Source organism: Cetorhinus maximus, chromosome 21, assembly GCF_964194155.1.
Source record: "Cetorhinus maximus chromosome 21, sCetMax3.hap1.1, whole genome shotgun sequence".
Lineage (NCBI taxonomy): Eukaryota > Metazoa > Chordata > Chondrichthyes > Lamniformes > Cetorhinidae > Cetorhinus > Cetorhinus maximus.
Window position 1 is genome coordinate 60,630,512 of NC_135899.1, and position 72,089 is coordinate 60,702,600.

At 44.7% G+C, this 72,089-nt stretch overlaps 1 protein-coding gene across 1 annotated transcript; it reads left to right on the forward strand.

The window, feature by feature from the left end:
- Positions 1 to 11,371: 11,371 nt before the first annotated feature.
- On the forward strand, positions 11,372 to 39,254 carry LOC144695895 (gap junction beta-7 protein-like). Its single transcript, XM_078566972.1, has 3 exons — positions 11,372 to 11,598; positions 24,690 to 24,867; positions 33,648 to 39,254. The coding sequence occupies exon 3, from the start codon at positions 33,673 to 33,675 to the stop codon at positions 34,468 to 34,470; it is 798 nt and encodes a 265-aa protein (XP_078423098.1). The 5' UTR covers positions 11,372 to 11,598; positions 24,690 to 24,867; positions 33,648 to 33,672; the 3' UTR covers positions 34,471 to 39,254.
- The last annotated feature ends 32,835 nt before the right edge of the window (positions 39,255 to 72,089 follow it).

Genomic DNA, 72,089 nt, shown 5'->3' on the forward strand with positions numbered 1-72,089 from the left:
GAAAGGTAGTAGGAAAGGTTATACCTACAATCACTACATTTCCTCCCCCTTTAGTTTTTTTTCACATTTCCTATTTACAAAGAACATTTTAATCCACAGCATATACATATATACACAGGTCATGTGATTAAAGATGAAGTTTCTGAGGCGCTTTTCTTATTCAGTTACAGCAGCATATCTCTACCACTTGAGGTTCTCCCACTGGATTGACATGATCAGGAACTGCAGCAACAGGTACATCCTTCGAAAGTGGCAATTCAGAATTAGGCAATTCAACAGAGGCATCAGGTACGTCTATTCTAGGTCGATCTGGCACCTCAGGGATTAAAGGTTCGACATCAATTACAGTTGGAGTAACTGGTTGTTGGAATGGTTCTCTACTCATCAGATGATCCACATGTTTTCGAACCATCCAGTGTTCCACTGCCACTTGGTATGGCAAAGGCCCAATTTCAGAGACAATTATACCAGGAACCCAGCTAGGCCCATTTCCAAAATTCCACATGAAAACTGTCTCTTCCACAGTAAAGTTTCGAGTTTTGCAATGAATATTGTGATTTTGACTACTCTGATTCTTTTCTACCTTCCCTTCTAAGTTTGGAAACACTAGACTTCACCTTGTACGTAGATGGTGTTTCATCAATAATTCAGATGGTGATGAACCTGCAGTTGCATGAGGAGTCGTACGACTATTGAGAAGGAAACATGAAAGTTGAGTTTCTCAACTTTCGGATAATCTCTTCATTCCAGATTTGAAAGTTTGCACTGCTTTTTCAGCTAACCCATTTGATAAGGGATGATATGGTGCTGTTTTAATATGCTTAATTCCAATTAAACTCATGAATCTCTGAAATTCTTACTAATGAAGACAGTACCACTATCCAAAACAATGGCTTCCGGTAGACCATCAGTACTAAAACATTTGCAGCTTTTCAATAGTTGCACACGATGTTGGTGATCTAACTTCATGGACATCGATCCATTTAGAATGCGCATCAATGATTAATAAAAACATGGTACCTAAAAATGGACCTACATGGTCTATATGTGGTCTAACCCAAGGTCAACCAGGCCACTCCCAGTGGAGCTGAAATGGGCATCTTCTGTTGTTGCTGACATTGGAGACAGTGCTTGACCATGCTTTCAATGTCACTGTCAATGCCTGGCCACCAGATATAGATTCGTGGAAGCATCTTTATTTTTGATGTGTCCGGATGCACACTGTGAAGCTCTGTCAAGAGTGGTCCTCTTCCTTGTGAAGGGACGATGACTCTTGATCCCCACAAGATTCCATCTTGACAACTTAACTCTGTTTTATGGGCACGGAATGGTCTTATCTCTTAGACACTGGTGAATTCGACCATCCTTGCAATACCAGCTCTCAGACTTTTGATGAAATTGGATCCCTGTTTGTCCAATTAATTATTTGCTTCACACAAACCAGCGAAGAGTCCAAAACATTCAGTACAAGCACAACTTCTTGTGGCACCAGAGCATGTACAATGCTACCTGGGAACTGAAGATGACTGAGTGTGTCTGCATTTGCAATATGTACACCAGGACAATGCATAAAGGTGTATTCATATGCCGATAAAGTCAAAGTCCAACATTGAATTCATGCTGAGGCTTTGGCAGAATGGCTTTATTCTCATGAAATAAACCCATTAATGGCTTATGGTCTGACACAATGGTGAAATGTCGTCCATGCAGATACTGAAGGAATTTGTTCACTCCAAATATTACTGATAAACCTTCCTTTTCAAGTTGTAAATAACCCTTCTTGGCTGCAGAGAGGTTTCTGGAGACATAGCCAATCGGCCTTTCAGAACCATCCTCCATCCTGTGTGATAATACAGCTCCTACACTATAAGGAGATGCATCACAAGTTAATATTAATTCTTTTGATAGGTCATAATGCATTAGTAGACATGATGAATGTAATAGCTTCTTAGCTTTTCTGAAGGCTCCTTCTTGTTGCGAATTCCATGACCAATGATGGCTCTTTTTCAATAATAAGTGTAAAGGTGCTAACACTGTTGACAAGTTTGGCAAGAAGTAACTATAATAATTAATCATGTCAAAAAAGTCTTAAATTCAATGACACTGGTAGGAGAGGGCACTTCTTTGATTGCCCTGACTTTCTCCGCTACTGGATGCAACCCCTTGACATCCACTTGGTGACCCAAGTAAGTGACTTCTGGCGCTTGGAATGTGCATTTCTCTTTCTTCAATTGTACGCCCACTTCTCAAAATCTTCTTAAAGCCTCTTCTAGGTTGACCAAATATTTGGCTTCTATTGACCCTGTGATCAGGACATCATCCAGGTACACTACTACCCAGGGAAGTCCTCGCAATAGGCTTTCCATAGTCCTTTGGAAGATTGCACAGACAGATGATACTCCAAAAGGTAGGTGTGTAAGAACTGATGTACTCACATTCAAAAGGTAAGGTGCAGCATCAGAGCTATTTTACCCTCATCACCAAATGTAATGAACTTGATGTACTGGATAGGTTTCTTGCTTGAAACAGCTAAATTTTGGCTGAATTTTCTGGTTGGTGGGGGGGGCAGAGCTGGAATGGGCGTGGGTGGGCGCAGACCCGATTGCCGCCTGTGATCAGGTCCGTGCTGCCATTTTACGCTGGCAGGCCAATTAAGGCCCGCCCAGCAGAATGCGTGACTCCCGAGGATAGTGGGAGTGGGCGGGCAGCAGCAGGAGTGCACTGTCCACCGGGTCCAATGGCAACCCGGCGGCCTGTTTAGATGAAGCGCTGACAGCCTTTACAATGCTACTCACAATGGCAAGTGGAAGAGCTCACCAGAGGGCTTCTAGTGAGCAGGCCAATCTAGAGAGTAGGCCAGCGGAGCAGGCCAGGCCGGAGGGTAGAGCGGGGGGTGCCAGTGTGCCACTCGTTTTTCTGATGAATGCCTTGCTACCCTCCTCGAGAAGGTGGCAGCACGGCGGGAGGTGCTGGTTCCCCAGGATGAGAGGAGAAGGCCCCCCCCACATGATGAAAAGTGCCTGGGAGGAGGTGGAGGAGGTGGCGGAGGTGGTGAGCTCCCGCAATGTGGTGTGGCACACCTGGATCCAGTGTCACTTCAACGACTTGTTGCGCTCTGGCAGGGTGAGTACCATATTGGCATTGGTCATGTAACCCAGCAGGTCGGCTTACCCCCTGCTGACCCCCGCCCCCCAAGTCTGAGTGTAGTGACTACATTGAATCATTAGCGGCATTTGTCCTTTGCTGAGTGGGCCAGCAGAGACTGCCCATGCTGAGGTCAGCCTGAGAGGGTGATGAAGAGATGTGTTTTGCCCCCGCAGCATGTGTTACTAAGTCCCACATGACTGGTTTGGGGGCAAACTGGAGGAGCTGCACCCAGGTGCTGTGTTTGAACTCCAGGACATGTCCAAGTCAGGGTGATGACATGCTGGGAGGGGAGCTTCAAAGTTGTGTGGCAATGAACCAGCTGCTGCCCTCTGTGCTCCACGTGCTTTCTCCTCCTTGCTATGGAAGGGTATACCGTGTGGTGCCTAATGTGATGTAGACAGCATGTGTCCAAGAGGCTGGGGTTGGGAGGTGGGGAGCAGGCCTAGCATCTTTGTGTGAGTGTTCAGCAGCAGAGGGGTGAGGAGGCACTGGAGCCCTGATATGTCCCACTCTGGCTGGGGTGGGCCGTGCGTGAAGAGAGCCCATGTGTAATTTGCACTAGTCAATGCTCGTCTCTCACTTTCAGGAGAAGAATGCTCATAACACGGCAGAGCATGTGTGGACTGGCAGTGGCCAGGTGCAGATTGCCATTCTTAGCTGGTTCGAGCAGGAGCCCTGGATTTGGAGAGGTGCCATGCACCCAGGTCCATTGGTGTCGGTGAGGCTGGGGTGCCATGGCCAGGTATTTATGCCCAACAGTGAGGTCAGCATTGTTCTCCCAACAGCCATAGCACTGCTGAATGTTCAGTGATTGAAGTTTGCAACATGGCTTGACCATTGCTTATGGAGGGATGAGCGCATAATGATCTGGGGGACAGGGATGCACATTGACATTGTCTCCACGTTAACTGATCTAATGTCCTTGTTCTTCCTTTCAGCATCATCGGAGCAGGGGCGGGATGAGGAGCAGCAGAGGCCCCCTCTCACACTTGAGGGCACTGAAGTCTCACCAGCGTCACACCATTTCTGCGAAGCGGGCACTAGCGCAGAAACTTGCACCTCGGTGGGAATTCGAACATCGGCTAGTGTTCCGGGGCACAGTGGTGAGGGCACTTCACAGTCGCTGGAGGAGCTGGCAGAGACAGAGAGTGCCCATGGTGCCAGCAGTCGGAGGACTGCAGGGGACCAGGCACATGCTCAGTTGGTGCCTGATGATGTGCCTTTGGAGTCGTCCGCGATGCAGCAGGTGCAGGAAATGCAGCCAAGTGTGCAGGAGCATCTGGGGGGATACATGAAGCTATGCTTGGCTTGGTCTCCGTGGTGAAGGAGTCTAGGTGGATGATCGCCGAAGCAATGAGGCTCATGGCTGAGCGCCATGCGTCCTCCATGGAGAGATTGGCGACTCTCATGAAGAGCCTACTCCAGGAGACCTGTCAGGGCTTCCTGGGGATGCTCTCTGACCAGCAAGCCCTCACATCGGCATTGACCTCAGCTGGTCAGTGCCAGTGTGGGAGATGGTTTGGGCATCAACTTTCCCAGCTTGGTGCCCATCCATCCACAGTGAGCAGGGAGGTGCGAAGCGACCTCACGTCAGCGCAGCAACTGCATGGCGTCTCTGCGGGCACCTCTCAGGGTGCTCCGGATGAGGGCAGCAGCTCGTCTGCCCCTCTCCCAGTGACCGCTGCATCTGGTGAGGCTGCGATGACTCGGGAGATGCCAGCTGTGGAACTGGCAGATCCCTCCCAGGCGGGGCGAGCACAGGCTCCACGGGCCAGAGGGCGACCGCCAAGGTCATCGAGGCCAACAGGACAGCAGAGTCAGCAGGCTGGCTCAGATGCCACTCCCAGCGAGGGGGCAGCACCAAGACGTAACACCGGGAAACGAAAACATAAGGCACCTTAGGCACACCACGGGTTTTTCACTGGTGCTTTTGTGTTGGCCCAAGATGAGGTCCTTATGATTTGTTTTGATTTGTAACACTATTGTGTTTTTTTTGGAATAAGTTGGTTTGCTTAACATATTAAATTCAGATATGTCACCATGACTGAGGCTGCCTCTTTTCTTCTGCATGTGTATGGTTTCCAAAACTGTAATGAGTGCTTTGCTGGACATTCAGCTTTATTGACAAGGCCCTTAGTGTCTGTTCCTAACCTGGCAGATTTTGCACTTAGGTATCGAGTATCGAGCCTACAGCCCAGGCTTGCCCTGGTCCATCTATGGTGTGCTCGCTGAAGATTCATTGGATTGAAGCTCCTGGGTGTCCCTGCCTCCCTGGGGTATACCCGGGTCAGTGTCTACCCCTTCAGCATTTCCCTGTGCTCATCCTTGGACTCACTGCTGGACTCATCGTGTGCAGCCGCAGCCACTGCATCGACATCTTCATCATCCACTGCATCCCCCCTTTCCAGCGCAAGATTATGGAGAGCGCAGCATGCAACCACTATCACCAAGACGCGATCTGCAGGATGCTGGAATGCACCCTCTGAGCAGTCCAGGCATCGGAAGCGCATCTTGAGAAGACCGATGGCTCTCTCCACCACAGCCCTTGTGGAGGCGTGGGTCCTATTGCACCGCTGCTCAGCTTCTGTTCTTGGATGGCGGAGAGGCATCATGACCCACCTTCTGAGGGGATAGCCCTTGTCACCCAGCAGCCAACCATCCAGCCGGGCTGAAGCACTGAAGAGCCCCAGCACCTGGGAGTGTCTGAGGATGTAGGCATCGTGGGAGATGCCTGAGTACCTTGCACAGACTTGCAGAATCAGCATCCTGTGATCACACACTATCTGCACGTTCATGGAGTGGAAGCTCTTCCTGTTGACAAAGGCACCGGGCTCACCTGCTGGCGCCTTGATGGCCACATGTGTACAGTCTATTGCACCCTGGACATGGGGGAAGCCAGCAATGGCCACGAAGCCACTGGCTCGCTGTGTCTGGCTTGCCTGGTCCCAACGGAAGTGAATGAAGGTCAATGCCCGTCTGAACAGAGCGTCTGTAACCTGCTTGACACCAGTGTGGACAGCTGATTGGGAGACACTGCAAGGATCACCCACCGAGCCCTGGAAAGAGCCAGAGGCATAGAAGTTGAGGGCAGCTGTGACCTTTACAGCCACTGGCATGGGGTGTTCACCCATACAGTTAGGGGAGATCTCAGGCCCTATGATCTGACAGATATAGTTGACTGTCTCCCTTGAGAGACAGATCCTCCTTCAGCACTGGACCTCAGAGATATTAAGGTAGCTGCTTCTCTGCCTGTTTACCCTGGCAGCAGGATAGTGGCATCTTCTACGGCCCCTTCCGCCTTGGACTACCTCTTGGTCCTGCGCCCCTTGTGCCTGCGCCTGTCCTCCCAAAGGTGGCTCCGCTAGAGGCTAAATGTACACTCCTGGTCTCCTCCACTTTCTAGCCCTCCCTTCCTCCTCAGAGAAGCTGCCTCCAGTAGACAGTTCAGCTCCCATTCCCAGGCTAAGGGAAGGCTTCCTCAAACGTGCATGCCCAGAAAAGATTACTCACTGCAGAGTGCTGACCTGAAAGTTGAGTCCAGAAAAAGCAGCTAGAATGCGTTTTGAAGTATTGCAGATCACACAGGCAAGTTTCAATAACTTTGAAACATCAATATTTGAGAGAGCACACTCGCAACCCCAGAAAAACCTCTTATCCCACCCGTGGATCACGTTAATACAAATCTGTCCTACCCGTCTGCCCGTAGTGTCCGTGCACCAACCTGAAGATTGTACAGGCACCGAAAAATCAGTGTCAATTGGTGCCTCAAGGGCCTTAAATGGCCCGTTAATTAATGGTGGGCGCGCGTCGGACATCATCGCACGCCCGCCCAGCAAAATATTGCAATGGCGCGTGGTGACATCGGGATGCTCGCCCGACATCACCGCGTGTTATTTTATGCGCGGATCTGCTTGAACCAAGCGCTTGAGTAGAAAACTCCGTCCCTCGGAATACCCGTGCTTAGGGTTCATTCGTCAGTACAATCACATGACTCCTAAAGTCAGTAGGAAAGGTTATACCTACGGTCACTACAGTAGAATAAATCACTTGAGCCGTAAACATTGCATAGAACATAAGATCCCAAGGCTGAAGTATGTACTGACAGCCTTTATACTTTTACTGTACTTCAGCCACTGGTCTCAGAACATATTTCCTTTATACAACAAATTTGTTGTTAAAAATGCATTTTACTTTATACGTTTTCCTTAACTGGGCATTTGAAAGGTTAAAAGGGAAAATATATGTCAAGATCATGAGAGGGTTACGAAATCAGTCATTAAACTATGGTAAAGAAAAATTGGAGCATATCCAATGTGTTTCTGTTCTACACTAAATTAAACATATATATATATTTCTATATTACGTCTCTATATGCAAGTTAAAGCTAGGCTGTACCACCAGAAATTGTAAATTAGAACGTTTTGCTTTTGCGATGAGTTATCATTCATTTTAATAGCTTTGGTTGAGTTAATATATAATTTTGTCTGAAAGCATTGAATGTTAATGCCACATAAATTCTCTGTGGTCTGTGTGATGTTTGGTGATGGTTGACTGATGCATCATGTTTCCCAAAGGGACCTGGCATGGAAAATTGCAAGGCCTAGTCCCAAACCTAAAATAAGCTGGAACTAGACCCAATGATACAGTGGGTACCATCTTGTGGGCCATTTTCCTGCGTTTTATGGCGTTCTCAGTGGAGGGGAGATTTTATAGAAAATGTCTGTTCCAATCCTCTCTTAAACATGTGAAATTATGAAAAAGAAGAAAGGAGATTGAGTAATCAGTTCCAAGGATATAGAATAGATGTCCCACTCTCAGACTATTGGATTACTCGAACATGTAAATGATAGACTTGTAGGGCTGAATCTTCATACTGGGGGCAGCAAACAGACATCAACACTGCTCCTAGGTCTTCAACCCATCCCCAAGGGAAGCAGAATTTCACAAGGGCAACCTCTTAATTGGATTCGAGTCATATTCAACAGCCAATTAGGGGCTGCAGGGGTGGAGCAGAGGCGGGCCAGGTGAAGTGCAGGCTCGATTTAAACTCCCCATAGCAACCATTATAGGGGCTGTGGTGTGAGTGTTGAGGGAGCAAGTAGAAGATTGACTTTGAGCCTTGCCGTGGACTACAGTATCATGAAATGTCACTGGAAAGACTGGCAGCCCCTAGATTCTCAGATAACAAGCTCAAGGCGATGATAGAGGCCGGGGGGAGAGGAGGGAAGTCCTCCTTCCAGAGGGTGGCAGGAGGAGGCCATCCATAGACACCAAGCAACCATGGGCTGGGAAAGCAGCCACTGTCGGCAGCAGCTGTCTCAGCAGAAGCTCCTGGATTCGGTGCCGCACGTCTACCTATCAAAACTCTGGCGAGGTGAATGCAACCTGCAGCCCCCAGGCCCCTGAGCTTGCATCCTCTGACAAACAGGCCACTTGAGGACCCTCAGGGCACATGTTACTCCAGAACATAGGGGCAGTGTGTGCCCAGGACAATTACTGAGCTCTCAGAATGGCTCCGGAGCCATAGTGCTGCTGACGAAATGTCACCACTGAAACATGCAACTCGAATGGTTAGAGGAAGGTGAGATTGGCCATAGAATACAGCAATGCCTTATCGTTCTCTCTTTTTCCTCCCATGCAGGAGAAAATAGAGTTAATAAAACTTACACCGTTCTAGGCTTCATTGAAAAGGACATAGAGTATAAAAGCAAGGAGGTTATGTTGAGCTAGGTATGCCCGTATCTTTGTAACCTGACACTGGTTCGGCCTCAGCTGGAGTATTGCATTCAGTTCTGGGCAGCACACTTTAGGAAGGATGCGAAGGCATTTAAGAGCATGCAGACAAGATTCACAGGAATGGTTCCAGGGCTGAGGAACTATAGTTATAAAGATAAACTGGAGAAGTTGGGATTGTTTTCCTTGGAGAAGAGGAGGCTGAGAGGAGATTTGACGAAGGTATTCAAAATCATGGGGGTCTGGACAGAGTATAGAGAGAGAAATTGTTCCCACTCATGAAAGGATCTAGAACAAGAGGATGCAGAATTAAAGTAATTGGCAAAAGAAGTAAAAGCGATATGAGAAAAAACTTCTTCATGCACCAGGTGGTTAGGGTCTGGAATGTACTGCCTGAGAGTGCAAGAGTATGGCAGGGACAGGTTCAATCAGGCATTCAAAGGGAAATGACTGTGATTTGAAAAGGAAGAATGTGCAGGGGTACTGGGAGAAGGCAGAAGAACGGCACTGAATTACAACGCTGGCATATACCCGGCAATGTGGAAAATTGCCCAGGCATGACCTGTATACAAAAAGCAGGACAAATCCACCCCAGCCAATTACTCTCATCAGTCTACTCTCCACCATCAGTAAAGTGATGGAAGGGGTCATTAACAGTGCTATCAAGTGGCACTTGCTTAGCAATAACCTGCTCACTGATGCTCAGTTTGGGTTCTGAAAGGGTCACTCAGCTCCTGACCTCATTACAGCCTTGGCTCAAACATGGACAAAGAGCTGAACTCCAGAGTTGAGGTGAGAGTGACTGTCCTTGACATTAAAGCAGCATTTGACTGAGTGCGGCATCAAGGAACCCTAGCAAAACTGGAGTCAATGGGAATCGGGGGAAAACTCTCCACTGGTTAGAGTCACACATAGCACAAAGGAAGGTGGTTGTCGTTGTTGGAAGTCAATCATCTCAGTTCCAGGACATTATTGCAGGAGTTCCTCAGGGTAGTGTCCTAGGACCAACAATCTTCAGCTGCTTCATCAATGACCTTCCTTCCATCATAAGGTCAGAAGTGGGGATGTACGCTGATGATTGCACAATGTTCAGCACCAATGTTGACTCCTCAGGTACTGAAGCAGTTCACGTCCAAATGTAACAAGACCTGGACAATATCCAGGCTTGGGCTGACAAATGGCAAGTAACATTTGCGACTCACAAGTGCCAGGCAATGACCATCTCCAAAGAGAGTGAATCTAACCAATGCCCCTTGACATTTGATGGCATTACCATCACAGAATCCCCCACTATCAACAACCTAGCAGTTACCATTGACTGGATTAACCATAAAAATACTACAAGAGCAGGTCAGAGGCTGGGAATTTTGCAGCGAGCAACACACCTTCTGACTCCCCAAAGCCTGTCCACCATCTACAAGGCACAAGTCAGGAATGGGATCGAACACTGTCCACTTGCATGGACGAGTGCAGCTCTTACAACACTGAAGAAGCTTAACACCATCCACAAGCAGTCCGCTTGATTGGCACCACATCCACAAACATTCACTCCTTCCACCACTGATGCACAGTGGCATCAGTCTGTACCACTGACAAGATGAACTGTATGAACTCACCAAGGCTCCTTAGACGGTACCTTCCAAACCCATGACCGGTACCATCTAGAAGGACAAGGGTAGCAAATACATGGGAACACCACCACCTGGGAATTCCACTCCAAGCCATTCACCGTCCTGACTTATAAATATATCTCCGTTCCTTAACTGTCGCTGGGTCAAAATCCTGGAACTCCCTCCCTAACAGTATTGTGGGTGTACCTACACCACATGGACTGCAGCGGTTCAAGAAGGCAGCTCACCACCACCTTCTCAAGGGAAATTGGGGATGGGTAATAAATGCTGGCCTAGCCAATGGCACCCACATCCCATGAGTGAATAACAAAAAAGCCAACAGGAGATTGGGGGTCTTTCAAGCTCCCCAGGGCGTTGAGTGTCTATTCTGTTTCATCCCACTTGGTAGAATGCAAGCTTATATATTGTAGCCATCTGGCAGGCCTTCGTTGTCTTAAGGGGGTTTCAGTTTATTTTTTTAAATTCAGCCAGAAAAAAGAACAATTATGTTTTTTTTTTAAAAAAGCACACCTTCATAACAGATCCAAATCTTTGGCCCATAGTGACTCCACAAGATAGCCATACTTTTTTTTGTAGGAACATGTTAAGTAGTAAATCTAATTAATGCATAATGGTATAACACCTCCTTCCAGGTGGGAAGCCTCCCCTCCAATTGCAAATATCAGTTATAGCGGGTGCACATTGTTTGCATCTCTGCCCATGTAATGATTGAATAATGATGGACAATGGAAGCCCAGGTTACTGCTTTCTGCAGGCAAGACTCACCAACAGAGTGCAAAACAAAAATTACCCAGTATACTCGAGACTCTGCCTGACACTGCTGCCAGCAGTTCATTATTAAAGAGTCACACCTCTGTTATTCACATTTCCAGGTGCCGGAACAGCTGGACATCAATCACCTAAAGCTGCTGCAACAACCCCACCTAGAAGCAGAGGCTTCTCCGGCAAGTTAAGAACAGTATGTTGTCTGTTTCTAAACACTCATGATTCAAAATCCAGGATTGCAAATCAGTTCCGAACTGTTGGCGGAATAGATAGAATTTGTCGTGTTCAACATTTTCTCTCCGTAGCTGATAGGATTGCACAAGTATGTATAGACTGGAATAGTCCACCCATTGACCAAGTGAAAGGAATAACTTGCATTTATATAGTGCCTTTCACATCCTCAGGATGGCCAAAGTGCTTCACAATCGTGTGAAATATTTTTGAAGTGTAGTCACTATTGTAATGTCAGCAGAAGTGGAAGCCAATTTTCTCACAATGTCCCACATACAAAAGAAAAATGAAATAAATGGCCAGATAACCTGCTTTGAGTGATGTTGGTTGATGGATTAATGTTTATCAGGGCAATATTGTTGCTCTTCCTTGAATACTGCCATGGGATCTTTTACATCCAGCTGAGAGAGCAGATCAGGCTTCAGCTTAATGAGAAGGTACCTCCGTAATGCATTGAAATGTCTCTGAAGCTAAATCCCTGGAGTGGGGCTTGAGCCCAGAGCTCATTGGGTCCAGAAAGCTACCACTGACACCAAGTAACATGACCACAATGTTTGATGGAAGTTCTAAAATGTTTCATTAAAACAATGGCATTTTGTGCAATGTGACATTTTTCTGAAGCAGTGGTTCTCAAACTTCTTTGGTTGAAGGACTCATTTTCAAAGGGATAGTTATCATGGACCTCGCCCCCACCCCTCTATCTAAGTAATGATACGATATAATACTCATAATACAAAAGTGCTATGTGTAATGAGTGTTTTAATAATGCTTTTTAAAAAAACAGGTATTTACTTACATTATCAGTGAGATGGGCGTACCTGCTTCTTGCTGCAGAGTCTACCCTTGTGCGCTTACTTCTTAGGTGAGACAGCCAACCCTCTTTGTGCTCGACATATGACTCCATTTCTGACTCACAGCTTGGACCGAGCCTGCCTCTGGTCACTGTAGATTCACTTACTCTTGATGATGGCACCTCCTTGACAACAGTGCTCTGGACAGTTGCCCACATTGCCCGGCCCTACTCGATAAGCAATTTCACAATATTCTGCGAACCCTGGAAAGTCTCTCTGGATCCCAATACCCCAGCCTAAGAACCATTGCTCTAAACAAAAAATCTTGTACCTCAGAAGCTTTCTTTTTTCTTAATTCATTTCAAGGGATGTGAGCACCACTGGCAGTGTCAGCTTTTATTGCCCTCCCCTAAGTGTCCTTGAGAAGGTGGTGGTGAGCTGTCTTCTTGAGCTGCTGTACTCCATCTAGTGCAGGTGCACCCACAGTGCTGTTCTATTTGTCAAGGCAGCAGCAACATGGCCATAGGCACGAGGCAAGCAGTTCCAGCCTCCTGAAGGCACTCTCAGCCTCTAATTGGGTGCCAAGCCTGCCACGTGGCCAATTAGGCCACTTACAATTAAAAATCACGTCACGAGTATGACACAGCTCTGGTGTAAGTTCGAGACCCGGAATTCATCTGGGTGTCCAGCCTTTTGACTCTATAGAGCTGAGATCTATCTAAGCCATTGTAAACCAGCCTCCTAATGCCAGTGTAATATTACAATACATTCAGGTTGGAAAAACTGCCAGAAAGTCAATCATGGCTGCATCACAAAATCAATAGAATAAATATATAACGACTGAGTGACCCAAATGTCTGCTTTGCACCAAGATTTCTAAGCAGTTTCAGGAACAGAGAAAGGAAAGCTCTTCCTGGAAGCTCTACAGGTTATGGAGCTGCAAATGGGTTCTTTCAAATTGTACCTGTTGCCTTCTGAACTTCGATAAGTTGCTCCGGTGCTGAACCTAAAAACACCAAGAGGGCTTTCTTCTGAAGTCAATGCCCTCAAAGTAAACCTCCCAGATTAACATGAAACAGAGTTTAGTTATGACCATCTCTATCCATAAAAAGCCTCTTCACCCACCTCTTCAACTGTTATTTACAACTGTCAGCCGTGATGTTGTATATAACCCATAGCAACCTGCCTGTTGCTTTCGATGGTGAGTAGCTAATTTCTAAATGAAATGTTTTTACTTGGAGCTCAGGCAGTCTGTGCTACACATTTGTTTCAATTTCTTTTAGTGAAAGAATGCAAAGTTTGCAAAGAAAGACAGAAAATGGACATTGCTGATACTTAACATCTAAAGGATATTTTAGTTATTGTGGGCCCTTTCGTACATCACCACTGGTGCACCTGATCATTCATGAACTGCTTATGCATAACTCAGACAATGAATAACTTAACTGTTGTGTGGTTTATCAGTTGGATAACAAGCCCCATGACTCTCCGGTTCAAAACTGTACAGATGGTTGCCGAAATGCAGGATACTGAATCGGTGCTTGGTGGTGGGGGGGCGGTGAAGAGATGATAGGAGAATTAGTTTTTAGAGCAAATGAAGATACACAATGAGGTTCAGTGATTTAATGATAAGAAAAATGATTGAGTAGAAATGGGTACAAAGCAACATTTGAGTACATTTGAATCAGTGGCTATACTTCATTGGTTGTGATGCGTTTTGGAATATTCTAAGAGTATGAAAGTTGCATTATAGATGTTTTTTTTAAAAACAGAAGACATACAATTAACATAGTTTGAACTCATCAGTTTTTCAATTTTCCTGAGATAAGTTTCTTGATGGGCTTGGAGAAGATATTAGATTAATTGTGTGAGGATTCAGCACCCATAGATCGGCTGAAACATATTTTATCATATGGAACTGCACTACTATAAACCTGCCACATGTAAGCTGCTGAGCTTTAGTCTGGAGGCAGCCTGGCTGGTGCATACATTGTGGGGAAGAGGACAATTGAGAGCAAATATTTTTTCTATTGTTATAATTATAATTTGGCAAAATGGAAGTTCATATCATAGACTGTATTATTAGTGACAGGTCTAATGATATCTGCATTAGGCAGGGCAATTTAAAGAGCTGTGAAATCTGTTGGCAGTACTCTAGCCTCTGAGTCAAAATGTTGCATGTCGACCACTTCAGAGACCTGAGCACGTAATCTGGGTTAGCACTCCAGTGGAGTACTGAGGAAGTGTGCATTGTCCAAGGTGCTGTGAGAAGTTAAACCGGAATCCTGTCTGCTCTTTCAGGTAGCTATAAAAGGTTCAAAAACACTATATCGAAGAAGAGCAGGAAGTTCTTCTGGCATCCTAGCCAATATCTATCCCTCAACCATCATCACGAAAACAGATTATCTGGTCCTTATCACATTGCGGCTTGTGGGACTTTGCTGTACACCATTAGGCTGCTGTGTTTCCTACATCACCATAGTGACTACACTTCAAAGAGCTTAACTGTAGACATCCTGAAGTCACGAAAGGTGCTATATAAATGTAGTCTATTTTTCCCTTTAAGGAATGATTGGCGAAATATATATTTGTGAATTAAAAATGAGGTACTCATGAGAATGAAAAATTGTTCAGTTTGCTTTTGCAGTGAGACAGTTCATGTTTATCAAGATTTTAGGAGAGGACATGCACTTTCACTGTAGCTACTAACTGAGACCAATAGCTGTATTTCAGTTTCCAGCCGGCAGAGTTGCATTTATATTCTCTTGATCCTGCTTGGCTGGTATTTGAGAAACCCTGGAAGGGAGTCAAGCATAATTCTGGATATAGGTGTACAGGTCTCTCCAAAGTGAAAATGTAAATGTTTAGAAAGTGGGGAGGGAAAAGAGTTTTCACTCTCTAAATCTAAACTGATTGAGTTTACAAAGTGCCCAGCGGGTTTACCAGGCCCTGTTCATTTAAAACCAGGTTTGGCATTGCACTATTTACAATACATGCAGTGTGCAATCAGAGTGTTGTAAGGCTACCACTTCTAGAGGGTCAGACTCTACTTCGCTCTAGAGTCTCTGACTTTGGAATCACACAGCCAGTTACAAAATTTCTTCACACTGAAACTTGGAGCATAAATGCACCTTTAGTTTTTAGGTAGTGTTTAGGTGCGAAGTGATTACCCCCTTATGTGCTCTTTACTGAGATTTGTACGTGATCCATAACTGAATTAAATGAACAGTCAAACTCCAAAACACAGTCCAAAAAGTAAACCAAAACGGAAGCTGTGAGCCCCACATGACTCATCTGTGGAAATATCAGTCAGACAAACTCAGTTGTTTCAGTGGTGTTGGTAACACCATTAGAAGAAAGTTAACAGCAGGATTCAAACTAGGAAACAATTGTCAGATTGACCTCTAATTCATGGACCTCTATCCTGGTTGGAAGATCAACAGTGCAAGCAAACTTCCTTCATTAGCCTTACTCAGTATTCACTCCACAAAAAACTAGTATTGCATGCCAAAAAGGAGATTTAAAAAACATGTATAAGATTGATAAGGAATGATGCCTTGTATTTTGTTACTGTAACTATTCAGAACACGGCCAAGATTTCACAATTTATAATGGGTGGTTTCTATGAAATCCCAGATTTGTCCTCTGTCATGAAAGAGACCTTCACATTTAACTAAATTTCTTTTTCCATTCCTTAACCCCTTATCTTATATTTTCAAAGGCAATAGGAATGAAACAAAAATTTTATATAAGTGCAGTATGCTGGACAAGTACAGACATGAAGATGCGTTCACAGTTTGGTGTTTGCGTAGTTGTCCCACCCAACTCCCTGTCTTTAAGTTTACATGGTTACAAGCACTGCTTTCAAAAGATTGGCTTTTGTTTTTTCTTCTCTGCAGTTAATCATCAGCACCCAACTCTTTTGTGAGACAGAATTGATAACTTTAAGGCAATTAAACACACCCAGATACAACATACTTACAGTGAAAGGAGCATGATGCAAACCAAACTAGGAGGACTGCTATTTGAATTATATTCAGCTGCCAAGGCTCAAAGCTCTGGAATTCCTTCGCTAAACCTCTTCAACCTTCTAACTCTCTTCCCTTTAAGATGCTCCTTAAAACGTATCTCATTGACCAAGCTTTTGGTCACTCATCCAAATATCCTCTTATGGAACTCAGTGTCGACTTCTGATTGACAATGCCCCCATGAAGCAACACATAAATAAAATATGTAGTTGTTATAATCTAACACCTAATTTTTCAACACAATCATTTAAATTGCAGAGTTTAGCAGAAAACCAAAACTGTGTGGATGCTGGAAATTTAAAATAAAAACAGAAAATTCTGAAAATACTCAGCAGGTCAGGCAGCATCTGTGGAGCAAGAAAGAGAGTTAATGTTTCAGGTTGATGACCTTCCATAAGTTCCAGTGAAAGGTTATAGAACAAAGATTAGTATAATTTTTATTGTAGATAATAGTTAATTTAATGAAAACTACAAAATGATATAGTGTTAAGCTACATAAAAATGCTACAAGAGAAATAAGAGGACCTTCACATCAAATGTAAAAAGCATTAGTTTGTACTTGCAAATAAATTTGTCAGAATTAATTTTATAATCCAGCAATAGAGACATGAGGAGGTACGGTACTGAAAATGGAATTGTAGTGTCAAAGAATTTCACAGCACAGAAGAAAGACATTCAGCCTGTGCTGGTTCTTCACTAGAATAATGCAAGATTAATATCATTACCCTGGTCTTTCCCAATGTCCTGTATTTCCTTCTGTTTCAAATCTTTATTCTGTTAAGGGTAGGGGAAGCAAATTCAATAGTAGTTTCCAAAAAATATATTATTTTTTGGATATAAACTTGAAGAAGGAGAAATTTGCAGGATTATGGGGAAAAAGCAGGGGAGTGGAACTAATTGGATAACTCTTTCAAAGAGCCTGTACAGACACGATGAACCAAATGGCTCTCTCTGTGTTCTGTAATTCTCTGACTCAGTTTCCCTTAAAGGACTGAATGGTCTTGACCTCAACCATTCCTTGTGGCATAGCATTCTATTCTCATGACATTATTCTCATGGTTGCGGAAACAATGTCGACTGATTACCACACCTCAACAGAAAACATCTCCTGTTGAGTGATATCACAAGAATAGAAATGGTCTGAGTTGAAAGAAAGAAGATTCTGGGTGAAAGACATGCTTGTTTTTTTTCCCTTCCAGGAATACACAAGAAAAGGGGTTAAAAAGCCAGCTGAAAACCTGATCTGTGTGTTCTAGTTCTGGTGTGGTAATGAGTGCTGTGAAGGTCACAGTAGAAGAACATCAACTGGATATCCCTGCAGCATGTAGGTAAAAGTCTCTATCTCTCTCTCTGGTTGGAGGCAAGTCAGCAAAGCCACAGTTAAAAAGGAAACAGGACAACTCCTTCAGCTAACCTACAGAATCAAGTGTCTCCAAACCAACTGCTCAACTGCCAAAGTCAGTTCCACCGGAATCACCCAACTTAACGGCCGCAACATTTCACCATCTACTCCTCACAGACAAGCCAAAGTCTGATTCGTATATCTTTTTAACTTTCATTTTTATTTTTGGACTCAACTTCTCCTTACTGATCTGTGTGTATGTTGTATTGTATTATTATTATTTTTTCTCGGGTTTTTAATACCTGATAAATTTACTCTTTCTTTGACTTAAGAAAGCCTGGTTAAATTGGCTTCTTCTAAAACATAAGTACATTTGGATCCACAAGGGAAGGGATCCCTTTTAAATTAACCTTGTTGTGACCAACTGAGGGATTTGAATAAAGAAGGGGAGCCAGCTCATTCCTCCTCACCCGGGAGCATAACAAATTGGGGTCCCATTTGCGAAGTTAGCAACTTGTCCAGGATCATAACAAATTGGGGGACCTTGCCCAGGGACCGGTCGTAACACACCCCAGGCTGGGTCTATGTCCCCTGGAATCATGCATGTGCAAGGAGGGAAAGGTATTTGCCTGGGCCCTTGTGAGCTATGTGCATGAAATCTCCCACGCACGCTGAGCCTTTGCCCTTAACACTCTCATCTGTCCCAACACCCTTGCATTGTAAGTACTACATGCTGGGGTTCCCCTTCTGTTGTCCAGTTGAGCTGACCTGCATCTCCCTACTCAGCCCCAATGACCCAACTCCCATGCAGCATCTCGAGATCTCCACCATGTGGATCTGCATAGTTGAGAACAGCCAAGATTGTCATTAACTTCTAGGTGCCATCAAATACCTTTTCCCCTCCCACCATGACCCACACCCTCCGCCCCCACCCCCCCCCCAACCCACCAAATAACCAATGACCCCCCCCCAGGTGTCACGTTTGACCTTCCGATGAGGGTGGTGATGGTCTGGAATGCACTGCCTGGGAGGGTGGTGGAGGCGGGTTGCCTCACATCCTTTAAAAAGTACCTGGATGAGCACTTGGCATGTCATAACATTCAAGGCTATGGGCCAAGTGCTGGTAAATGGGATTAGGTAGGTAGGTCAGGTGTTTCTCATGTGTCGGTGCAGACTCGATGGGCCGAATGGCCTCTTCTGCACTGTGATTCTGTTATTCTGTGATCATTGAGACCGGAATGTAATCTTAAGCCAGGTCAGTGTGGTCAAACTTATGTGACTTCCGTGCAAGGCCAAAACTATCTGCAACAGGAGATGGAACCAGAAGAGGACCAATAAGGTAGGTTTTGTTTTAGTTTCCTTGTAGACAAGAAACCTCGGATGTGCCCTTCCTTCATGGGCTTCTATCCTCTCTGATTGCCATAGCTTCTAGACAGCCCTAGCCACCCTTCCTCTAGTGAGAACTCCCTCTGCCTGCATCCACAATATTACCTATCTTAGTGCAAGGGACTGTTCTTCCGATTTCAAGGACTAGTCAGCTGCTTCCCTCTGACTTCATTTTAATTGGGAAGTTGGCCAAAGGCATATTCGTGAGGCCATTAAAATTGAGCGGGCCTCCCAGACAGGCAGGTCAATCGCTAGGCCTTGTTCTGGGAGTTAAAATCAACCCCATTATGCTTGTGCAGGGCAGTTTGCAGGTTTTAGTTACACAACTCCCAAGATTAGTTTCCTTTCACTGTATGGATTTGATTTGTTTAATCATGATTAGTAACAAATGATTTGCTAAAGGTGGGTCAATTATTTTTATCTGTAGAGCAAAATATCCTTCATGACATAGCACTTTAAGGAGGGGACGAGTGAGAATTTAAAACAGGACCCTACCGGATTTGAATGGGTATCTTTAGTGCCTGCAATTTAACAATAATGTTGTCAGGATTGGGGTAGGGACCAGCATTTAGTCCCGACGCGTCATCGCACGCTTTTGCACACCCATGCGTGTCATATGTGTGTCTGCACATCGAGCTGAAAATCCTGCCCTAAGTGTGTGTGTGTGTATGTGTGAGTGAATGAGTGTGCATTACTGTGTGTGTGAGAGTGAATGAGTGTGTGTGAGTGTATGTGTGTGTGAGATTGTGAATGAGTGTGTGTATGTGAGATTGATTGTGTGTATGAAATTGTGAATGAGTGTTTGTGTGTGAGAGAGTGAATGAGCATGTGAGCGAGATTAAGGGGAGGATTTTCCCCTTGTTGGGCGGGTGAGCCTGGGAGCAGCCACGAAAGGGTCCGCTGCCAGCGATCGGGCCTCGACCACGATTTCACGCTGGCTGGCCAGTTAACGGTAAGCTAGTGTGAAATGCGCGCTGAGAATCTCAGCGCTGCAGGAGTAGAGGCAGGAGGGATGCGAGCGCTGAAGTTTGCGCGTGCGCGAAGGAATGCTCACTGAAGGCATGGAGCTGCCTCAGCAGACAGAAGAATTTTAAAATGAAAAATAAAGATTTGAAAAATAATAGAAACATGACCCCACATATGACTCTGTCACATGAACAGGGACATATGAAAAATGACTTCAAAAATGTTTTATTCTTTTTTTATTCACTGTTGGAAACCTCATCCCGCCCATGGATGAGGCTTTGCAAAAAATGCAAAGGCCGCCTGGCCTATTCGCCTGCCTGCCAACCGTAAGGTTGGCAGCAAAAAATTCAAATGAATTAATTGATTAATGGGCTTAATAACCCTCTTAATTGTCGGCAGGCGCAGTGTCAACTCTTGAGCGCGCATCCGCCAACCAAAATATTGTGTGAGTGCGTGATGACGTCGGGATGCTCGCCCAATGTCATAACGCGCTATTTCATGCTCGTGCATATCGGGTGCATGCACCTACATGCCAAGCTGAAAATCCTGCCCTAAGTGTGTGGGTGAGAGTGAATGTGTGTGTGTGAGTGTGTGTGTGTGAGAGAGTGACTGAGTGTATCTGAGAAGACAAGTGAGTATGTGAGAGAGTGTGTGTGAGTGAATGTGTGTGAGAGAGTGAGTGACTGTGTGTGAGACAGAGAACCTTGATTGGGAATGAGCTGGACGCACGCACGCACGAACAACACCACACACGCACACACACATACCCTCCTCCATCTTCGTCACCCTCCCCAATAACCTATCCACACCCCGGGCTGAGTGAGGAGGAAAACCCAGGCTGACAAACACCCTGCTTTCAACCCTCGCTTTCATATGAGTTTTGTCGAGGCCAGCTCAGAGTGTGCACCGCCAGTGGCAAATGCAAAGTCGATATTAGTTAAACCCAACTCCTTAGCCTGGTCCCTTACCCCTTCCCTGGTGACCAGGACCTTGACCGTTTCTCTTTAGCTCTGCTTGTTAAATGAAAGGGCAAGACGGTTTTATTAGCTCTGCTGTTTGGCACTTTTTAATGGTCATTTTTATTAGTTACTCATTACTAAACCGATTAATTTATTGCTTTGACATTGTTGGTTTATGTTTGCTTCGTAACTTAACTTTTTTTGAAATTCATGTTTAACATTATGGCAAACCAGAGCTCAGGCAGCTGCTGTTGGGTTTCTTGTTGGAGAGGAATGAGGGACTCACAAGAAATCTGACTGCTTTTTGGAGGGCTGGCAAAAGGGGCTATTTTTGCTTGGGAATTGTTCAGCACGGCTGGTGGTATCTGTGCAGAGAGAAACAGAGGTCAGTGATCCTTTGTCAGGACGAGTGAAGATTGTGGACCTGAAGCATTGACTCCGTTTCTCTCTCCACAGATGCTGCCTGGCCTGCTGAGTATTTCCAGCATTTTCTGTTTATATTGCAGATTTGCAGTACTCCTAACATGTGTTCCATGCTGGGCATTTGTAAGTTTCAATTTAAACTGAGAAAATATTTATCACTCAATGCAAAGTGTAATTTTTCTGTTAACAAAGCCCTCTTGTGTGACTAGAAGTAGCACATTATTGCAGGTGAATTGGTTGGTGTCAATTTACTGGACGTCTTTGCCATTTTAAACTTGGAAGTGAAACCAGGAATCATGTGCCATTGGAATACATCACTGTTAGTTCAGGATATTCTCATTTGTACATAGGATTGTTGCTAGTGGTGCTTGAGATTCAAGTCTTTTGGATGTTGCTGTCCGGATATTGCATAGAGCCACGTTCAAAGAAACAGAGCTGGTTGCATAATATGAACAACCAAAACAGAAAATACTGGAAAAACTCAGTAGGTCTGACAGCATTTGTGGAGAAATAAACAGAGTTGACGTTTCGAGTCCGTATGACCCTTCTTCTGAGCTGGTTGGGTGGTTTTTTGCTGAGTTTTTCCAGCATTTTCTGTTTTTGTTTCAGATTTCCAGCATCTGCAGTATTTTGCTTTTATCTTATATGAACGACCAAGTTGTGTGTAATTGACTGACAAAGCCGTGGTTGGAAAGTGTCTCATACCGAAACCTGAGCTTTCGATGGGCTTCAGATAGAGGCATAGAGTACAAAAACCTAAAGTTTTGCTAAACCTGTATTAACAGTTTGATCCCACTGGGACTATGGTTCCCAATTCTGGGCACTTGAAGGATGTGAGGAGAGCGTTAAAGTGGGAGTTGGGGTGGGGGTGGGGAGGGGGTGGGTGTCACAGTTCAGGGGCTCAGAAACAGGGGAAGTACCAGGGCCCATGATTTCTCTACCTGGTCCTGGTTGGAGGTGTAAATATCTGGGAGATTTGACTGTTGCAGCTTGAAAACATCACAGCAGCTCCCTGGGTGTCTTGCACAGACATGCATGATGATAATTTGGTGGTGGTATACCAGCCAAACATTAATGAAGTGGAACAAAAATAAAAATAGCTGGAAAAACTCAGCAGGTCTGACAGCATCGGTGGAGAGGAATACAGTTAACATTAAGAGTCTGTATGAAAGGAATCCCTTTCAGCCGATGAATTCTCCTGGGTGATCTGAAGGGGATCTGATTGAGCACATATGGCAATCTGTAACTCCCCGGGCTTGTGGGAATCCAGCCAGAGCAGCAAGTCTGAGAACCTTTCATCCTCAACAGTAATGAAGCCATTCGAGAGCTGGGCCTGGCATACGTGGCATCTGTCACCTGGGAGATGCACTTGTGGGGAGCAGATTGTGAGATTCTACAAGTGACCAGCGGATCCTTGGAAGAAGCCAGAGGTGAGAAATTAAGTGCTGCGATATCTTTGACTGTCACAGGCAATTCATGCCCATGGTGGTCCAATGGAAAGAGGTTATTTCCAAGGAGGCTGCAAATGTCAGCAACAACCTATTGGGAAAGTCTGAGCCTCCTGAGGCACTGGTGCTGTCATGTCCAGGATGCTAATCCTGTTCCTGTATACCCTGTGTTGGGTGCATCACCTCCTGTGAGCTGGACCTCTGTGCTCATCCCTGTGGGGTGACAGGTGGTTCAGGAGAAAGTTGCTCCCACTGGTGCTGTTCCTACTATTCCACGCCAAAGGTTCAAGATAGAGTTATGGAAGTAAGCTCCCATCCTGCTGTGATGCCTGGCAGCTGAGAAATGCACATCAAATGAACCAAAGACAAAAAACGCCAAGACAGCAGAAATGACATAAGAACATAAGAAATAGGAACAGAAGTGGACCATTCGGCCTCTCGAGCCTGCTCCGCCATTCAATAAGATCATGGCTGATCTTCTTGAGTTTTGATTCCATGTTCCCATCTAACCCCGATAACTTTTGATTCCCTTGCCTAACAAGAATCTATCTAACTCTGCCTTAAAAATATTCAATGACCCCACCTCCACCATCTTCTGAGGCAGAGAATTCCAAAGTCGCACAATCCTCTGAGAGAAAAAAACTTTTCCTCATCTCTGTCCTAAAAGGGCGACCCCTAATTTTAAAACAGTGCCCCCTAATTCTGGACTCACCTACAAGAGGAAACATCCTTTCAACATCCACCTTGTCAAGACCGTTCAGGATCTTGTATACTTCAATCAAATCACCCCTCACTCTTCTAAACTCCAGTGGAAACAAGCCCAGTCTGTCCAACTTTTCCTCATAAGACTCATAAGCTCATTCCAGGTATCAATCTAGTAAATCTCCTTTCAACCACTTCCAACGCATTTACATCATTCCTTAAATAGGACCAAAACTGCACACATTATTCGAAGTGCAGTCTCACCAATGCCCTGTACAACTGAAGCATAACATCCTTACTTTTATGTTCAATCCCTCTCGTAATAAAGGATAGCATTCCATTAGCCTTCTTAATTACTTACTTGACCTCCAAAGTATTGAGAGTCACTTCCAAAGCAGTGAAGGTACAGCCTCAAAATAAGTCCTGCGAGCAAAAGCCTTTCACTTAGGCAAGAAAGTATTTAGTATTTAGTATTTAAAGCCTTTCTTGTCTGTTGACTGTTCAACCCCTACAATTCTCACTGTTCCCTAGTCCTTTTTAAAGCTGTCAAATTCCCAGAAGCCCAGGAAACCTGTGCACTCAGACTTAAAGGCAAAATCCTGGGCAACTGCACTCAGTTGCCATTGAAAATATTTATATCGCAGACTCTCTTGTACCACGGAGTTTTCCCATATGCTAACAACTGTGCTTGGTTTAAATGCAGGAGTCAGCGGGTTCCTGCCAGCTTCCTAACACGGGGACAGTTTATAGTCTTTTAACCCGCCACCCGTACCTGTCATACCTGTCCACCCTGGCAGGTGAAATGCCTCCTTACGATTGTTTTGACAGAAACCCCACCTGTGCTTTGTGTTTTTTTACCTGGTGAGAGCCAGTGGCCTGCAAAGTTGCTGCCTGATACATGCCATCTAGTCAAAGAGGCTTTTTGATCCTTCATCTCTTTAAATGATCATATACCTTTGCCAATTTAACCTCAGTGTCCCAGCTAGGAGATTGGGTGACCGTTAATATTGGATAGCAGGCTAGTATCAGCCTCTTGGAAAAAATATTCGTGTCATAGTTTAATTGAAGAATTTTTTCCTCAGTTTCAGCCTTGCTGTTTTGATATTCCAGTTTTCTCTCTATTTTTTATTCACACAGCTGTGCTGTCATACCCAAAGCTTGCCCCACCCAGAACTCCATTTCAGGCCAACACAAAAAGCCAATCTCTTCTCAGAAGGAGGTATTACACACTGACAGATAAGCTCAGAGTTTGAAAAAAACTTTCAAGGTAGTGCTGCAGATTGTTGGAAAACAACAGCTGATCTTACTTCTGCAGGTATGTTTTTTTTCTCATATGTCAAAAAATGTGCGAACCAACTAAGCAAAACACTTCATTGTGTATGTTGAAACATGAGCTTTCAGGGAAGGGAAAAAAGAAACCACAGCCCAAATTGAGCTTTTGTTGAAAAGCAGAAACAGCTTTGCGATTAATCAAAGAAAGGCATAACCCATTTAAACCTTAATTATTTGTTTAAACCAGAATACATGACTGATATTTTTGATTCAGCACTCAACATGTAAACTCAAAGAATTAGAGTAGTTTGCATTGTAATACTGCAGTGAGTACTACATGTCACAGGAGCAGATTCTGTATTTGTGATTTCTTTCCAAACTATCTTTTCAAATGCATTTGAAAGATTGAATATGGAGGTAAGAAAAACCTGTGCATGTTGGATGGTCTAAATGATGACTGTGAAAGGTGAATGTTGGGAATAAATCATTATCCTTATTAGAACATGAATGTGTTTTGCATGTATTGCATTTTTGTTGTTGAGAAGGGAATTACAGTCGAGCCTAGCTCACCTTTATAAAGCCATAGGAATGAATTATCATCAATCCAAATGTTATTCTGATTGAACTTGGAATCCTGTCATTTGAGTTACAGATTAAATTGCAAAGGGGTTTTGCTCTGTCACAGAAATTGATGCCTATTCTGATACCAATTATCATAACTAGTTTTGTCCTTGACGTATTTCTGTGCATAATAACCTATCATGCCAATAGTGTGCTCAGAGCTGTACCAAATTTATGGTCCCTCTTTTGATCCAGCCCCTAGTTCTGATTAATGGCTTCCTCTAGGCGCACCAGAAACTGGAATCCGGTTAAATGATCAGATTATTGCTAAAGGCATCAGATGACTAAAAGCAAACATTTTTCAAGGAAATTGTGCCCTGTCCTTTGCCAGAAGGAAGAGCAAACTGAGAGGCAGAACACAGGAGACTGCCAGAGGACATGCAGAGGCTGAGGAGTGGGCAGATATGTGGCTTAAATATTTTGAGAATGTTTCAAGGAGGGTCAATTATCACAATGTATTTTATGTAGTCCACATAGATCTCAGTAAGGCTTTTGACAAGCTCCCACATGGCAAACTGTTCAGAAAAGTAAAAGCCTGTGGGATCCAAGGGCAAGTGGCAAGTTGGGTTTGAAATTGGCCCAATGACAGGAAGCAAAGCATAATGGTCAATGGTTGTGTTTGTGACTGGAAATCTGTTTCTAGTAGGATTTGCAGGGCTCCTTTTATGCCCTTTGCTTTTCCTGGTATATATCAATGATTTAGATTTAAATGTAGGTGTCGTGATTAAGAAATTTGCAGATGATCCAAAATTAGACGTGTGGTTGATAGGAAGAAAGCTATAGGCTGCTGGAAGATTTAAATGAACTAGTTAGGTGTGCAGAAAAGTGACAAATGAAATTCAATTTTTGACGACCTTTGACACAGTTTGGAAAATGTGTAATTTCTTTAAAATGTCTGTGGAATCTCCTGCTGTTTTTAAGAATGTTTGTGAAGGAGTTTTAAGAGTTTACATCAATTGTAAAGGGATAAATTGCACCTTTCTTCGATAATAAGCAACACTGGTCCATGTGACCTGGCGACCCTTGAGCTCGAAGCTGTACCAACGGGAAGGACGTTATGATATAGATGCCATATGTGGTCAGACACAAAGGAGAGCTGCAGACACAAAGCAGAGCTACAAGCAGAGAAGCTGAAAGGTGAAGGCCCAGTTGCAGACAAAAGGAAAAGCATTCAAAAAGAGGAACACACTGAATTCTTCTGAGGAGAAGAAGCAAATCACCCTCAGGAAGAGGTCAGTTTTTCTGTTTGGCAGAAAAGGAGATAGGAGCCCTTGGAGGCAATATGTGAGCTGGCTAAGAAAGGTCTAAGATCTGGAAAGATATGTGAATAGCTCAGAGATGCTAAATAGCTATGTTTTCCCAGAAGTGGCCAAACCATGATCTGGGGTGTTATTGGTTGATTGATTGAAAAAGAACCCTGGAAAGCTACACAATAAGGAATGTTGTGACCTGAGGGAGAGTTAGTTTGTAGAAGTGTACTTGCTGATGATAATCATACCTATGAAACTCTGAGTTGAAAGCTGTTTTTGGATAGGACTCTTAACCTACTCTGCATGAATAAAGAACAGCAGATTGTGCAACTGTGGCCCAAATCTTCCAGCCCCCCCGTGATGGGTCACCCCTGCAGCCGGGCCAGTGGGCCACTGAAATCTCCGTTCACATCAGTGGGACCGGAAGATCCCGCTGGCATGAGAGGCTGGAAAATTCCGGCCTGTTGTAGCTCCATAATTCTTGAAGGGTAATGCTTGTAGTTGTGTAAGACGTGTCTTTGTTGTATTGACTATTTAAAGTAAAATTTACTTTTTTATCTGACAGATCAATTGCCTGTTAATTCACATTTAATGTACATTGTTTCTGATTCATGTTAAAGTAAAAGCTACAAAATGTGGAGTCTTGTTGGTAATTTCTTCATCTGGGGGTGATTCAGTAAATTTGGTTATTTTGGTTTACAGTTTCCACGTGGAGATTGTAACAATCTGGAGAAGTATGAGGTAATGCATTTGGGAGGGCAAAAATGGCAAAGAAATACACATTAAATAGTAGGATACTAAGAAGTGTAGAAGAACCTTAGAGTACATGTCCACAGATTTCTGAAGGTAGCAGGACTGGTAAATAAGTTAGTTAAGAAGGCATATGGGTTAATATTCCTTCATTAGCCAAGGCATAGATTATAAGAGTAGAGATGTTGTGCTAGAAATGGATGAAACATTAGTTAGTCCACAGCTCGAGTACTGTGTGCAGTGCTGGTCACCACATTGCAGGCAAGGTATGATCACACTAGAGAAGATAAAGTGGCATTTACAAGGAAGTTGACAGGAATGGAGAATTTTGGTGCTGAGGAAAGATTGGATAGGCTAGGGTTGTTTTCCTTGGTACAAAGGAGGCTGGGAGGAGATTTATTTGAGGCGTATAAAATTATCCAAGGCCTATAAAGAATGGATATAAAATATCCATTAGCTTTAGCTGACAGATCAGTAACCAAGAGGCAAACTTTTAATATAATTGATAGAAGGGTTAGAAGATATTTGAAGATAAATCCTTCTCATCAGGAAGGTGGTAGGGGTCTGGAGCTCATTCCCTGAGAGGGTGGTCGAGGCAGAAACCCTTACCGTATTTTAAAAACACTGGGATATGCACTACAGGTCTATGGACACATTAAGAGCTGGAAAGTAGGATTACACTGGATAACCCTTTGTCGATTTGCAGAGCCATGATGGGCCAAACGGCCTCCTTCATAAATTCCTAAATGTGTCTGTGCTTTTCACCTCAACTACATCACGGCCAGAATTTTTTGCTCGTCAGGAGGGCACGCGCCTGACCCAAATGAGCATAAAATGACATACGATGACATCGGGCGAGCGTCCCGACGTCATCACGCACTCGCGCGATATTTCCCAGTGTGCCTGCCGACAATTAACAGGCCTATCAAGGCCATTAAAGATCCAATTAAATGAACTTTTTTGCTGCACATCCAACCTTATGGTTGGCGGGCAGGTGAAAAGGCCAAGTGGCCTTTGGGTTTTTTGCAAAACCTCATCCACGGATGGGATGAGGTTTCGATCAGTCATTAAAAGAAGTAAAAGTGTTTCAAACTAATTTCTGACATGTGACAGGGTCATATGAGGGGACATGTTATTAACATTTTTTAAATCTTTCTTTTTTTATTTTCAAAAATCTTTACCTCCCTGAGGCAGCTCTGTGCCTCATGGAGCTTTTCCCACGCGCATGCGGGAGCTTCTGTGCTTGCCCTCCTCACCCCGCCCCCCCACAGGTGGCGCTGAGTGCTGCAGCGCGCATTTCACGCTGGACAGGCCTTAATTGGCCTGCCAGTGTGAAATCGCGGTTGGGTCCTGATCGCAGGCAGCGGTTGGTTTCGCACTGCTCCCAGGCCTGCCCACCGACCACTGGAAAACCCTAGCCCGTGTTATAGCATGTTCCACACTCTAACAACTCTTTTGGGTAAAGATTTTTCTCCTGAATCCCTTATTATTGGGTTTATTTGTGACTATCTTATATTTATGCCCCCTAGTTCTGGTCTCCCTCAAAGTAAACACACTGGCACATAACTTCTGATCTCCGGGGCATCGTACCCAGAAGGTGCCCCATAGATGCGCTAGGGATCCTCCCCCCATTGAAGTCCCCCCGTAAGGATTGCACGGCAATTGCCCGGGAAGTTCAAACTTCCACTGGGCAATTACCCTGTACTGGGAACCATCTGATACTCTAATTTAAATTGCAGTCTTAAAATGGTTCCGGCTGTCTTAAAGGAATAGTTATAAAGGAAATGTTAGAAGAATTAAAACCACTTCCAACTCAGGTAACTATAATACTGACACCCCCAATCCCCCACTGGACCTCCTGATCACTCCCCAATTACACCCCCCCCCCAACCCTGCCACCAACTATCCTCCCACCCCTGAACTAACCCCAACAACCCTGACTGCCCTCCCGCCCCTTGACCACCCTCCCACCTACCAACTACCCTTCTGTCATCCCCACAGGTCCCCCTGGATAACCTTGGACCCTCTTGAAATTAACCCCTACCCTCTGGCTACACATTACACCCCTAATCACTCCCTCACCCTCCCAACTGCCCTCCTGAACCCCCGATCCCTCCCATCCCCGATTATGCTCCTAAACCCTCCACAGGACTACCCCCTGACACTCCCCAGACTCCATGATTAACTCATACCCTCTGACTACTCAATCCACTCCCCTGACCACTCTCCCACCCCCTGACTGCCCTCACAAACTGACTGTCCCCTACCCCCAATTGCCCTCCCAGCCCCTCACCATCCCCCCACCCCCAACTACTCTCCTGAGCCCCCGACTACCCTCCCAAATCCCCAACTAACCCCCACGCCCCAACTGAAGCCTCCAAACCCAGCCCCTGACTGCCCTCCCAACCCTCCATCACCCTCCCACCACCTGACTGCCCTCCTAACCCCACAATTACTCCCCACCCCTTTGACTACCCTCACTGATCACACTTCCATTGACCACCCAATACTCCTTCACTAACCACCTGAGCCCTCCAACTGACATACTGATCCCCCAAGCCCCCCAACTGACCCCCCTCACTGACCACCCAATCTCACACCATGGAACATTTGAAACCCGACCCATCCTATCGATCCTACGCCGCCCCCCCCATCCCCACCGACTCCCCCCACCGATTCTACCCACTTACCTTACACGCTTAGCTTCTCAAAGTGACAGGTGACTGGACCTTTAAGCTTATCTGCTTTATGGCAGCTCGTGCTGCAAAAAGGAGGCATATTCCTTTCCCCCGGCTCTCCTGCACTTGACTGAAGTACTCGGGAACCCGCTGCGTTGCATCTTTCTCACCCAGCCCAAGTCAGAAGGTCAGGCGAGAAAGGTGAGGCTGCATTTTAGTGTAAGTAAGTAGGGGCAGAGAGGCAATCCGACTGTGATTGCCACTCCTTGGAAGTTATGGCACGTTCTCTCTAGGTCTACCCAATCAAAACCTTTCATAGCCTTAAAGATCGCTATTCGGTCACCCCGCTGCCTTCACTTTTCTAAAGAAAACGATGTCAAAGAGAGAACATCAACATTGAAATCCATCAATGTCTAAAATGGATCGAGACAAAGTTTATGAATAACGCACAGCTAGTCTGGCAGTGTCTCAGACCTTACTCACACTGTGGGCAGCTATTGCATACATTTGGTTTAAAAAGTCAATATTATTATAGAAATCAAGGGCACAACACAATCAAACTGTCAGACAATCTGTTGAATACATTTCCTCCTAATGTAACATTTAACTATTTTTCCAAATGCCTTTGTTCCTTAATGAACACACTCCAATGGAATTCCATTACTCAGTGCTCCCAGCCAGAGCATTTTCCATTGAGCAGCACCTTCTGCTCTCTGCGGTTAAGTCAGTTTTTAAGCTAGCTGGTATACCATCAATTCTAAGAGGTGTAACCTTCTTTTAAATTATCACATGTAGAACTTTATTAAATAATTTTTGAAAATCAAAGGGACAATCCTCCTTGAAAGTGCAGTTATTCCTGAAAGAATTGCAGCATAAGGCTGAAGCATTTGCAACAATCTTCAGCCAGAAGTGCCGAGTGGATGATCCATCTCAGCCTCCTCCGGAGGTCCCCAGCATCACAGAGGCCAGTCTTCAGCCAATTCGATTCAGTCCATGTGAAATCAAGAAATGTCTGAAGGCACTGGATAGTTCAAAAGCTATGGGTCCTGACAATGTTCCGGCAATTATACTGAAGACTTGTGCTCCAGAACTTGCCACGCCCCTAGCCAAGCAGTTCCAGTACAGCTACAACACTGGCATCTACCCGGAAATGTGCGAAATTGCCCAGCTATTTCCTGTGCACAGAAAGCAGGATAAATCCAACCCGGCTAATTACCGCCCCCAACAGTCTACTCTCGATCATCAGTAAAGTGATGGAAAGGATCATCAACAGTGCTATCAAGCAGCATTGCTTAGGAATAACCTGCTCACTGACGCCCAGCTCGGGTTCCACCAAGGCTGCTCAGCTCCATGACCTCATTACAGCCTTGGTTCAAACATGGACAAAAGAGCTGAACTCCTGAGGTGAGGTGTGAGTGATGGCCCTTGACGTCAAGGCAGCATTTGACCAAGTGTGGCATCAGGAAGACCTAGCAAAACTGGAGTCAATGCGAATCAGGGGGAAAACTCTCCGCTGGTTGGCATCATACCTGACACAAAGGAAAATGGTGGTGGATGTTGGAGTCAATCATTTCAGTTCCAGGGCATCACTGCAGGAGTCAGGAGTGGGGATGTTCGCTGATGATTTTACAATGTTCAGCGCCAATCTCACATTCCAGCACTGTGGGCATACCTACACCACATGGACTGCAACGGTTCAAGAAGGCAGCTTCTCAGGGGCAATTAAGGATGGGCAATAAATGTTGACCTAGCCAGCAATGCCCACAGCCCATGAATGAATTTAAAAAAACGAGGCCGCCTATATGGTCTAAATGCACAATGACTATTCTAATGGGCTTCAGTCTCTTTTGATGGCATCTTATACAATGTCCTTGGGCATTTATTCCAACCATAATGTTACACAATGTGCCTATTGAGATTCATGTCCCACTCACTGGGGTAGATTTGGACTCTGAAATCAATGGAACTAAAAACAGAAGAGAAGCAACATGGGTTACTGATTTGCCATCACTCATTTTACACTATTGCACAGTCAAAATCTACCCATGCATCTACTGATGGAAGTCCTACAAATACTAACCGCAATGCTATTAAATTCCTCTTTTATTTCCTGACAATCCAATTCGACTGAAGTGCCTTGTAAGCATTTAGGGCAGGTTTCTGCAATCAAACACTCCCAATAGAAAGCAGTGTGCTCCCAGGAAACCCACGGGAAATGACAGGAAAGTTAGTCTTTAAGGAGAGGAAATCATTGGTAGCACACCAACAATTTCGCAAAATATGCCCAATGAAGAACTGCCACTCCACTTGGGTAAATCTGCATTGTGCAATCATCCCTAATTTTTTGCAATTCCACATAAGTACTGATGACTGTTGTATTATGTTCACTTACTGTTTGAACTTGTGAAAGTCTATATAGCATATCTGCAATTTCCAATAATTTGTTTACCAAACTCATCCCTCAAAGGACTTAATTGGTTCTTAATATGCTGTCTAGAAATAACATTAACAACATACAGTGGTCTGGTCTAATTAGTTGTTCCTCCACATATCTGTGGAAAGAATGAGTCTATGAAAACTTAGTTCTGGTTATCAGTCACATCTCAAATATAGGTGGAATAGGATCTTTGGCAAATTTCTGACAAATCCCAACCAAGCATTTGGAATGAGCCACCAGATTTTTAAAAAATAGAGCTCTTGTGACCTACACTGCAACCAAGAGTGTAATGCCTGTCACAGAGGACATTGTAAATCTCATGTACTACCAAATGCTACACTGCAGTAGCTGCCTTGCTGGGGAATTTCAATCCCTTTCGACCTTGATCCTCCATTAAGCCTAGCTATGTCTTTTGGGTCTGTGGATATATCCTTTTCCTCTTCTACGTTTAGCAATGATCTCAGTCTGTTAGTGCTAGCTTTGAGCTGAATGTGAAGGCAATATATTTGTGAATACTTGTGGTAGATTTTTATTTCACTTAATGGAAATAGGGTGGGTGCCCAGTTCACTACTGCCAGTCTCTTGAAAGTTCAAATGTACCCCTTCACGTGATTTTAACTGCAACTTGGTTGACTATAATTAGATCCACATTCCATTTAATGTCGGAAATTGATAGCCTCTGCTCTTGATGAACAATTGATGTAATGCACATGGCTGAATCTATATACCATAAATCATTGGAAGAACTAATGACATACAAAAACAGGAACCATTCCAATGGAGGGAAAGAGTCTTAGGAAAGAAAATCTTTTCAAAATTTTACCCATTATTACCATGTTTTCCCAAGAAGGTTGTTGATCAGACTCTTATCAAGACAACACTGCTCCCATATAATTGCTTGGCCTTCATACGCATGGCTTAACATTCTCCTTAGTAAACAATTAATATATTAGATCACTGAAGAATGCAGTCATTTTGAAATATTGCCATTTTTAAAAATTAACTTGTTTTGAAGCCTCTTTATCCGCCATGGTTTTAAAGTTGGTTTGTACCCTCTAATATTTGATTGTGTCTTGCTCCCTTTCAGGTATCAGTGAAGACCTTCAGACACAATGAATTGGGCTTTTCTTCAAGGCCTGCTCAGTGGGGTGAATAAATACTCCACAGGATTTGGCCGGATCTGGCTGTCCGTCCTCTTCATCTTCCGAGTCTTGGTCTATGTGGTGGCGGCGGAAAGAGTTTGGGGTGATGACCAAAAGGACTTTGAATGCAACATCAAGCAGCCTGGGTGTGAAAATGTCTGCTTCGACTACTATTTCCCTGTCTCCCACATCCGACTGTGGGCTCTGCAGCTCATATTTGTCTCCACTCCATCCCTGCTGGTGGTCATGCATGTAGCTTACAGAGAAGAAAGGGAGAAGAAAAACAAGCTGAAACATGGGGAGGCCTGTCATAGTCTCTACAATGACACAGGGAAGAAGATAGGGGGACTGTGGTGGACCTACGTTATCAGCCTTATATTTAAAGCAGCGATTGATATCGGGTTCCTCTACGTACTTTATAGCCTCTATGAAAACTTTGAATTACCTCGCCTTGTTAAGTGCGAGCTGGACCCTTGCCCCAACACTGTGGATTGCTTCATTGCCAGACCAACTGAGAAAACAATCTTCACTATTTTTATGGTTGTTACCTCAGCCTTGTGTATTCTTATAAACATTTGTGAGTTTACGTACCTCGTAAGTAAGAGAATCGTGGCTAGTTGTACCTCAGGCAGACAAAGACGCCCAAATCAATCCACAGCGGCCTCAACTACCTCATTTGAGAAGCCATCCAATGCAAACTTCAGTTTAGAAAATAAGCCATTGCCCGGAAGCCAAAGTCCAAACGTTGTCATTCATTTGAAGTCATGAAACATCCATTAGTAAGCAAGTCAAAAGTCACTTTTGTTTGAATGTGCAGAACTAATTGAACCTTTGGTGCTCCAATTTCTTGCAAAGCATTTTTCTTCATTTAATAGATACTAGAACTCAAAAACCATTCTCGAGCTGGCACTATCTTCATGAAGATAATCCTGTTTTGTTCAAACAACAAATCATTTTAGAAGGTCTTCACATTATCTAACTCATCTCCAGTCTCTGCTCCAAAGAAAACTGACTTCCTGTATCACCTAGCACAGCGTTTAATTAGTAGGTGGAGGGATATCATCGATGTCAGATTAAGTTCAATCTGGCAATATTTTGTTTCCATCAGTAGGTCCATGTTAACTGTTAAGGATTCCAATAGCAGGGTTCATAAATAAAACCATAGAAAGTTAGGCAGAGTATGAGGAAGATTAAGCAGAATCTTTTCAATAAAGGGTAATAGAATTAGGATAAAAGTTACAGGTGAAGGCCATTGAAGCAGACTATATAACTGAATTAAGAGACGATGGCCAGGAATAACCACCTCTAACAAGAAAGAATCCAACGAACTCGCTTTAACACTCGATCATATTACCATCATTGAACTTCCCATCATCAACAATCTGGAGGGTCAACATTGACTAGAAACTCACCTGGATCAGTCCATGAAATGCCATGACTACAAGAGCAGGTCAGAGGCTGGATATTCTGTAACAAATGGCTTACCACTTGATTCCCCAAAGTCTTTCCATCACCTAGAAGGCACGAGTCAGGAGCATGATGGAATAAACTCCAATCACCTGGATGGATGCATCTCCAACACCACTCAATGATACTCAACACCATCCAGGACAAGATAGTCTGCTTGAACAGGTTGTAAATTGGAGGATGACCCATTTGATTGATTTCATTCATTGATCAGCAATTCCTCTTATTGAAGATGATTCTTCCTTCCAGATGGCTGCGTGGAAGTGAGAGGTCAGTGTAGGCTATGATTCACAGATTACTTCCGAGCCTTATCGTAGCCTTGCAGGCTATCCCACAGTGGGGACATGCGTTGTCAGTTGGTAGAGGTGCTGGTCGAATATTAGCTCCAGCAGCTGCCCTCTCTTACAGTCTTTCTCACCGTCCTCTCTCAATGGCTGCTCTTGTTGATTGGAAGATCCTGACACCATTTTGGATGATGGATTGCCATTTTAGTCACAATTGGGTATCCTCTTCCCATGTGTTGATGTTAAAAGAGCAGATCTTCAAGGAGGCTTTGAAATGGTCACTGAAGTGTCGCCTTTGGCCACTATGTGAACAGGATCCCTGGCATAATGTTCTGGGCAGTCTTGAGTTGGACATTCTGACTACGTCCTACCCATTTCAGTTGATGTGAGATTATCATGGCCTCTATAATTGGCAGAATCACGTCTTGCAGAATGCTCATTTTTGTTCTTTTGTACTCTCACTTGATTCTTTCTAAGGATAGCATTGATTGCCCACCAGACAGTCAAGACTGAAGTTCGGAGAACCCATGATTTGAAGAATAAGTTGGGGGCAGAGAAGAATGAGGAAATTCAACTCCTCACTGACATGCATGACACGTGCCTTTTTCAAAGCAACCTAAGAGATCTATCAATTCTCAGTACAAGGACCAACAGTGGTAAGATTCAATGATGGCAAGACTCTCCTTAAAGATACAGACATTATCAACACCCACTAAAAAGAATGCTTTGTGAAATTGTGCATTCAGAACTCCACAGTGGACCTGCATCTTCTGGAGAATCCCCCACACTGTACAATCAGAAGTGAACAAGATATTGATCCAAAGCTCGACAAAATCATAATGGACGGCAACCAGATGAAAAACAACAAAAGTTCTGGTCCTGACAATATCCCTGTGGAAGTATTGAAATGTGGAGCAGACATACTGATCTCTCAGATATATGCCCTATTTGTGAAACACTGGCAACGTGAAGAAATTCCAAGTGACCTTGGAGACACCATAGTGATCACAACCTTCAAGAAAGGAGTCAAATCGAACTGTAACAACTACAGGTCATAGCATTGCTTTCAACTGTTGGCAAAGTCCCAGCTAAGTTACTTTGTAATTGCCTCTCACCAATTGCAGAGGAGGTCCTTCCAGAGTCGCAATGGGGCTTCCAACCCACCAAAGAAACAAATGACATGATCTTCACATCACACCAACTTCAGGAAAAGTGCAGAGAGCAGTACATGGTTTTTGTACATGGCTTTCTTCAATCTCACAAAAACGTTTGACTCAGTGAAAATTGGACTGCCCTTTGGAAGGTGTTACATTGATGTAGATACTAAGAGGCTAATTTCACAAACATCCATCTCCTACATGACAATATGCAATGGCTCCACTACAGATCCCTCTATGTCAAAACAGGCATCAAACAGCGGTGTGTCATTGCACCAACATTATTCGTAATCTTTCTTGCAGCAACGCTGCAGTTTACTACTGGTAGGCTCACCACAATTGTGATAATAGCTTATTCTCACTGATGATAAACTCTTAACTCAACTGGCTGAAGGTCAAAACCAAGACAAAAACCACTTTTCAAATAGTATGCACAAGTTAGTGCTCACTCTGAAGAAGAACTACAACAGATAGTTGATGTATTCACTGAAGGCTATGAGAGCATGGAAATTGTCCAGAACTTCAGAAAGATAAGTTTTCTACCAACCCACATCAAATGTATCAAATCCAATAATTGAAGATGAAGTGCTGGACAATGTCCTTCACTTCCTGTATCTTGAAAGCTATCTATCCGAAAAAACTAACACGAATCCACGTGCTAGATAAGGATAACTTACGTATTTGATTTTCATGTATCAATATCAGACGCGACATAAAACTCAAGGCTATTGGGCAGTGGTTCTCCCCACATTTCTCCACATCGCTGAAGCTTGGGCAGCTTGAACATTGATTTCACAACATAATCCTGAAACGCTGACACTATGTAAACTCTTAGTACAGCTCCTGCATGCGGTAATTCACAGAATGGTTATAAAGCACTCCCTGAGTGACTTCTGTGTTCTTTCACAGAATACTAACTCCACTATCCCACCGTCCCCCAACCCCACCACCCTAAAGCTTTGCGAGGCAGGCCATCAGCAGCTGGCTGCATTTTTGTTTCAATCTGAATCCAATAGTACATTTTGCATTTCTGTAACTGGGCTAAATTGATTCCAGCTGCTGGTGTCATCTGTAACTGCAAACATCATGCTACTTACAGTTGTATTTTTCTACAAGACTAGTTTGCATTTGACTAACCCCAAGCAATAACCCATCCTTTTTTAAGATTCTTAAGATTCTGAAACTGAAGCCAATTGTAGCACCCCATTCCCCTCCCTCCACCCACCACTTTCTACTAAAATTAATCAAGTCCGCACAGATCATGAAGGTCTATTTAGTTTGGTACTGGGCCACGATCATATATTTATTTACCAAGACATTTGAACAATGCAGCTTGTGGGGTGCTATAATACAAATATTTAGAATTATGAATGTATGGGGAAGGATAGAAGCAGGCTGCATTAGTTATGGAGTCAAGAATGTGGGGCCATAGACACAAGATTAAATGCAAGAGATTTAGAACAGAGATCAGGAAAAATTCTTTAGTTATGAGGCTTTCGTATTAATTTCCAGGGTCTTGGTTGAGGCCAAAACAATGTCAACATTTAAGATTAAATTGGATAGAAGTTTGAAGGAAAAGGGATTGAAGAAATATGGGAACAGGGTAGGTTAACGTGATTAGAACTATTTGTATGGAGGGTAACTGCTAACATGGATGTGGACATGTTTTTGTGTTGCAATTTTTTAATGTAATTCCATGCATTGCATTTGTAGTTATGTGTTCAACCTGCATGGGATTCTTATCGTTTAATTTCAAGTATCAATACATATCATAAAATAATGCATTGTAAATACAAATGGTCAGTATAACTTGATTTTACAGTACATTTCATTTCCTGACTAATAGAATGTGGCAATCACACAGCTTGGTGAATGTATCATTGTCCAAGGTTTGCTGCATGAAAATAAACAGAAAGTGTGAATCTTATTTGAACAACTGAACATTTAATTGATTACTGGTTCTCAATGGTCCCTTTACTCACTGCCACAATGATCCAAATCATTCACCATGCAGTGTGTATACAAGGAGTTTGCATCCTGTACATCCATGCATTAAAAATATAATGTGCATAATATGTGTGCACAACAGGTAGATATATAGTTCCTTTTAGCACAGCTATTCATTTTATTGAGGGGAACAAAGCAACTTTAGCTTAGGGTCTTATGCAATGTAACATCTGAAGAAGGTGGTGAAGTGTTCTCGAGTTACAATAAAAAAAACTCTATTGAATGTTATTCTGGTATCAACTTCCTGGTTATTGAGATTTTATTGAGATCCCACCTAGGGAAAAAATGACTGACTTTTTACTGAAGTAAAGTCATTGCAGTGTGAATGAGAGTGTTCTGTTCACATTATATACTCATTGGGGATAAATTGTCTGGGTAATCAGATTCTCCTTGCTGATGGTCTTAACTCATTTCTTTTTGCATACTCTCATCTGGTAAAATAACACGCAGAGTTAACTTAATCAATTCGGCAAATCAACAGCTGGCACAATCACTGTTAAAGATTGCATTTTACAAAGGTTTAACTGTGTCCACTGAAATGTCTTGGCTTGTGGTGGAATGCTTGGAACAGACTACTCCTTGTTTTTACCTGTACCAGGAACTGAACCTGAGGCAATAAAATCCTTTATTTACTGTACTGGCAAATGTATTAGTTTTTTTAAAAGGTCAATCATTTTGTAAGCTTTTATTCACAATATTTTGTATATGCTAAATTAAAGACTTAATATTTCTAAATGTCTTAATGAATGGCATTTAGCCTTTCAGACCCTCGAGCACTGTTCTATATACTGGCCATTGTGAGTAGAAGCAGTATTTCTGGGTTATAAATCATGTTAATCCAGAGAAAAGTTAGTTCCACAAAATCATTGTCCAGACGAATTAACTTTAACAACCCATTCACTGGATTGCAGTTCACCGATGGTTATATTCCAATGACAAGTTGAAGGAGAAATTCTGAAAACAAGCAGGCAGATTGGTCATTCAGCTTTTCCATTAAAAGAACAACTGCAAGTAATTACATGGCATAGACAAATCAGAGGTCGAATCCACAGATTTTGAAGCAGACTTTTACCAGGGTTTCTAGCTTTGCATATCAGTTGCCTAAAATGCATTTCTTGACCAGTGTATAACCGACCAATCAAGACGTACTGGCAGTTTTTTTTCACATTTTTCAAATGAACAGAACAGGGAACAATAGGCAATAAGAAAATCAACATTATTTACAATATCAGATTAGATTTGTCTTTTTACCAATCGTAATGCCCCCATCACAGGAGTCACTAGGGATTACTGAAATAGACCAGTGAGGAATGGGTCTTGGGGTTTTCCCCACTCTTAACAGGAGAGGGAAGTGCCAACACATAAATATAAATCCCATTATGTCCCACCATATGCTGGCAACGTGAATACCTACGGCAGCTGTGGCTCGGTGGGAGCTTTTTCTAGGTGCTGTCTTTCTGATGGGACATACATTTAAGGCATTATCTGACCTGTCAGATAGATGTAAAAGACCTCATTACACAATTTTGTCAAAGTGTAGGGGAGTTGGTATCCTTGTCAACATTTAACCCCCAATTAACATCAGTGAAACAGGTTCAGCTAAAAATTTGTTCATACCTGTTTTAGGATGCGGGAATCATTGTGACCCGTCTGTTCCAGATCCCCTTGAGGCAGGCCACAAGCAAACTTTGTGCTGCCTCCCCATTTGAATGATTTCAGCACACAGACCAATGCGACCCATGCTACTGGCAGGCTGCACACTCAACAGTGGGGGACCTAAAAGTGTGCAAGCTTGATACATGTTACTGCTAGCCTCCAGCTCTTAAATGTAGTCTATTCCTCTTAAAGGGGCGCTGCTGCTGACTTTTACCACTGCAACTGGGGAGAAGGGAATTTAAGCACCAAGTCAGAAGGAGGGCTCCCTGGCTCACAGATGTGGCACTGGAGTGCTTAGTCATGGAGATGGGCAGGAGGAAAGATGCCATGTTCCTGTGGGATGCCAGTAAGCCATCAAGGAACACCCTCCTAAGGGCATGGGAGTAGGTGGCCAGGAAGGTAAACTCCCAGATTCTGGCCCCATGGACCTGCAGCAGTGCTGGAAGGAGTTTAATGGTTCATGAGGGTGGTCAATTGCAATAATGCACCTTCAGCAGGCATCTCCCACCCACTGCATCACCAGCTTCTCATGTTTCTCAATGCACCACACCCCTATCACTCACAACACTCCCCAGCACTCACGATTGCGGCTTAACATTCTGATACTCCACATCAACCTCATATACATAAAAATGATGCAAGCCTCACACCCACCTCTCGCTGCCTTCATGTAACTCTAGCTATTCACTTATGGCAGGCATATCAACCAAATACAATGCAATTTAGTCACTGACATACTGCCCTCTCTCTTGCAGGACAATCTTGTCCGCAATGGAAGGGAGTAAAGCAATGCCAGCAGGTTGCTCAAATCTGGCCATCCTTTCATATGCTGTGAACCATCAGCAGTAGCATTGTATTCCACCATGTGGCATAGCCCTCACTCTACCATTACCATCATTACCATCAAACCAGAGAACTAGGCCTGGTTCAATGAGGGGAGTAGAAGTCATGCAAGGCGCAGCAGCAGGTATAACTAAAAATGAAGTATTAACTTGGTGAAGCAACAACACATGATTAGATGATGCTAAACAGCAGAAGCAATATGTTATTGTCACAACTAAGCAATCAACGAATCAGGTCAAAGCTCTCCAGGCCTGCCACATCCAGTCATGAATGGTGCTACACAATTAAACAAGTACTAGAGGAGGAAGCCCCATGAACATCCCCTTCCTCAGTGATGTGGGGCCCAGCACGTGAGTGAAATAGGCAAAGCTGAAGCATTCATAACCATGTTCCACTAGAAGTGCTGAGCGGATGATCCATCTTAGCTCCCCCCTGAAGCCTCTAGCGTCACAGATGCCAGTCTTCAGCCAACTTGTTCTACTACAAAAGACATCAAGAAACACTGAGCACTCTAGATACAGCAAAGGCAACAGACCATGACAATATCCTGGCTCTACCTGGCAAACTGAAAAATTGCATGTCCTGTCCAATCCAGCCAATTACCGTTCCACCAGCCTATCCTCAGTCTTCAGCAACATGACAGAAAGTGTCATCCACAGTGCGATCAAGTGGCATTTACTTAGCAACAACCTGTTCACTGATGCTCATTTTAGGTTCTAACAGGACCACATGACACCCGACCACATTGCAGCCGTAAAATAAAAGCAGAATACTGCAGATGCTGGAGATCTGAAATAAAAACAGAAAGTGCTGGAAAATCTTAGCAGTTGTGGCAGCGTCTGTGGAGAGAGAAACAGAGTCAATGTTTCAAGTCCAATATGACTTTTCTTCTGAAGAAAAAGACTCTGTTTCTCTACAGATGCTGCCAGACATGCTGAGTTTTACAGCATTTTGGGGAGGATTTTCCCCTCGTCGGGCGGGCTTGGCACACCCGGGAGGGCACGTGCAAGGGTCTGCCGCCTGTGATCGGGCCCCAACCATTATTTCATGCTCGGGCATGTCGGGCGCGCACCCGCACACCAAGATAAAAAAACCTGCCCTTTACGTTTCTAACTTTAATCTTGGTTCAAATATGGACAAAAGAACTACATTCCAGAGATGAGGTGAAAGTGACTGTTCTTGACATAAAGGCAGTGTTTGATGGAGTGTGGCACCAAGGAGCCCAAATAAAATTGAATTCAATGGGGTTCAACCAAGGGTTGAAGTCAAAACTAACACAAAGAAAGATAGTTGTGACTGTTGGAGGCCAATCATCTCAGCCATAGGACATTTCTGAAAGAGTTATTCAGTTCAGTGTCCTGGTCCCAACCATCTCCAGATCCTTTGACAATGGTAATATTTGTTGATGATTGCAGAGTGTTCAGTACCATTCACGGCTATACTGAAGCGGTCTGTATCCATATGCAACAAGGCCTGGACGACATTCAGGCTTGGGCTGATAAGAAGCAAGTAACATTTGTGTCAGATAAGTGCCAAGTAATGGCCATCTCCACCAAGAGAGAGTTTAAACACCTTCTCTCAACATTCAATAGCATTGCCATCACCCATTTCTTACCATCAATATCCCACCTCTTGATTGGTACCCATTCACCACCTTAACCATACACTCCTTCCACTACTGCTGCAGCAAGGCTGCAGTGTGTACCATCTACAAGATGCACTGTAGATGGCATGTATGGCTTCTTTGACAGTAACTCCCAAAGTGGCAGCCTCCACCTCCTCAAAGGATAAAAGTAACAGCGCACATGAACACCACCACATGCACGTTTGCCCCCAAATCACACACCAACCTGACTTGAAAATATATTCCATTCCTTTACTGTCGGTGGGTCAAAATCCTGGAACACCTTTCCTAACATGCACTGTGGTTGTAGCAACTCTACATAGATGGCAGATGTTCAAGAAGGTGGCTCACCATCACCTTCTCAAGGAGAATTACAGATTGGCAATAAAAGATGGCCTTGCTAGCGATGCCTAGATATCATGAACAAATAAAACAAAAAGCAGGCTAGAAATTGATAGCCTTTTTTATGGGCAGGGGCTGCAATTTGCAACCTCCCAGCACCTGTTCAGGTTTAGGTGGGCAGCATGCAAAATTCATGTACTCATGTCAGCTGCATGATTGTCATATTAGCCCATGCATCTCCAGCTCTGCTATCTGCTCCTGAACACAGCTGGCAAAATCTGTGCACATCAGGAGGCCTCAGCAGTGTTGTTTGTATACTACCTGCTACTGTTAGCCTCCTCTTTTTATACGCAGTGTGCACCTTAAAGGGAAGATGCACAAAAAGGTGGCTGCAATGTAAATCTTGCAAAGTGAGAACAAGGATAGACAGAGGGGTGCATAGTGACAATGTGGCACTGGAGGCATTAGTAGTACAGCTGGGCAAGGGGAAACATGCTACAAGCCTGTGGGGTTCTAGGAGACCCTGGAGGACCACCTTCAGAAGGGAGTGGGAACTGGTGCTCAGGCACAGGAGCTCCAAGAGGAGGAAAGGGAGCCATAACAGACAACTGATGAAAAGGCCCTGTCATTTGATCTGACAATCACATCCACCAGCTCAGATATCGATACTGCACTTACCTTGGGGGCTAGTAAAAGATGATTTGCTTGTCAGCTCACCAGAGGACGAGGTGAACTGCAGAGGTCTCAATTGAGAACCTCAGTGCGCAGTGTTAAGTTGAGGGCGGAGTGGGCGTGCACACTGAGATGCTGGACGCATGGCTGGCCAGCCAGATAGCCCCCTGTCACTGTTAAGGAGCATAGAGGAGACTGGCTCCAACCTGGCAGAGGACCTGGCACAGAGCCTGCCCTCTCCACAACCTCTGCTCCATTTCCCAATCATGATGCAGACCCAGCGGCACTGCAACTGCTGCCCCCATACCTGTTGCAGCCTTTGGGAAGAAGTTAATTCACACTCCTGGCCCCCACTCCAAGGAACTGGCTAGGACAGCCTGACATCGATAGTGGGGAAAATTCTATAGAGTCAATTATAAAAGATTTAATAGCTGAGCGCTTAGAAAACAGTGGCAGAATCGGACAGAGTCAGCATGGATTTACGAAAGGGAAATCATACTTCACAAATCTACTGGAATTTTTCCAGGATGTAGCTAGTAGAGTTGATGGGGGGAGCCAGTGGATGTGGTTTATTTGGACTTTCAGAAGGCTTTCAACAAAGTCCTACATAAGAGATTAGCATGTGAAATTAAAGCGCATGGGATTGGGGGTAGTGTATTGAGATGGATAGAAAACTGGTTGGCAGACAGGAAACGAAGAGTAGGAATAAACGGTCTTTTTCCGAATGGCAGGCAGTGACTAGTGGGGTACCGCAGGGATCGGTCCTGGGACCCCAGCTATTCACAATATATATTAATGATTTAGATGAGGGAATTAAATACAATATCTCCAAATTTGCAGATGACACAAAGCTGGGTGGGAGGGTGAGCTGTGAGGAGGATGCAGAGATGCTTCAGTATGATTTGGACAAGCTGAGTGAGTGGGCAAATGCATGGTAGATGCAGTATAATGTGGATAAATGTGAGGTTATCCACTTTAGTAACAAAAACAGGAAGGCAGATTATTATCCGAATGGCTATAAATTGAGAGGGGAAAGTGCAACGAGATCTGGGTGTCCTCGTACACCAGTCGCTGAAGGTAAGCATGCAGATGCAGCAGGCGGTAAAGAAGGCAATTGTTGGCCTTCAAAGCAAGAGGATTTGAGTACAGGACCAGGGATGTCTTGCTGCAATTATGTAGGGTCTTGGTGAGACCACACCTGGAATATTGTGTGCAGTTTTGGTCTCCTTTTCTGAGGAAGGATGTTCGTGCTAGAGAGGGAGTGCAGCGAAGGTTTACCAGACTGATTCCTGGGATGGCGGGATTGAAATACGAGGAGAGATTGAGTCGGTTAGGATTATATTCACTGGAGTTCAGAAGAATGAGGAGGGATCTCATAGAAACCTATAAAATTCTAACAGGACTAGACAGGGCAGGTGCAGGAGGGATGTTCCCCTTGGTGGGGGAGCCCAGAACTAGGGGTCAGAGTCTGAGGATACGGAGTAGACCAATTAGGACTGAGATGAGAAGAAATTTCTTCACCCAGAGAGTGGTGAGCAAGTGGAATTCGCTACCACAGAAAGTAGTAGAGGCCAAAACATTATATGTTTTCAAGAAGGAGTGGATATAGCTCTTGGAGCGAAAGGGATCAAAGGACATGGGGAGAAAGCAGGAGCAGGCTATTGAGTTGTATGATCAGCCATGATCATAATGAATGGCGGAGCAGGTTCGAAAGGCCAAATGGCCTACTCCTGCTCCTATTTTCTATGTTTCTATGTTTCTATTAGGAGGTGGGGGGCTGCCATAGATTTGGGAGGGAAGCTGTGACCAGTGCCTTCTCGACTCCCCACCGGATTAAGTCAGTGCTATGGAAGATTGGGGATGGCGGGAGTCCAATTGAGGCCCTTAAAAGGCCAATAAATGGAGTGGTGGGTCTTCCTGATTAGGCATTCTGTGGCCTAGCAAGGTCCAACCTTGTTGAAGGACCTCCCCTTACCCCTCACAACAACCCCCCCCTCCCCAAGGCAGGGCTGGACCCAGCAAGGGCTTTCTACGCGGTCGTGTTTGCAGTTTCAGTACAAGCAGTGACCACTGCTCCCAGTGGCACTGTTGGAAGGAACTGAAGAGCTACCAGCCCTCTGACTGACTGGCAGCTCTTGGGGGCAGGATCTTCACTCATAAAGGCACAGAAGCACTGATGGTAAGCCGTTAACTGCCTGGTTTACATTTAATCCCATCCAGGCTTCCAAAAATAGCCGCGAAAGTGTTTTCCAAGCTAACCGGCCAGTGGGCGGGGTCACTGCCATCTTTGTGTGCACTAGTCACCTGCTTCTTTCCATTTCTGTGAGGATGAGACAACGTTCTCTGATAAATGCAGGAACTCACCAAAGCAGCTCCTAAAACCCTTCAGAGTACTTTCAAACCTTTCGCAACAGAAAAAGTTTCAAAAATTTACCTTACTTACAATCAGGGTGCCTGGCCCTTTAAATAATGCTGTTGCAGGAGGGAGGCTCAACAGTTTAAATAGTTCACTCTCTGTGCTGGAAAGATTGATTTGTATTGCTTTACTTATTAAAAGAGTAGTTATGCTTATTAAGTACCATCTCTAACTTTCTGTGAAATTTTTAATGGACACTGAATGTGCAAATCCAATAATTTCATATAAAACACAGGCTAGCTGTCAATTCTGTGAGGCAAACCACAGGGCAATGTAAATCAACTAGCAAGTTTGGAAATTGTAACTCATACCATGGCTCCCCTTGACCTAAATTTGCTGGCCAGTTTGTGCATTCCTAACGCTTGCGTCATTAACTCACTGTTATTTTTTTCAACAACATTAGGGAAACATAGTAACAATCAAATCGAGGTGTTGACTGGTGTTGTAATATGCTTTTAAGGGATAGCAGCATGAATCACCAGAAGGGAAGTGTGTCATGCGATCCAGCCTTAGTTTCACTGTTGCTTTTGAGCAGAGCATGCACATACACACCCAGCTCTGCTGCTGATGTCTTCAAGCTTTCTACCAATGTATAAATGTTCCTGTGTGCCTGTCTCAATAAATGAACCTGCAACGTATTTACTCAATCCCTTATGATTGATTTGTTCTTTTATATCATTATAACATCACGACAGTTGGTTCAGGGAGATTCAAAATAATTGGCAAATGGAGAAACAAATTCAAAATAATTGGCAAAAGGAGTAAATGTGATGTGAGGAATTTTTTTTTCACCCAGAGAGTGGTTGGAGTCTGAAACAAACTACCTGAAAGGGTGGTGGAGGCAGGTTCAATCGAGGTATCCAAAAGGGAATTGGATTGCTACCTGAAGAGAGAGAATGTGCAAGGTTATGAGGATAAGGCAGGGGAGTGGAATGCTCTTTCAGACAGCCGGTGCAGACTCGATGGGCCAAATGGCCTCCATCTGCACTGTAAAGAAACTGTGACACTATAATCTTTCTGGGTTATCAACCTGAACTGTTAACTCAATTTCTCGCTTCACAGATGTTGCCTGACCTGTTGAGTATTTCCAGCATTTTCTGACTTCTATCAGCAAAGTTACAGCCGTCTTTTTTTCCCCAATTTCTTCTTTCATTTCTACATATAGAAATATTTCGCCTCACAGTTGGTTCTATGCTGAAGGTAAAATAAATCCAATTTTTATCATGTTGAATATAGGTTATAATCCCTTCTAAAACTTAAGATGGAGGCAGTTGAAATATCTAAAGATATTTCAGCATTATCTAAAGATATGTATGAGCAGGCTGCTCTACCTGACTAGAGCGTGGGGGTTGAACCAAGTTCTAAAAACAAAAACTTAAGAAAAGATGAAAATAACTTTCACCTTTATTTGTTTTCCAACAGCGGTTGGTTTTCTGCAAAAGTGCTCATTGTTACCAAAGAACTCCTGCTTATATGATAGCTAAAGGGAAGATAGTGGTATAGTGGCAATTTCACTAGACTAGTAATTCACAGGCTCAGGCTGTGGGGACATAGGTCCAAATCCCACCATGGCAGGTGGTGGAATTTAAGTTCAATTAATAAATCCTAAATATAAAAGCTAGTCTCAGTAATAGCGACTATGAAACTATCATTGATTCTTGTAAAGATCCATCTGATACACTAATGTGGGAAACTCCATTCCCACAGGATTTTGATTAGCTCTTAACTGCCTTTGGAAATGTTCAGTTCAAAGGCAATTAGGGATGGGCAACAAGTGCTGGCTTTGCCAGTGACACCCATATCTCATAAAAGAATTTAAAAAAGCTATTACAATATTCTCTTGGGGTGAAATAAGCCTCTGGGGGCAGCATGTGGATTCATCTTAAGTTCTCAAAATACCAGGACCTTCCATTGACCCCATATATTGTGGTTGGATAGATGCCCTTCCATTGCCTGAAAATTATTGCCACTGTTTTCAGTAAATGAAAGTGATTGTTTCCTTTGGGAGAAACTGACAGTGATTGTTGAATGTTAGGACAGGGAATCAGTAGGACTGTGTTGATATTTGCAATGAGTCCCTCGAGTGTGCCAAGGGGTGCCTGAGGGGAAGGTTGCCAACTTTGAATATATTCTTGGATGTTTCATCAGATTATTTCCCGATTCCAACTGACTGCCCCCACCCCCCACAATTCTCCCATCTGGCCTGTCCATCTTCATGGGGCAACCCATGCCTGTTGGAAAGCAAACAGATTCTGTTACCCAATTAGATGGCTCATCTCTGTCAGTAAAACAGATTTTTTCAATCCTAGCTCCCATGGTTTTATAAGTAATAAATTAATGAAAGTGCTTAAAGAAATACACAACTTTTTTGGTAAAAGCAAAATGCTGCGGGTGCTGGAAATCTGAAACAAAAACAAAAACTGCTGGAAAAACTCAGCAGGTCTGATAGCATCTGTGGAGAGAAAGACAGAGTTAACGTTTCGAGTCCATATGACTCTTCAGAATTTTTTTGGTGCCATTTTGATTTTTCTCCTGGGTTGTGCATGTGGGTGTCCTGGAGGTTAATCTTTAACTCCTGGTGAGTCAGGACAGTTCTGGAGAAATGGCAGCACAAGTGAGTCAATATTAATCGGGTGTACCTTGGAGTATCCCCACAGAGTAACACTATTCCTCAATACCATATCTCCACGCACCATTTCCTGGTTTAGTTGATTCTCGCATGTTTTTGATGTTTACTCCAGCTGTTCTGTGAAATTTAATTATATTTCCCCCCTCTGTAAAGTCAATTTGTATTTAATAATTTGTTGGCAGGGTAGACCTGTTACTTATATTGCTCAGGATATGACTGTCCTCTGTGAAGAAACTGATGCTTCTATTGGCAAATAAAGCAGTAACACCTTGCAACGCACTGTAGAACTGGCAATGCACTGTACAACTGGTTGAGCCAGTCCAACTGAATGGTAATGAGATTACTTCATCCATTGCTAATGGCTAATTTTCCCTTCATTGCAGTTAAATGCAAACTCACATGCAAAGCCAACAGAGCTGTATGTTTAGCAAAAGTCACCAAAGCTCCTTTTTCCCTTATTCCACCCAAAAAAATTATGCAAACTCAATATTTCATGTGGCAATCAGGATCAAAACCTTGATCAGGATTTAATATCACTTAGCTGCAGGTGTCCTGTAAACGCCTGACACCGTTTGTGCACATGTGCCAAGGGTAAAATAATGAGTAGAGGATCCAAAGAGAAAGCAAATAACAACCCTACTCTGATAATTGGCCAGGTCTCACAAAACGTTATCGCAAAACATGTAAAGACAAAACAAACACAAAGCTCCCAAAGGGACATGTGCTGCATGAGGCAAATCAGGCAACCTGTGTGGTAGAATGTGCCTTCAAGTAGTGAAACTGCAGATGGGAAGGTTTTAAAAACTGCATACCAGAGATTAAGATACAACTAGAAAACACACAAGATTGATCTTTATGCATGACAGGCCCAAATAACAATGCAATTATACTAGCACATTCAAATTGATGTAAAGCAGTTTTGGTCTTAGATACCAATGCATAAGTAATAGTGTGACTTATAGTTTGGGTCCTGACCTGACTCCTGAGACTACTAAAGTACCATAATCATTCTGAATTGGGTTTGCATCAAGTGCAGCAAAATTCCAGCCTTTTGCAGAACACCTAGTTTAATAGCATTCAAGTGGTTCATTGTGCCTTTTTGCCATTTTAAACATTGTGATGTTTTTAGTGTTAGTACAGACCTTTCAAGTTGCATTCAGCCCCACAGGAAATGCAGTTCTGGGCATACAATCAAATGTACATGTAAAGAAAAATGAAAACGAAAGTCTTTTATAACACCTTTCAAGATCTCAGGACATCCCGAAGTATTTAACAAACACTGGAGTGCTTTTGAAGTTAGGCCACTGTTGTAATGTAGGAGATGCAGCAGCCAATTGTACAAAGCAATGTCCCACAAACAGTAATATGTTAATGACCAGACAATCTCTTATCATGATGTTGGTTGAGGGATAACTATTGGCCAGAACACTGGGAGAACTCCCCTATTTTTCTTCAAAATAGTACCTTAGGATCATTTACATCCAATGGAGATGACAGACAGAGCCTTGGTTCTCATCTGAAATACTCTTCAACAAACCCTGCACATTGTACTCTGCACGTACATGTCTAACACCAGTGGCTGAATCACAACTTCAGTTTAAGAGGATTGACTTTACATCACAGGAATTTTAAATTGCGTCCCAACATCTGAGTATTTACCGTGGGATTTATGTGTTAGCAGCTTGATAACCATCCTCTCCTAATTCCACTGGACACAAACTAGTCACGCAACTGTTGGTCCTCAATCAGGGAGTGATAATGGCTTTATGTGAATCAGAGGTGATTCAGAAATAACTTTCAGTTGTTTTCATTCTTGATTGAATAACAAAGACAACTCAAAGATAAAAGCAAAAAACTGCGGATGCTGGAAATCCAAAACAAAAATAAAAATACCTGGAAAAAGACAACTCAAAGCTGCTCTTAATCCGGCTCTTGTAACTTCATAAATTTTCCCTCAAACAAGCTGTCCGGCGCTATTCTGAGTGAGGCAAGACTGCATTCCTCTTGGACGACATCAATTAGCTGTTTGCCACTTTCACCTGTGCATGCTGTGCCAATGGTATTATTTTAGTGTGTTAAATGACTAAATACACACATACAAACAAAGGAACATACGAGTTAGGAGCAGGAGTAGGCCACTTTCATGGCCCCTCAAGCCTGCTCCGCCTTTCTATAAGGTCCTGGCTGATCTGATTGGGGCCTCTTTATGTTTTTGGTTATCAGGTTTGCTTTGTCATCAGGTTTGCTTTGTCTGGCGAATGTTAGCTGCCCCCTTGGTATTGACACATTAGTTGGTGTTTGAAACAATACAGGCAGAGAGACCAATTAACTGAAGAAGCACTGGTGGTTTATTGGAACTAAGAACAGAACACTAACACCATGCATGCTTCTTCAATCACCTCCAGCTCTAGACTTACAGTTACCCAAGAAGCCTGCGCTCTGTACAGATTGGTCAATACAGTCACATGGTCAATTAACTACATTCTCTTAAAGGTACTTAGCACCCCACTTTACCACAGGCCTCAACTCCACTCTCCTGCCTTTCAGGAGGGGAGAAAGGTTGGCCAATAAAGAAAGATGAAAATTGCAAAAAGATTACATAAGACAATGGTAAAGGAGCATATCCTGCATTAGCTGATTGGTTGTTATGAGGAAGTGATGTGATTGGATGATTAAATTTAAAATTCTAAGGCCCTGAAATTCACTTAGACATTCAAAAGCAGCATATATGAGCTTCTAAAATCTTGCTATCATCTCAGATTTATTTTTACACTCTTAAACTACTATTGTAATATTTCAGCTTCCATTAAACTTGAACTGATTAAATTACTGAGCTGAATCCAGTGCTCTTTAATCAGCACTTTGTCCTCTATTCTAACATAACCCACTTGCTGCAGCCATAATAACAGTAACATTTTTCCTCATTAATCATGGATGCGAAATGTCTGCCAGCTTTCTTCAAACCAGCCATTATCAGTATTTCCAGTAAGTTCTGGAGTTAACATTAGTTTTCTCCTGCAAAATTCAATATTCAAATTGGAATAGGTCCATTCTCCAGATAATTAACCCTATGACAATCCTAGCATTGAGCACTCCGTCTTCAGTTCGAAATGCAAAATGTAGGACTGCAGTTGCTTGGGACATTTACATATATTAAAGGCGCTACATAAATGCAAGTTATTATTATAATTAGTCTAGCCAGGACGGAAGCAGAGGGGTAAATGGATCCCAACAATATATAATTGGACATCATTCAATACAAGAGAGAACTTGTGTTGACATTGTGCATTTCACATTCTCAGGGATTTGATTTAAAGTCACTTTGGTAGTATTGCAATAGATTTTTTTTAACTTAGATGCATAGGTTTTTGTTAGATAAGGCTATCAGAATATGGAGAAAAGACCATCTGGAGAAAAGACCATAGATGGAGTTGAGGTACAGTTTAGTCATGAGCAACTTGAAATGCAATCCCTGTTTTAAGAAAGAAGACTGAGAGGGATTGTGGCAGGAGAGGTAAAAATGATGAAAGGTTTGGACAAATTGAATCCAAGAGCGAAATCGTCCAATCACATTAGTCGTGGGTGTCATGGCGGGTGTGAACGAACAATATGGTGAGATGGACAAAAATTGGTTTTACGCCACCAAAACCAGTTTGCGATCGTCTGCTCTGCCTGTCAATGGCAGGTTGCGTTTCCCATCACTGCACATTGGGAACCTAATTTCAGTACTATAGCTTTTTTTATTCATTCAAGGGATGTGGGCTTCACTGGCTAGACCAACATTATTGCCCATCCCTAATTGCCCTTGAGAAGGTGGTAGTGAGCTGCCTTCTTGAGCCGCTGCAATCCATGCGGTGTAGGTACACTCACAGTGCTTTAGGGAGGGAGTTCCAGGATTTTGACCCAGTGACAGTGAAGGAACAGTGATATATTTCCAAGTCAGGATGGTGAGTGGTTTGAAGGGGAAATTCCAGTTGGTGGTGTTCCCGCCCACCTGGTGACCTTGTCCTTCAAGATGGTAGTGTTCGTGGGTTTGGAAGGTGCTGTCGAAGGAGCCTTGGTGAGTTTCTGCAGTGCATCTTGTAGATGGTACATACTGCTGCTATTGTGCATCGGTGGTGGAGGGAGTGAATGGTTGTGGATGGGGTGCCAATCAAGCGGCTGCTTTGCCCTGCATGGTGTCAAGCTTCTTGAGTGTTGTTGGAGCTGCACACATCCAGGCAAGGGGACAGTATTCCATCACACCCCTGACTTGTGTTTTATAAATTGTGGACAGGCTTGGGGAGTCAAGAGGTGAGTTACTCGTCACAGGTTGCCTAGCCTCTGTGGCTCTTGTCCCACAATATTTCTGTGGCTAGTCCAGTTCAGTTCCTGGTCAATGGTAACCCCCAAGATGTGGGGGATTCAGCGATGATAATGCCATTGATTGTCAAAGGGCGATGGTTAGACTCTCTCTTGTTGGAGATGGTCATTGCCTGGCACTTGTGTGGCATAAATGTTACTTGTCACTTGTTAGCTCAAGCCTGGATATTGTCCAGGTCTTGCTGCATTTGGACATGGACTGCTTCAGTATCTGAGGAGTTGCGAATGGTGCTGAACATTGTGCAATCATCAGCGAACATCCCCACTTCTGACCTTATGACGGAAGGAAGGTCATTGATGAAGCAGCTGAAGATGGTTGGGCCAAGGACACTACCCTGAAGAATTGCTGCAGTGATGTCCTGGAGCTGAGGTGACTGACCTCCAGCAACCACAACCATCTTCCTTTATGCTAGGTATGACTCCAACCAATGGAATTTTCCCCCTGATTCCCATTGACTCCAGTTTTGCTAGGACTCCTTGATGCCACATTCAGTCAAATGCAGCTTTGATGCCAAGGACAGCCACTCTCACCTCACCTCTGGAGTTCAGCTCTTTTGTCCATGTTTGAACCAAGGCTGTAATGAGGGCAGGAGTTGAGTGGCCCTGGCGGAACCCAAATTGAGCGTCAGTGAGCAGGTTGTTGCTAAAGAAGTGACGCTTGATAGCACTGATGATGACCCCTTCTATCACTTTACTCATTATAGGCCCTGCTCACCGGAATCATCCTCCCACGTCAAATTTACCGCCCACATCAGTGTGATTTCAGAACGGCGTGATTCACAGCTGCCTTTAAAAGGCATGCACCTGGCGACCTGAGTTTCAAGGGTAACTCGGAGATGAGTGCATACAAGCTTGTGCAGCACTCATGAACATCGTCCATAGGACATGAAGGAAGAGGCACCGTGCATTTGGGAGGGCACAGGCAAGTCACTTTTTCCCAGCCGTCTTTCAGTGCGGTGCCAGGGCAAAGGCTCTAATGGGGGCGAGGCCGGTGGGGGCGGGGTGCAAGGTAGGACAGGCTGAAGGAAGTACACAAGTGCATGCTGGGGTTAGGGGATGGGGTGGGTGGGGGGTGTGTGAGCAGCCACGCACTTGGAAAAGCTTGTCAACAGTGAGCATTCTTCCGCACCTGAGACCGTTCAGCTGCAGCTCCATTGACATGCTTGGAGTTGGGCCTCTGAAGCTTTTCTGCCCACTCAAGCAACACAAAAACATGAAAGTGCCGCCAAATGCTCCAGAACATTTTACCCCCTCGGGCACAGACTTCAAATTAATGTGTGTTTTAGGGGGCAGCAGAGCAATTGGCCAACTGGGCAAGTTGTACAATCCCCTTGTTAAGGTGGCCATGGTGCAGTCACGGGTGGAGGTGCTCACAGTCCCTTGCAATGCATTTATTAAGGTTTGGACTAGCATCCCCCATGGTTCAAGCTAACAGTGCAGCCTTGCAGTGCGGGTTAGGAGAATGCCTGCACCTGAGCTGAGAGCACATACAGTCCAGTGGCCAAAGCAGCCGCCAATCAGTCAAGTGGAGTGGAGCGGGGTGGGTGGGGTTTTGGACAGCCATGAAGCACACGACACCCTGGCCATCTAAGTAGTTGCCAGCACTCTCCTGCTGACTTAACCAAGGGAAGTTCTTAGGACACATATGCTAACCCAGGTATCACTCTCTCTTTGATCCTGCAGGAGGAGAGCACCAGGATCATGGAGCCTGTTGATTTAGCGGTATGCCTCATGACTTACAGGGAGCAGAAGAAGAAGGCAGCGGTGGAGGTGTCTGGCTCGGCAAAGGGAGGAGCACTTCTCTCAAGATGAAGGGGCGACAGGGCCTGCTGCACACGCAGCTGAAGATCCACAGCGAGCTGTCACTCATAGGCGCTTTGCTAGGCCCAGAGCCTATAGACGGCGCTTGTCATTCCTGCGGTTGACTGGGAGCCACTGTCACTGAAGACTGCACATGTCCAGGGAACTGGTCAGTCACATATGCCAGCTAAAGCAAGGTTTGGCACCACGGGGACATGGAGGAAATCCACTGCCAGTGGCCGTGAAAGTGACTGCAGCTCAATTTTTACGCCAGTGGCTCCTTCTAGGGCTCCACAGGTGACCTGTGCTGGATCTCGCAAGCCTCCATGCATAAGCGTATCCAAGAGGATGCCAACTTTGTGAAGGCACAGGAATTTGTGCATTTCAACCAGAATCAGGAAAGCCAGGAAGCAAGAGCACTGCGATTTGCACAGGTCTCTGGTTTCCCACATTTGCAGGGTGCCATCGTTTGCACTCATGTGGCACTTAGATCTCTGTGGCAACAAGCAGTCAACTAAATCAACCGCAAGGGGTTCCACTCACTGAATGTTCAGCTGGTGTGCGATAACCACAAATGAATCTACAAGTCTGCATATGATTCACAGAGAGTGTCCATGACTCCTACATCCTTAGCAGCTCTCAGATCCCTGACATCTTCCAGGATCCAGAGAAGCTGCAGGGTTGGTTCCTCAGGGACAAGGGCTACCCACAGAAGATGTGGCTGATGATACCTGTGCGGCGGCCTCAGACTGCAGCATAGACAGTATAACAAGGCTCATGCTGTGACCCAGACTTCGGTGGAGCAAACGATATGCATTTTGAAAATGAGATTCTGCTGCCTAGACATGTCCAGTGGAGCACTACAATACAGTCCACTGAGGATGTCAGGCATCATCGCCGCTTGCTGCGCATAGCACAACCTGGCACTGCAACGGGGGGAGGACCTGGCTGAGGAGAAGATGGAAGAGCTGCACATCTCCTCTGATGAGGAGGACATCAAAGGGGATGACGGTGTTGAGGTCCTTGAGGGCGAGGATGCCGGCCATGAGGTCATCGCTCTGATCAGCCGAGGCAGGCGCACTCGGGAGGCCCTCATAGCTGCGTGATTCGTGGAGGATGATGACGAGATGCAGAGAAGACAGTCCTGACATCCTCACCTTGCATCCGTGAACCTTTGACTCCCGTGTAGCTAATAACAGTGCACATACCCTCAGTGCTCAGGCTCATGTCATGGAGATGCAGCGGAGGCCCTAATAGTCGCTAGATTCCAGGAAGATGATGATGACATGCAGTGAGGATACTCCATAGATCTTCACATAACCTCTGTGAATGTCTGACTCCTGTCTGGCTGAGGGCAGCTCACTTGTGCGATCAGGGTCATATCATGGAGATGCAGCTGTTAAATATTAAATGCACCTGATTTGTCAGACCTCAGCCCCTGACCCCTTCAAGAGCACAGCATCACCGGTCACAGATGCTGAAGAGATGGGGGCCAGCCCTACCTTAAAGGTGCTGAGAGCACACAGAGAGAATGACAGAACTCTGTGATGTCTGTCCACAATATTCTGGCAACAATGACACGGTCCATCGAGATCCAGACATCAGTAATGTGTCCTGTGAGTGTGAAGCCGGATTATCACTTTGGTCTGAAGGCTGCACAAAGCACAGGGAAGAGGCCCTGGGCTGAGAACCAAGGTTTCACATTTGAGTGACATGAACATTGTTCATCAGAACATTGTGCCATAAACAAGGAGACATTCTTGGGAGTTTATTTACAATAGTAATCATTATGTACGTGTGATTAACACCCATGCCCAAGGCTGTGCAACTACATTACTTCTTAACTTTCCTAATCCTACCGCCACAACTTGGTGCTCCCCTGACATACACAGTTGAGATGGAGGCAGCCTGATGACCTTGGCAGGTGTCCTCTGGAGGTCCGAGACCTAGAGGGCCCTGCCCTGCTTTGGGTGTCGTTCTGTGGGCCAGCTGCACCCTCCTCAGCCTGTGGAGCTGGAGCTGCAGGGGGTCACAGGAAGAGGGGATTTGGATTGGCCAGATATTCCTGGAGTCACCTGGGTAGATGGCTCCAGGGTTTCAAGCTGCTGGTCCTCCTCCCTAGGGTTGCCTGACTGACTCCTTGAGGAGAAGGGGAAGCTGGAGTGAGATCAAGCTGCCCCATACCCCTCTCATCTTGACACTGCTGGAGGCCAACTGTGACGTCAGTGATGGAGTACAGCAAGGTCTCCATGGCCACCGTCATCCTGCCATTGCTGACCTCAGTGCATTGGCATGCTGGCACAATCACCATGGACTGAAGGCAGACATACTCCTTCATCATCTCGTGCAATTTGTGTGCACCAGGCATTCCTTCCCGATGTTCCCGCGATTGTCTTTGCAGCTCCACTGACTGATTGAGGACCGAGTCCAGAGGCTCGTCACCTGACTCGGAGACAGCAGATTCCTTGCCTGCAGCAGCCTCCAAGTGCCAGCGACCAAGCGTACCCTGCCAGTGCCTGCTGTGCAACAGATTGTGTGGTGTGCTCACCAGATTGTGAACCTGAGGCTACTCTACATTTAGGTCCCACCAAGGTGTGCGTTGCTGCGCTGGTGGAGGGTGTTGGTGAGCGCCCTGACAGGTCTTCAATGATGCTGCCCTCAGGGTCCTCATTTGAGGTTCACTCGGTGCTGGGGCTGGGGTCACGGTTGCCTGGGGGTGGGAGGGGGCGCGATATGTCCGACATGCCTAGAACAGGAAGTGGAGATTATTAGTGCTTGCCATTTAACAAAGAACTGCGGACTCGGAGTGGCGTTGAGATAGGGATGATGTGGTGCAGGATCCTCACATGGGTGTTCGCCGCCGACCTCACTGCCACTGCAGGAAAGGTCGCGTCCTCTCTGGCCATCTCCAAGGCTCGATTCTCGAATGGAGTGAAGACCTTGATGTCAGGCATTCCACCCCCCGGTGTGAGACATTTCCTGGCAACAGTGCGTGATCTTGTCCTGCATAAAGACAGGTGGAGAGAGTGTGAGCGAGGCGCATACCAGGCCAATGAGGATGGCAGTCATGCGTGTGTGCTGAGGGGAGCCATGGACGGGATGAGGAGGCAGTCTCTAGAGGAGATGAGGCCTGATGGAGATGTGAGTGTGTGTGTGAGAGAGTGGGTGGTGATGTCCCTTGAGCTGGCAGTGAGTGAGATGCCAGTGAATGTGTAATGGGCGTGTGAGCGTGTGAGTTGAAAGTGATGAGATAGTTGACTTACCCTGGCAGCACAGATGAGATGATTAAGCCATTTTCTGCACTGGATGGCCGACCTATTGTGCGTCATGTTGGCACTGTTGACCACTTCTGCTACCGCCTCCCAAGCTGGAGTGGTCAGACTGATGGGCCTCCTGCGGCCAGAGTGGGGAAAGAGGATTTCGCAGCGGGCCTCCACGGCATCCAGAAGGTGTCCCAGGGATGTGTTACTAAATCGTGGGGCTGCAATCTTCCTGGCTTTTGGGGCCATGTCTTGAATGGAGCAGCTCTGGGCTGCAAACATTGAGAAATGTGTGCGCAGCTGCATTTTAAATACAGTGGACAGCATGAGGAAGCGGCGAGGTAACAGCAGGGCAGGGCAATCGGAGGGCACCCACCAGCGATCCTGCTTGTTTCCCATGACTGCATAATTTATAAGGCGGGCAGGGGACGATATGGCACGAAAACCCACCGTTTCAGCCGGCAGGCAAATGACTTTTCTCACATCCGCTACCGCATTTAGTGCAAATCTGGGATGACTCAGCAAGCTTTTCTGTTTTGTACAGAATTTAAATATAGCAGGGGGGTCTTATGTACAAATTAAGGACGACAAAAGAAAAGAGGAAATGCAGGAGAAATGTCTTTCTCTAAATGACTGGTAAGTACATGGTATGTGAAATCGATTAACAGCATGGGCCATGGAACAAGAAGACCTTAATGGCTTTTAAGAAGCAACTAGACAGATTCTTGTCAACAAATGGAAAAATCACAGTGTCATGATCTCCGCAGAAACCAGCAGCGGGTTTAAAAAGAAATTTGAAATTCCAGTTATTAGCTGACAATTACAAGTCAATATTTCACTTTAAAACACTGTGTGTCATGACAATTAACGTTGATGAAAACTAAATTGTAAATGTTTTGTTAAAAATAAACCGCGAAAAGTGAAAACAAATGGCTAAAGAATCCCAAGGATTTACTTCTGTTCTTTTCCTTTCCCAGTACTACCTTCCACTGTGAGTTTTCCCAGGGGATTCTCCCTCTAGCTTAGCTAAGCAAACCCTCCAGCCATGTTTTAGTTCCTTGAGCTTCCATCCGCATTCCACTTGGTGAACAATAGTTGCGAGAACAAAAGACATTTTCTCTGCTTAAGGTGCAGGCCTGGTCAGCATCTGCTCTCCCACTCCCAGTCGGCTGCAGATCATTCAAGACAAAAACTGCAACTCCCCTTCTGTCTGTGATATCTCTGGGTTTATAGGGAAGCCTGTAATCTGATCTCCAAATGGCTTCCTCTATCCTCTTTTCCATGTCAATTGGTAGCACATTAGCCCTGTTTCCAAGTAGAAATGTTAATCAGCTTTCTCTAATTGCCACTGTTTTTCATCTTGGTAACAGAGACAGTTTCCAGCACAACTGTTCATGACTTGATAGTGATAACACCTTTCTGGATTTTAGGAGACTTAATGTCATTGTCCCCAGATTTTAACATTTGGCACCTCCTTTTCAACAACACAATGTGGTTCACATTTTGATCTAACGAAACCACCCAGGAAACTGTCAGGCGGGCTCTAGCTAGGTCACATGACTCCTTTCATTTAACCTACATTTAAAGATACAGTTCCAAACCATGATAATCTTATAAACCAAATGATATAGTCCTGAAACGTAGTAATCACATAAACATCACACTTGTAACTACAGTTATTGGAAATGCACTAAGGGAATTTTGTGATCAGGTGGGCTAGATAAACCAAAGGATATATCCTGCCTGAAACTGTCCCTATGTCACTACGTGATGTAAGTGTGCACAACTGTCACCTGGCATGCAGCAACGTCCCACAAACAGCAATTAGATAAAGGGCCAGATAATCTGTTTTAGTGTTGTTGGTGAGGGATGAATGTTGGCCAGGAGATCAAGGGAACTCTTTTACTTCTACTTGGAATAGTGCTATGTGACCTCTTTTGTCCACCTGAAATGGTAGGTGGGGGCTTATTTTAATGTCACATCCAAAATGATGGCTGTGCCAACAGTGTTGCGCTCTCTCAGCAGAGGTGTCAGACTGGATTATGTGCTCAAGTCTCTGAAGTGAGATTTGAACTCATGAACTTCTGGTACAAACATCAGAGTGCTACCCCAGAGCCAGGTTTGACACCACAAGGTAGGAACGCCAGGGGCTAGTTTTCTTAGTTTCAGGAATCCTGAGTTATCCGCATGTGAATAACAATTCCTAACCTTGCTGCAGTGTGGATAACCTTGAGGCTATTGGTTAGCATTACATTCAAGTTTGCAGCCCTCATTGCAGAAAATACTGCATGCACAACATGCTCTGCATGCAAAGCATTATTCTTCTGCTTTTGCATCTTTACCTTAAGCACTGTTTATATTTTGTGACCGGATGCTTTCTGCACAAAGAGATCACCATTAGCAACCTATGTCTGCATTTATTGACTGAAGTACAGAAAAACAAATAAGGGCCGGAATGTTACGCCTCGCAGGCGCCCAACCCAAACGGGCGTGAAGTAGCGCGAGATGACATTGGGCGAGTATCCCGACATTGTCCCGCACGTGAGCAATCTTCAGGTCGGCAGGTGCGCGCAGGTGCCGGAGCCACGCCCGCCAACAATTAAAGGGCTGCTTAAGGCCGTTAAAAATGCAACTGATCCCAATTTTATGTTGCCCGTGTGATTTCTCGCTCGTCGCACGAGCAAAACGGGCAGGCGGGCAGCTCACTTTTAAGGCAACCTCATCCAAGGGCAGGATAAAAAGGGTCCGCAGCATTGCCACTATGAGTAGTGAGGAGTTGAGGAGATAGTTTGCTGCTCGTAGTTTATTTGAACTTGACAGCTTCATCTCTGTTCTGAGCTTCGGTCTTAGCATTTCTAAGCTTCATTTCAGGGCTCATTGGTGTCTCCAAGGCCCCCGGAGAATTTTGACTGCGTGGACCCTTCCAAGTATTAGGCAGCCTTCTGTTATCCTGGTAATGGGGATTGTGCTCCCTATTGGTGGCACCTTCTCTGAGGAGCAAGAGAGGGGCAGAAGGGAGAGGAGGGCAGGTGTCCCTATGTAGCTTCCAGGGGAGTGACCTGTGGGACCGGAAGTGCAGGCATAAGGGGGCCAGGGCCAGCAGGTAGTCCGAGGTGGAAGGGGCCACAGAAGACACCACTATCCTGCTGCCAGGGTTTACAAGCAGCGATGCAGCTACCTCAATGGTGCAATGCAGAAGGAGGCTCCACCTCTCCAGGGAGACTATGACCTCCACTTATCAGATGATTGGGCCTGAGATCACCTCCAACTGTGTAGGTGGAAACCCCATGCCAGTGGCTTTGAGGGTCACAGTGGTCGTCAACTTCTATAATTCCGGCTCTTTCCGGGATCAGTGGGTGTCTGTGTGGAGTCTCCCAAACAGCTGTCCACAGTTGCGTCAAGCTGGTGACTGATTCTCTGTTCAGGTGGGTAATGACATGTATTCATTTCCGAACGGACGATGCCAGCCAGGCTGAGTGAGCCAGAGGGTTTGCAGCGATTGCTGGGTTCCCCCGCATCCAGGGTGCAATCGACTGCACACATGTGGCCATCAAGGCACCAGCAAGACAGTCGGGTGCCTTTGTCAACAGGAAGGGATTCCACTCCATGAACATCCAGATAGATAGACACAGATTCTGCAAGTCTGTGCAAGGTATCCTGGCAGCTCCCTTGACGCTTACATCCTTAGAAACTCATGGGTGTCAAGGCTGTTCACTGCTCCAGCTCAACTGGATGGATGGCTGCTGAGTGACAAGGGCTATCTGTTGAAAAGGTAGCTAATGACACCTCTCCGCCACCCAAGAATAGAGGTGGAGTAGCGTTATATTAGGAGTCATATCTCCACAAGGGCCAATAGGTCTCCCGAAGATGCACTTCTGATGCTTGGACCGTTCAGGTGGAGCACTAAAATAGCCTCCAGAACGGGTGTCACTGATAGTGTTTGCATGCTGCGCTCTCCACAATCCGGCTCTGACAAGGGGGTACCCACTGGAGGAATAGGATCTTGGGGTAGCTCCACAGGCCACAGAGGATGAATCCAGTGGTGAGTCAAAAGAGGAGCACGGTGAGGAGCATTGTGAGGATGTGGAGGCAGACCTCCGGATCCTTCAGGGAGGCAGGGACACCAGAGATGCCTTGATCCAATGCTCCTTCAGCTGGGCTGCCAAAGATCTGCTTCCGCCTCATGCCCGGGGTGCTGTCTCCATCCCGGATTCTGAAATGACCCTTTCCTTTGAACCCAAAGTTCACCCAGTGCCTGTGTAATAAAGCTTAGAGCCACTCACATCCAGCATGATAAGCTGGCGTGCCCTGCACCTACAAAACAAGTGAAGCACACTCAGGCCATTAAGGCAAAAGCAAATTTATATCATGTTGGCACTCACATCAAATGAACATAACTATAAATGGTGTTAATGGTCACACCAGTAAACATAGTAACAAAACATGGCAGAACAGAAGATCACCCGTGACCAATCCCTCATGTGCTCATGGTGGCTTAAACTTACATTTGCGAGTGCTATGCCTTGTTGCCCACCCACCTCCCCCCTGCCCCCACCAACTAACTGGCAGCGACATTGGAGGCAGCCTGTTGACTTTGCTGTCCTGTTAGCCTTGATGACCTTGGCGCTTGTCCTCTGGCCCATGGAGCCTGTGCTGACTCCGCCTGGGAGGCATCTCCCCAGCCATTGCAAACTCATCAGATGCCATAGTCACTGGTAGAGGGGCAGAGGAGCTGATTCTGATTCCTGGATTCTGATTCTGTCCCTGGAGCTGCCTCTCCATGAGAGTCACCACTCTCTAAATGGAGGAGGCAGTGTGCTCGGCCATGAGGGTCAACGCCGTGCTCATGCTCCACATGGACTCCTCCACAACAGACAGCATGGCACGCGTACCCTCATGGATCTCCATCAGATCCTCCCACACAGCCTGCTGGACATCCAGCATCTGCCGCCTAATAGATGACTCCAGAGGCTCATCATCTGCCTTTGATTCAACATCATCCTGATCCCCACCAATCCTCCAACTGCCGGCGCACTGGGCACTTTCTACCTCCGCCTGCTCCTCAAGCAAATGTGAAGTACCCTCACCACAGTGCACCGACATTCTAGTCGACGATCTAATGCCCACCAAGGTGCTGGTGCCTGATTCAGAGAGGGGATGTGATGCAGGTACTTCTAAAGCCCAGTGGTCCTCTGGTGTCAAAGGTAGCTTTTCAGGGTCCAGCGTTCGAGGGTGAGCTGGTGATTTTAGGGGAGAACAAAGGCATGTCATTAGTTTAAGTCATCACACTGTCACTGTGCATACCAGGTGCCCTCCTGAGACAATGGAGATTTGCATCATGGTGCCATTAATGATGAGACTACACAAGGATATTTGCACAATCCGACACTCTCACCTCTGCGCACTGCACTCTTACCTTCATCAGAGACCCCTGCCTCTCCACGATCGACTGACCGAGGTGGGCAGTGGCACTCCAGCTCCAAGGCACCCATCGCGTACCTCATCAGAATGAGGAGGCTTGGGGGCCCTCCACCTGTCTTATTTCTTTCATTGGTGTTATGGCTTTTCTTCTCCTGAAATGACAGAGGATCATTGATTTATCTACTCTCTACATGCAGTGCTATTGTAGCCTGGAAAACCACCCCACCACCGCACCCTCACCCTGGGACACCTTGCAGGGCACACCTGGGTCATGGCTCTTGACCTGCAAGGCACTCAGGCCAAGCAGCCCGGGCTTACCCCCTTGGCTGGCTCCAGTGTCAGTTATAGTTGGCACTCAGACTCTGACACCCCTGAGCTCCACGGTGGACGGCCAGCCTGTTATGGCACAGCAGATGGTAAATGCTGAGCTGCTCAAATCCCAGAGGGAAACTTGAAACAGTTGCCACAACTGTTTTGCAATTTATCTTTTTATATTGCGATGCGTGCCTTGAAATCAGTAGTAATAATCCACTGAGTCTTAGAGGTTTTTTAACAAAACTAAATTAAACATTTATTAATAGAAGAAAAGATTTTAAGCTCAGACATAGGTCTACAAATTACTACTATAATAATCCCTAAATCCCCTAATTAACCTGACTACAAGTTACACTGTTAAGGCAACAGTAAAAACAAATAAATTTCAACAAACCCAGGCAAGGCACACAATACCCTGGACAGTGATGTTCACGGTGAGTTTTCTTAGCTTTGGTTCCTATAGAAAGCAACTTATTGCATAGAGGCTGGAGGATTTTCAAACGTGTGTTAGATCTTGGAATGCCTTCTCCCTTACACATAACCTCATCTCTTTTATACATGTTTCCCCCCTTTTAATGTAAATTCCATTGTTCCAATACGTCTTTGCAACTTTACTTTTCTCATAATATAAATCTTTCATAGTACTCATATTATCAGTAACCTTTGGGAAAAATATACACACTGTTTGGCTTAGCCACTTATAGCTAGATGTAACATCCTACCATCTCTTTGAAATTCAAACTAACATAATTTATCTAAAAATGCAAATGTTCCTCACACCTCACATTCTAAAACTTCAGCCATGTTTACATATTTAGCATTTCAAACCTAACTTCCCTTTTGATAACTCAAAAGCTTCAGACCAGCTGCCACCAATTCAATTAAATCCCACCCCCCCCCACACAGAAACTAATCCAAACCCCCCCCACTATTAACCTACCTTTACAATAAATCACAATAATATTATGAAAATGATTATATTTTCATGACACAGCCCTTTAACACTTCTTCACACTGAAACGTGCCAACTCGGTACTCACCCTTGCTGAGCACAGCGGATCATTGAATCTTTTGCGGCACTGCACCCATGTGCACCACACAACATCGTGGCTGCTGACCTCGGCTGCCACCTCTTCCCAGGCTTTTTTGGGCAGGTGCTTGGCTTCCTCCTGCCATCGCTGGGTACCAGAGTGTCCTGCCTGACATTGACCTCTTCCACAAGGACAGCGAGGTACTCATCTGAAAAACTGGGGGCTGAGTGCCCGCCTGACTTGCCTCCCTGCCTGATGTTTCCAGCCGCTGGTGAGGCCATTGTTCGAGCGAAATGGTCTCCTGGACAGACTCCAAAGATTCTCCCCTGGCAGCCTTCAGGGAGCTGCCTCTGCAGGTTTTAAAGTGCCCACGGGGGTCACCATTGGACCCGGCACCTGACAGGTCCTGCCCCTTCCCGACCATTGAGAGGGCGCGTTTCATGCTGGGTGGAACTTAATTGGCCACCCAGTGTGAAATCACATATGTAACACAACCGTGACCGGGAGCAGATCCCACATCCATTTCCCCTCACGCCGACTGGGCGAACACGCCAAGCGTGAAATTAAGGCCAAGGATGCAGAATATTTGTGTAGCAGGGCATAAATGCTTAATTTTATCCATATCTTACCTATTAGGGTTATAAACCCGTGGGACAATGCATCTCTGGAATGTAGAAATTTAATATAAAATCACCTTACTAATATTTCAATGGATTTTTTTAACTTATAGAACCATAGAAAAGTTACAGCACAGAAGGAGGCCATTCGGCCCATCCTGACCATGGCTGCCCGAGGACACAGGTGCCCTTATAGGGATAGATTCTTGTTGGAAATGGCTATCCAGTCTGAGGTACAGATCAGCCATGAGTGACTTTGAATAGTGGAAATGGCTCAAGAGACTGAATGGCTGACTCCTGTTCCTATATTCCTGGAAAACCCTCATTACTATTTGTAACTATAGAGAAGCTCAGACAGGAAAGACACAGATTTAAATCAGGTTTGAAATATTCATCAGGCTCTGCTAAAATCTACATCATGTTGACAAATAAAACATTTATCAGTGGCTGTACAGGCATAGGGAAGCAACAAAGTTGGTACAAATCAGACATCTCTGTGTCCCATACTTCATTAAATTCTGTCAGGGTGCTCAAATCAGGGATTCACTACATAGTGTACTCAGGTTTCTTCAGTAACATTGCTGCCTTGCAGCCAAATGTACAAAAATGTCAGCACAAACTGTTCTCCCAGCCTAAACACAAGATTAAACAAACCCTCTGTGTTTCTTCTACACAAACACAGCAACTGGGGCAGCAGCATGTTCCAAGGATTGTCGATGGTCTTGTTTCCCTGAGGCACCCATCCAGCAGTGACTTGTATGGGCAATTGACTTGTTAGGAGAGCATTTATGCAGCCTGCACTCACTTGTTGACCGCATTCCTTCCTCATCAACCTCTGGTTTGTTATTTTTCATGAAGGCATGTTGCTGCTGGACACAGCCATATTGCTACATGTTTATCATGCATACCATCCTTTCTTATATCATTACAACTACAAATCACCCCACCACCAAGCTGAAAATAAATCTGCAAATAAAACAAGCATCTGCTCTGTGATTGAGATAGAGTTGAAGTTTGGCTCATGGTTGGGGAGCTAATTTAGATTATTGGCTGAATTTTATGTGCCTCCCTACCACCCATCTCCCCTGCCTTCCAACCCATCAGAAAAGGAGCGTAAAATCCAGCTCTATGCCTTTTCATTTAAATAATGAAATATATAAACTTCTATAGATGTTTCTTTACTCTTTTACACACACAGATAATTGGTGAGATTGGGAAAAGTCGATGCAACTCTTTCCAAATGCCTTCCAACAAATAGAAGGACATTACTACAAGTTTAGGTAATCTGTTTGAATGAACCAGTAACTTCAATACCTAAAGGGTAATTTAGTTTACAAACTACTCTAAAACAAAATACTTCAGATCTGTAAATCTGAAATAAAATTCTGGAAATACTCAGCTAGTAATGCAGCATATGTGGAGGGAAACAATTGATATTTTAGGTTGATGACCTTTCATCAGAACAGTACATCGAGCTGATATGTTGGCCTGAATTTTCATCCTTAAGGCAGGTAGCAGGAATTAGGAAAATTCCCAACTCGACCCACCTGCCTCGGAAGAAAGTGGCTGGAATGATGGGTTCTTTACTGCATATATAATGAGGCTTGGTTGAGAGGCCAGGCATCCATTACTCTTGTTGAAACAGCTGCACCCCATGGAAAACATTGCTTGATTAATAGCTTTGGCCCTCTGATCTCTGCTGTCAATTTCACAATGTTTATTTATATAAGGTTACATGGATTCAAGGTTTGTGGTTTCTGTTATTAATGCTTTAAAGGGTCTGGATGAATGGCACCTCTATTGCTTTGTAGTGAACTCATGTTTTATAACATAATGGAAAGTGATGAAGGATGAAAGACTTTTTTTAGAGCTTTTTTTTAACACATCCTACTATAACTTTTTATTGCTTCTATACAGTTTATAGCAGGTCAAGGGGCATGGAAGTGCCATAGCTTGACATGGGGGTATGAGGGACAATGGGGTGGTGGATGGAGTGGCATAGAGAGCATGAACAGCCATGGCGGTGTGGGGGAGTCTTACCTTGACATAGGGAACATGAGGAGGACCTTTGGTACTCAACTTTTAAAAGGTCCCCTCATGCAAACTAAGGTACAAGACTCAACTAAGGGGCCATCAACCACGTCTCTTTAAAACCTGGTCCAACTCTATGAAAATTGTGGAGGCGTAGGACATGTCGATCTCTGCAATGGAACTGACCAGGCCAGCAATGTCGGTTGCAGGTTTTCGACAGTAAGCAGCCTGCACCTATTAAAGGCACTCCCAAAGATGAGACAGCCTGGGGTTGGGAATCCCGGAATTGGACACACCCACCATTTTTAAAGGGCTCCTGAGTCATCCCACTTTGGTGAAAATTCAGCCCATTAACTCTTTTTCTCTCTACAGCTAGATGTTCCATGACTTTCTGAGTATTCCCAGCATTTTCATTTTCTATTACAGGCAACCCTATCTGGCACCCACTAATCAGAGGATACTCCTGGCAAACTAGTACATATGAGTTGGTTCCTTTCAAGTATTTCCAGTCGGTTTATGTTTGTGTCACAGTCTGACAATGTATTAATTTTTACAGTTTTAGACAGACTGCTCCGACTAGTGACCTGAAGAAGGAGTTCTGTTAACAAGGGCTCAGTTGGTGAATGCTTCTGTAGATAAAGTACATTTTAAAAGGTGATTTTGTATCATCCACGCTTAGATTGCAAAGAGCAATAATACAAATTCAAAACAGGAAGTTTACTACCTGTAGCGACTTGTATGCAGTCGGAGTGTGCTGTGATGGCCCGTAAACAATTTACTGGGTATGGTAACTTGAGCTGATTGGGCTGATTTTGATTGTGAATGAGTTTCTGATTAAAAGTTGGTGTTCAAAACTTCAAAGCTTTCAATCTACACCAGGCATTTTATTTTTAAAATTATGAGCTGGATTTCATTTACAATGGAATGTTCTGCTGACTGGATAATGACAGGCATGACTGAGGTATGACTCATGACTTCATCTGGGCGTCTCAAGTCTTCCAATTTGATGGAATGATTTTGAAAGGGTTCTAGTGTTCTCACTTAGTGCCCCATCTTCCATCCAGACCTCTCTTACATCTCCCAGTCACCCTTGTGGTAGTGGTATATAGAACAACCACCCTACTACATGTAAAAGCACACATTGAACTTCCAAGAAAGCACATCCAAGATAAAGTATAAGACCCAAGTAAGTAGATCACGTTTAGTAATCCAGTTTTTTATTGTTTATCACGGGGTTGGAGTTATGAGGTAAGACTGAAGAGACATCTGCAGAAAAATTGGGCTTTGTAGCGACCATAGTTTTAATGCCACAGGTGCCATTTTGGTATCAAAATGGCATTTGCATTACTTGCGATCATTTCCAGTGCAGCCTGCACTATACACCAACTTGGTATGGGTGTGATGAGGAAGTGACAAAGTGCAGAGCAGGCAGATCGTGACTGTGTCTAATGCCAATTTGACACCACCACCGCCATTTTGAGCAATTCAGCTGCTCTCACTCCCCAGCCCTCTTTCCCTGTAACTCCCCAAATTCTTTTTACCTTCAGGTGTTTATCCAATTCCCTTTTGAAAGCCATGATTTAACCTGCCTCCAGTGTGTAACCACTCTATAATAACTGAAGGTATAGCCTCTCCTACTGCCTGTCAGGGGGTCGCGTGATGTTCTTGGAGGCTCCAACCAATAAGCCCCAAGTGCAGGTAATCCGGGGGTGGGTGGGGCTTCCTGTCGAGGATCCTGTTCAAGCACGTAGCATCTGAAAAGCTCTCTGTAATGAAGACTATCTGTTACTTGTTGAAACCTGTCCGGTACGTCAAGTTATTACATTTGGGGACGAGGGTAAAATGGCTCTGACACTGCACCTCGCCTTGTTAACATAAGTACACCAAATCTTAAGAAAAAAGAAAAGATTACTCATCGGTCATGCCACTCTTCAGCAGAGTCAATCCTTACGATGCAACTATGGGGCACTGGAGCTGGTATGCAGAGCACCTTGGTATTTATTTCGTAGCGAACAAGATTACCGCAGAGGAAAAGCTGAAAGCAATCCTTTTGTGTGTGGTAGCAAGACGTACAATCTCATCCATAGTCTGACAGCCCCAAACGCGCCCAATTCTAAGACCTTTAATGAATTAGTGGGCCCCTTGAAAATGCATTTCCAGCCATCCATAATAATGCAGAGGTTAAGTTTAATTTCAGAGTTAGGGCCTTAGGAGAGTCCATCGCAACCTTTATAGCGAAGTTGAAGCAGCTTACAGAACACTGTGACTTCAGAGACACACTAAATGATATGCCGTGGGACTGATTAGTTTGTGGAGTTCACGACAAAGCCATTCAGTGCTGTTTACTCACAGAGATCGACATCGACTTGAAGTGCGCCCTGGAAATAGCACTCGCCGTGGAAAGTGCTCTGAGAGACTTGCAGGCTTTGCAACTCGTAGAACATGGCGCTGTTCTTCATGTGGGGTGGGAACCTACTGCTGGGTGTAGCGTGAAAACCAGAGACACAGCAGTGAAGCGAGATGCAACATCTGCTGTTAGAAAAACAAAAGGCCTAGTAGAAACACTTCAGCAGTGACTCCAAGGTTAATTTATTATAGACGTGGGGATTAACCACTTACCAGACACCTTCAGATTCAAAGAGGCAGAATGCCATCACTGCCATAAGAAAGGTCACGTAATAAGGCAATGCAGGATGAAGTTGAAACAGCCCCTAAAGGGGCAAACCAACAAGATTGAATTGAAAAATACAGCAGAACCTAAAGCTGCCGATACCGACATCTATTCCCTGTACAACACCGCTGTAAAAAACCGAACCTATCACTATCACAATCCAAGTTAATGAGAAGCCACTAATAATGGAGGTTGATACAGAAACCTCAACCACAGTGGTGGGAGAGCACTCATTTAAATACCTAATTGAAGGCACCCAGCCACTGAATCTGGAGTGGACAACCGCTAAATTGAAAACATATACTGCAGAATTTATACGGGTAAAGGCCATTGCCACAGTACCTGTGTCTTATAGACAACAGACAGCCCAGCTTCCAGTGATCATAGTGACAGGATAGGACCTAGTCTTCTGGGCCGAGACTGGTTACAAAAATTCAAGCTTGACTGGTCTGAAATATTTCACTTGAGAACAGGGGTAGATTCTAAACTGCTAAGGAAATACGATAGTGAATTTTGTGATGAATTAGGGAAGTTAAAAGGTTTGCAAGTAAAAATGTATGCGGATTCTCAGGTGACGCCTGGTTTCTTTAAAGCCAGAGCTGTGCCTTATGCTTTAAAGGAGAAGGTGGATGCAGAACTGTGCCAGTTAGAAAGGCTAAGCATCACCCAACCTGTCCAGTCCTCGGAATGGGCCAGCGGTTAAGCCTGATCAAACTATTTACATTTGTGGGGACTATAAATTAACTGTGAACAATGCAACCAAACTAGATCAGTATCCTATTCCAAGGATAGACGACTTACATGAAAAGCTAGCTGGAGGCAAATCCTATACAAAATTGGACATGAGCCATGCTTACCAACAATTAGAGTTGGATAGCACGTCTAAAGGATACATGACTATCAACATACACAAGTTTCTTTATCAACAGCTGCTTCTGTGTTTTTCCGTACATGCCATTGCTAGAGGGCATCTTCTCACCATGCCCAAAATTTGTCTGAGTACAGAATGGTGAGTACGGAATCCTTCTCTCATGGTTGTGTGTAACTGTCTCCAAGAGACAGTTTGAAGTTTCATCTGCATGTGCAATCTTCCAAAGGACAATGGAGAGTCTTTTGCAAGGACTTCCCTGAGTGGTAGTATACCCAGATGGTGTTCTGATCACATGGTCAACCGAAACCGAAAACTTGGCCAACCTGGATAAGGTGTTAAAAAGATTCTTGGCAGCCAGCATACGATTAAAGAAAGAGAAATGTACATTCCAAGCACCAAAAGTTACTTACCTGGGTCACAGGGTGGATGCCATGGCTTTGCATCTAGTAGAAGAGAAAGCTAGGGCATTGAAAGATATGCCTTCTCTGTCCAGTGTAACCAAATTTAAGTCTTTCCTGGGCATGATCAACTATTATAGCTGCTCCTTGCCAAACTTATCAACAATGTTAGCATCATTGCACATGTTGTTAAAAAAGAATCATCGTTGGTCATGGAATTCATACAGGAAAAAACCTTTGTGAAAGTAGAGAAATTATTACAATCATCATGTTACTGGTGTACTATGACCCATCGAAAGAATTGGCATCAACATGTGATGCTTCTCCTTATGGTGTGGGAGCTGTGTTGTCACATACAATGGAAGGTGGATTGGAAAGGTCCATTGGCTATGTCTCGAGAACCCTCTCCACAGTCAAGAAGGGTTATTCCCAACTGGAGAAGGAAGGTTTATCAGTGGTATTCAGAGTGAAGAAATTCCACCAGTACCTACATGGACAACATTTCACTGCTGT

What these genes read in the sequence shown, in the direction of transcription:
- LOC144695895 (XM_078566972.1), top strand. Translation starts at nt 33,673, where the DNA reads ATGAATTGGGCTTTTCTTCAAGGCCTGCTCAGTGGGGTGAATAAATAC.